Source organism: Ambystoma mexicanum, chromosome 4p (assembly GCF_040938575.1).
Source record: "Ambystoma mexicanum isolate Mex_15411 chromosome 4p, UKY_AmexF1_1, whole genome shotgun sequence".
Classification (NCBI taxonomy): Eukaryota; Metazoa; Chordata; class Amphibia; order Caudata; family Ambystomatidae; genus Ambystoma; species Ambystoma mexicanum.
Genome location: NC_090927.1, coordinates 1,030,332,119 through 1,030,404,207, shown reverse-complemented (window position 1 = coordinate 1,030,404,207; position 72,089 = coordinate 1,030,332,119).

Here is a 72,089-nt window from a genome sequence, read left to right as displayed (position 1 = left end):
CCACATGGAAGACAATCCCATTCCAGGGTCCTCCTGCCCTCTGGCCGATGCCTGCCCCTCTGATGTTGATGGCCCCGAGCCACGATGCCTCCCATGCTGAGCATGCCGCTGCCTCTGACGCAACTGCCAGCACAACGGCATCCCTGCTGATGGAATCCACCAGCGCTGTCGTGCATGTGCCCTGCCGATGATGCCGGCACATCCTCCATCTGCTGGGGTCCAGTTGCTGGGGTGCCCACCACTGCTGGACCTTCGACTCCCGACTGTGGCAGGGATGGGATCTCCACCGAGCTGGCTGCGTTGGTCGGGGCAGGTCCACAGGGGTCCCTGGTGGCATCTGGGCTGGAAGACGGCATGGAGAATGACTGGTGCATAGTCTGCACAGAGGAGGAGAGGGCCGCCAGAGTGCCTGACACATGTAGGAAACCCCCGACCATGGCCCCTCCCAACTGGGCCACGTTGGCACGCAGCTCTTTGTGATGACGTGCGTGGTCCCTCCAGGAAGCACGCAGGTCATCACGAATGTCACGCGTGCGCAACGTAACACCAATCAGGACGGACTCCATACGGTCACGGGTCCCCTCGTCCGCAGGTAGAGGAGTGCCAGATGACGTGGACCTCTACCCTACCTGAGGACGGGCCTGGGATGTGGCATCCCTGCTGGTGCATGGTGGTGCAGTCAAAGTGTCAGGGACAGTGACATGCACAGGCCCCTCCATGGTGACCTGTGCTGCCTCCTGCCCCTGCCCCTGGACTGCACCACTTGCACCAGTGGTACCACCCCCACCAGGCCCCATGTGTGGCTCAGTAGTGGCCTCCTCCTCCTCTGTGCACACCACCAACCTGGATGGCTCCACACCATCTTCCGCCATCGCAAGCCCCTCTGGGGGCTCACCCGCGCCTTCCGTTGTAGCCATAGTGGCAGACGTGGCACCAGTCCCCTCGCTCCCGGATGATGGCAATTCCTGGGAGGGTGACTGGGCCTTGCGTCACTGGCCAGTGGAGGCATCCCCGCCGCTTTGCTCCACAGTGCCGTCTCCGCCCTCTTCTTCACTCGCCGCTGTGTAGAGGGAGACATAGAACACAAGCTTTAGGGTACTGTTCAATAGTCCCCTAGACAGGGCAGGAAGCAATATCACATGAGTGGCACTGTCAAACGTCACTTCCATCATGTCCCTCCACAACACATGGGTCAGTGCAGGCAACACACATGCAGAAACAGGCATGGCGCATATAATGAACATTTGTATCCATGTCCAAGGAACTGTTGAAACATACAATGGTGAGTTGAAACTCACATGCATCATGGGTCATACTGATCACATGCACACACATCACCGTAGTTTCATGCATCTGGCCTCGTACACCCCAGACGCAGTGGATACAAGGATGACTAGGCTGCATCAGTGAATCAACACATCATCACAGGCATGTGTCATGCATTCATGGCATTTACATGTCACACACACTCTACTCAAACACACAGACATGTACACCATACATGTCCATGACAGCAGCACCATCTCTCACAGCCCAACCATGTCCAAGAACAGAGACAGGCATGCATTCATGTGTGCATTCCGCATGCTGCTCCACATGCTGCATTGTAACACATACACCATCCATGTGGTTCACGCAGGACTGGACTCACATGCATCACCATCATGTCCCTGCACACACACATCCATACATGGCCCATGTCACACATACAGGCAAGTAGCTAACTACCAGGACACTGCAACATGCCCTCTTTCACACAGCAATGTATGGCCATTTACGGCTCGACTCCAGACGGGTCTGCATCCTGAGGATCTGGTGGTGAAGCACTGGGCGAATCCACTCCAGGACCCTCATCTGCTGGCTGGTAAACTGGCCTCAGTGCCCGACTGCATCTGCTGCGTCTAAGAGGCTCCGGGCCTTCTTGAGGGTCCTGGACTTGTTGTCCTCCCAGCGCTTCTGGACGTGTTTGATGTTGCGGGTTGCCACCCCCTCCGTGTTGATGGCACCCACTATTTCTGTCCAGATCCCCATCCGTCCTTCCTTGTCGGCACGCAATGGTGTGAAAGGGCATCATAATGCCCCAGGACTTGCTCCACCAGGATGCCAACTTCATTGGAAGTGAAGCTGGCAGCCCTCTGCCTCTCAGCTGGGGGGTTGCCACTGGTCCCAGATGGTGTTGTGTCAGACATGGCGACCCCCGAGGTAGGTGTGAATGGGCAACTGGGTCCTGGGGCTGGGCTGTGGAGCGATGGAATACCAGTCGGGAGTCCTCTGTTCCAGCAGGGGTGGTCACAGCATCTGGACCTCTGGAGATGGCAGATGTGCAGGCACCAAATGGCAGAGCACGGTGGCAGCAGGCAGACAGGCAGCAGCAGATGGCTCATGGGAGGCTACTCAGGGCTCTGTGGGGCAGTAATTTGGCCTTCTGGGCAGGAGCGTGGTCTTCCGTAGGTTGTCGTGTGGCCAGCTTGATACAGAGTGAACAGGCACGTGAAAAACTGCATGTCATCGTGTAATTTGAGGAAAGGCCCTTAGCACGTAAGCGCGTATGTGACGTAACACGCGCGGGCGTTCCCCTCATCACGGGTGCATATTGATTCAGCACGTGAGAAAACAGCACGTCTGCATGTGAATGCGTGTAATCCAAGGAAAGGGCCTAAGCGCGTAAGTGAAGTGATGCGCACGGGCGTTTCCCTCCGCACAGGTTAAAGGTGAGCGGGGCCAGCAGTTCGCTGCATGTGCCTTTCGTGGAGACTGACATGTGTGTTGCTACTTCGTGTTGTTTTGCGTGCCATCAGAACTTCACAGCGGATCAAGGACGTATCTCTTCTTTTGGTGCGGGTATTGGCTTTGCGTGATTTTCATTATCACGCTAGTCTGACGGTGACTCGCGCATGCTATTTTTCCCACTGCGGGTGCCCCTGTGTATCGCATACCCGTTTTCGAGGTCATAGTAGCCTGCATGTCCCACGCGTACATGTTTTTCATGTCCCTGGGTGCCACCGCGTACTGCGGGAGGTTAATTCCACACACGTGGGCTACCAGGGGTTGCATGCATGGTTTTACTGCAGTTTTGGGGTGCCTGAGCATTGTGTGACCCGTCACTTTATCACCGGGGTCACATACAGCCTTGCAGGTGCACGGGTGCTGTTAACATCTTGTATCCCACCCCCTTCACCCCAATTGCCCAGGACAATTGTCGTGTACACCTCCCATTGGCACTACTACATCTGTGCCGGCACTACTACATCTGCGCCATGGCTGGGAGGCCACAAAAGGTCAGGGGCGCCTCAGCTGGGTGTACTCCACATTGCGGGCGTGGTCAGGGATGTGGCCGGGGTGACCAGGGAGTAGGGGGACTCCAGGCTGTCCAGGGTGGCTGCAGAGGCAGAAGAGGCAGGGGTGCGCCACTTCGGCATGATGTTGTGCCACGTGTTGGTGCAGTCATGCCACCACCCCCGTCGGCTCCGGGAGATGCAGTTCTTGCATCTGGTCCTGGCACCCACGTGACCCGGCAGTCTGTTTCATCGACTGCCACGGGCCCAAGGGGAGTGGTAGCTGCAGGTGCAGCTGTGGACACCACCACCCATGATCAGGGACTGCCAGCGCAGGCTGCGTTGGCATCTGAAGAGTCCCTGGAAGATTTACAGGAGGTCAGGAGGCACACCGTAGGTGCACGCAGGGCTGCCCTGACCGAGGGACATGTCCATGGGGCAGTAATGTCATCTGGTACCCCGACCAGCCTTGTGTTGGCAAGTGCATGGGCAGATGCAGCTGACACCATCCCGGTTGTGAGTCTACCATCCAGGACAGTCCTGGTCAATGACCCTGGCACAGCGCATGTTGCTGCGCAGGGTCCATTCCAGGGCACCCAGCAGCCACTGACGCAAGTCAGGGCTTAAACCCTTGTTCCACCTGCTACTCCCTCGGTTCAACCCACCAGCGCCACAGCCCATACTGATCATGGTGGTATTTTCCAGCCAGGGTCAGACCACTGTCCAAGAGGAGGAAGGTTGCACCTGCAGTAGAGGCTGGGACCCCAGACACAGCTCCGGCTCCGGCACGTCGAGGAAGAAGCCTTTCTGTGTGTAGGAACTGGACTTTCTTGTGGACTATGTGCAGGACCACAACCGTGATATGCTAGTGGGCCGAATTGTCAAACTACGGCTGCCCATCGTATGTCCCACTGGAAGCAAGTTGCGGATCGTGTGAGTGCATTCGGCCATGAGGTGCGCACAGCTCAAGAGTGCAAAAAGCATTGGGATGACCTCAAACGCAGTACTAAGGTGAAGCGTGCCTCTAATTACAACATGACTCTGGTGACTGGCAGTGGGCCACCACCTGAGGAGGAAGACCTCACTTTGCACGAGTCAATCGCTGTGGAGTTCATACCAGCAGGAATGGTCGAAGGAGTGGGAGAGATGCTGGACCTTGATGCCCCGTCCAGTGAGTGTTGTTGCGTGTTTGTCGAGGCCATGTGTGGTTTGCTTGTGTGATGTGTCGTGCTTGACTGCCACTACATGTCATGTGTACATGGTTCCCATGTGCAAGTCATGCAATGCTTCACTGATGTGTGTCTGCTGTGCAGGATGCTGGACATGTAGACCAGACGGGGACTGTCCTCATGGCCACACTTGCACCCTACTCACATGCTACTCACCTGGCTGCCCCTCCGGTCAATGTTCCAGCTCACTGGCCCTTCTGCATGTAGCCTGGGGTGTCTTTCCTCTCAACACTGGGACTATGTCATTGCATGACTGCCGTGCATGTGTCTTCTGCCTACATGCGGGTACTCCACGTAGGCATGCTCCCTTGCCCCTTCACCCCCTGCACCACAATTTCACCATGGCACTGGTGTGTATATCATGTTGTTGTACTGCAATGGCCTGTTCAAGGATCCTGTGTACATGTAAACTTCCACCAGCCAACCTGCCAGAGACATGCAGTGGGGTACATCCTCTGTCCTTGATGCAGGGTGTCTCATTTGGACTGTGCAGATGGCAGATACTCAGCAGGGACATGAGTACCCATTTGTGCTCTATGTGCATTCCATGCATGCCCCTATGTGTCATTGACAGGATGATCATTGTAATACGTGTCCAGGATGACTTTCATTTCATGGCATTTGATCATCCATTCCATGCCCACTCTGGGTCAGTCCAGCATACACACAGGTTTAGGGTGTCACAGTTTGTGTGGGGCACAGGCCTCCCCCTGTTTCAGCCCCACTGACTCTGTTCAACTGGTGTAGTGGCTTCTGCACACATGGGTGTACTACTGAGGGTTCATCATGTGTCCTGCTTACTGTCCCATCATCATCTGCTGTGTTGTCAGTTGACTCAGGTGATGCAATTGGCGCTAGTCAACACTGTCTGCCAATACACAGGTCTCTGGTCACCCTTTCGCTGCCATGCAATGCCTCCCTGCATTTTCACTTAGGGAGTTTGGGGGGTTTGCTTGTAGCCATGCAACCCATTGCAAGCACATTGCACGTGATGCCGAACTTGCCCTTGCACTGCCTTCACGTTTATTGATAGACATCATAATGTACTTGTTTATGTAGATAGTGGGTAATGTACACATGTTCTGCACTGCATCAACCCACTTATGAGCCGTGTTACACCCTTCTAGCATGTATGGACAGGTTTTCATCCGTTCTCTGTCATGTATGCAAAGGGCACAGGTGCATCCTGTGACACATGTGCTCAGTATTGGAACTCCCTAGTGGTTGTTTAGATGAGTTGATAGATCAATGTGCGGCCTATACCAACTGGCATAGGGCACTGATTGGATGTAGCCTGCCAATCGGGTTGTAATGACTGTGGAGCATCCTTCACGTATGTATGTGTGCACTTCCACATACATCAAAGCAAGCAGCGTTATAGCTGCTTGCATTGGTGTATTGGATGCTGGTCATGTGGTGCAACATTGCAAGTACTCACTTATGTGTTTGTGAAAGTGTCCATTGACATGTGTCTTCCGCAGCTTTATTGTTGACTGACTAATATGTAGTTGATAGACGTTTATGCTGTTGAGAATTCTGCATTGCGCACGTTATGTGGAACTGGCATGATTCCAAAGGTTCATCGTTGTGCAGTATGTGTATGCCCAGGCCCACTTAGCTACTATGGTGGTTCCTGGCCATGGATATTTCCACAAGTAATGATGTAATCGGGCATATTCGTAGCCCAATGTGCTCAATCAGGCCCTGAGGGGTGTTGTGGAGGCCTCATGTCCTGTAGCTCGGACGGTACTGGGCGTTATGGTCCCTCATGCCTGGTTGCAGGCCCTTGCTTTGCTTGGGACATTCACTATATCTACATGGCCTTTGCCACCCGGTATGGGCCGAGCTGCAGATCGATGTAGCTACATTGATGATGATGCTTTAGTGATGCATGTCTACATGCATGGTACCTGTGTCATTGTGTGTTTGGAATCACTTGCAGCAGTGGTCAATTTGCAGTTCAGAAATGCTTATGGTGTGTTGCATCTATTAGTTGCCATCTGTCTTTTCTGCCTGTGACATGTGCCTGACAGAGGTGGTGTCTGATGGAGTTCATATACTACATTTTGTACTTGTGTAGGCTTTGCTATTTAGACACATCCATTTCTGCTTTTGGGATGTGTTTGCAATCAAGGCCACTGTCTGCTTCATGTGTTGGCTGTCAATGTGATGTCTACGTGTGTGTGTGTTATGTGCTTCTGACATGTGTACTAATGTTTATCTTTTCTCCACTTTTCAGATGATGAGGCAATGGAGCCAGAGGATGGTGTTGTCATGCCAGACACGGTTGCTTTCACACCAGCAACCCAGCACAAGTGGTGGTTATGGGGTGGTAGGCCGAGAGAAGCCACTTGTGTTACAGACCATCTTGTCTAGGGCTGGCAATGAGTCTAGCTCGTATGATCACTCTGACGACAATGTTGAGTTGGATGTGCATCGGGTCCATTCGTCAGGGGTGAGTGATTCTGATATGGACGCTCCTTTGTCTGCAAAACCTGCACTGAGGGGCCAGACGGTGGTGGGACCTCCGTCTGTGGTGGATCGGGGTGCAGCGTGACACTCCACTCCAGTTGCTGATGTGCCTGGGGCATCATGTCAATGGAGGAATGTAGTCCTGCAGCCGCGGGCGGTGCCAACCCAACAAGAATGTCGGCTCCTTGGGCCCCGCAGGTGTCAAGCCCAGAAACGCGGTGGCCGTGCGCCACTTGTGTATACTGAGTGGGAGCAAGCCATGGTTGCCAATTCAGAACACCAGGGGGCAGCAATTGATAACATTGCTGAGAGCATGGAACGTGTGGCCCAATCTGTGCTACCCCCTGCTAGGCAGGTGGAAAAACAGCAGCGGTTGGCATAGTCCACAGCCCGCTCACTCAGGCTGGGCATGGCAACCTCAGACAGGGCATGACAGGCTGAAATGGTGTCTTTGCATCAAGCAATTGCTGCTCACGCAGAGGCACACATGGAGGCCATGAGGGTTGACTATGAATCAAATCTGCTCTGGCTGTGCTCTTGGTGTCCCAGAGGAGGTGGTCAGAGGAGAGGTTGGAGCAGCTAGAGAATACCATCTCGGCTGAGCTACATGCTTGCCGGGAGGTGTACCAGTTGTCCAGCCAGGCCATGCAGGAAGAACTCTGTGTTACACGTGTTACCTTGCAAGAGGAAGCACGCGTATCACGCAAGGTTCTACATGCTGACCTACGTGTCATCGCCGCACAGAACCAGGCTCACCTGTCCCGCAGACTTGCTGCCAATGAGGGGCAAGCTACACCTAGGCGTGGTCAGGGTACTGTGCCAAATCAACCTTTTCAGCCAGAGGGTGATGAGGACGACGAGTTATCTCCCACACAGGTCGGGCTGTGCAGGCGTGGAACCCATGGAGGTTTTCTTTTTTTGTCTCAACATCATTGCATGTGGGTGTTGATGTGCACCCTGTACCTCCCCTCTCCTGGGTGCCTTCCCCCCCCGGGTCGTATGTGGTCATTTTTGATAGTTAGTTTAATTAGTTAATATAGTTTAAAATTGCTTGTCTATTGTGCATTCATGTGACGGTGTGGTGCTTTGTGGATTTTGAAAGCATCCACTGTCTGTTCCAGCTGGGTCCTTCAAGCTTGTCTTGTGTATGTGTTTGCAGATTGGGGTCCTGACTCACATAGGCCACTCCTGCTTCCCTTATCCATGGGCTCGCAAGGATGGTTCAGTGTAACAACCATTTACACAAGGGCTTTGGACCTTCGTCATATCTGTGGCCTTTCTGCTGCTGTACTACTTGGGTTAACACCCTTGGCGGGGATTGAGTGGCTTTTATCGACGACATGTCTGTAATAAATTTGGGTGAGTAGATGATTGATGTGTCCATTAATTGATGTGGATTGTGATGTATGTTATTTTCTTGGCTGTATATGTGCTTGATGCACTTCATTCTGTAGACAGTAGCCTGCACCCTTTGCCTGTCAAAGTCACACTGATGGTCGGAGGAGTACGATGTAGGTCTCTAACATGGTCCAGTGACAACCAGCATGAAGACACACACACAGGGAACTTTTGTCAACAATCTCGATGTCAATATCCCCGCTTCCCTCTTCAACCTCCTCACATGTTGAATCAGAGTCCTCTTCGATAGATCTGAGAGTTCGATGCGCTCTGTAGTCCTTTTCTTTTTTTCTTTGTTGTAGATATCTCCCACGAGAAGAAGCCACAGTGAGAACGATAGGAACGCCCTGACCATGACCCCCTCCCGGGAGAGACCGGAAAGGGGAAAAAAGCCAAGTGAAGGCAAAAACCCCAGGAAATCACTACGGCAGGTGGGAAGCCTGATGGAGGTTGTAGCAGTTGAACTCAACTGAAATCAGCAATACTCAGTAATAGAAAGCGAGGAAAGAATAACAGGAAACAGGAAGTAGGAAATGCAATAACTCCCACAACAAATTAAATGGAAAAATTGCAAGCAAACAAGATGGTTAATAAACCAAAGAATAAGAAGGAAAATAGAGAGAGAAAGGTCCCGAGAATCGGAACCTGAAAGGACGAGGAGGAGTACAGATAGGAAAGCTCAGCGGAGCCAGAATACAGCGTACAGCAAACCGCGGCAGCAAAAGAAAGCACAGCTGACCGGAAGGGTTGCAACGCACACAAGGAAGATAGGGTGTGGCTTAAATAACGCCACGTTGCTTAAACGGAGTAAGAATAGACCGTCAAGTGGACGTGACATGAAAGACGTGACAGGAATTAGGAAGTGCGTAATCGGAATCGGGGCCACAGACGCCAGGTAGGGATGCGTCGCCTGACAACTTTCCAGCATTATTAATATCTTTTATGCCCTTTCTGCAGGAAAATGAGCCTCAAGACTACCTTTACCAGCAGACACCGGGCCAAGTACTACTGAAACCTGGCCACGTTCGGTGGTGCAAATGTGCGCATGTGTGCGCAAGCAGAAGCACAGGGCTTGTGCTCAGACGTCCGACAGAAGCAGACATGTTTCCAGGAGCTCCAAGCAAGGTGAGCAGCACAAGGGGCCACACTGCAGCCAACCTTCTACCAGGCCACTTGCACATGCATGCTAAGTAGCGCCAGTGCTGGGGAGCTTAGCTAGGCATTGTTGTAGAAGCTCACAGTACAGCTAAAATGCGTTGAGGGACAATTGCCAAGTAGCTTTACAAGTTGTCAGGGGCACACGCAGGGGCCGTCGCACATATCCTCCAGTCCCCCCCTACTCCATAGAAGCTGAGTTATTAGTGCAGTAGCGTTCCTAGCCAGAAACTAATACAGCGCACAGGAACACCCAGTGACGCACAGACTTGTGTGCAGTGCATATCATTTGCATGTGCAAATTGCCAGGTGCACTACCTATTGAAATCCACGGCTGCAAGATCATGACTTGTACTGAAGTAGCACCTCGCAATACTCGTCTAGCAGCTCACACAGGGACCATTCTATCATGTGTGATTCTTGATGCATTGGTCTTCCATTTACCGCGCCCCCACATGCGCCTGCCTTACTGCATTGACAGTGTATGAACCATCACGGGGGCAAGCTAACGTATACGTACATAGCAGCAGACAAGAATGTTTGTTTGTGGAGAAGTCACTTACTTTGGGGCATGAATATTGTTGTGTGTGTGTTGTAAACACACATAGATTAGTAACTCACGCTCTCTTTGCAGCATTGAACTGATCCTGTTACCGGACCTGAGAGTGCACAGGCAGGAGGCCAGCACTCACCTAAGAGATAAGTCTCTCTTTGTCTTGCATTTGACTCATTTAGTACAATGGGAATGTAGAACATGGTTTCTCTGATTGAGTATGTGTTATTGTCAATAGTTGTATTTTGAATTTTCCCTACTTTCCCTTGCCAATCCAACTCCCCTCTCCTGCCCCTCTTTCTGGTTATCCTGAATACCAATGCCTGTCCAAACAATGGATCCCTGACCCTCTTTCCCCGCTGGGCTCTCGGAGGCCTGTGTAAGTTTTACCTTGCAGGCGCCCAGACCACAGAGGGGGTGGTTGGTTTGTGCCACTCCTGCGCCTGGAGACCGGAGCTGTGACACTACCCACCAGTTGTTGCATCCTCATTGTATAATGTGTCCTGAAAAAGGTACCCATCCTGTTGAACCATTGTTGAACTGTGCTACCTTGGTAGTTCTATCATTCTGCTTGTACATGTGCCTGGACCTTTTTTTTGCCACTTCACTTCTAGTAATCTACTGAAGACTCTTCCAGGGTTTTTTGGTGCCTAGAGCCTTTTTGCCTGGTTTGGGGGTTTGGCTCCTTGGAGTTCTCTGCGATTTGGTATTTTTACCAGTCAAGGAGGCCTCTGAGGGGGCTGGTCCCTATTTACATGCAAGGTGGAACATGAAGACCAAGGGGTAGGGGGATCCTGTAGCCAGGTAGACTAAAAGGGAGAAGGCTATATATCCCAGACACAGTTGTTCAGAAGGTCATGGTGATGTATAAATGAGGGAGGGCCTTTTGATGTTGGACAGTAAGCCTGGGCTACAGTGTTTGGGCAATCTCTGAAAGTGTCATTGTGGGGTACTATGTACATGATTTGTTCTGCTGGTAAATGGCTGTTCCCGTGTTTTATTTACTATTCAGGTGTCAGGGGATTGTTGTGGTTTGACATGCTGGGGTGTACACATGGGCAATGTTCGCATGTGATGTGTACAGGGCACTGAGGGTCACTTGATTTCACATGCATATATTGAGTGCATGTCCCTACTGACACACAAAGTTACACAATGCTCCACCACACATACAACCACCCTTCCATGCCCACAGGTGCACACAGATTGCCTTCTCGGGCACGCTGTGTCCCTGCAGCGCATGATCAATTGGGGATCATGTACATGCGTCAATAGGTTGTTTATTTTGTTTGTCCTTTTGATGTGATGCTCAAGGTGTATCCCCAACACAATGGCAGCTCACTGTGCTGTGTGCTGAGCTGTGTGTTGCAGGAGACACACACAGCACACGGGTTAGGGAGTAGCCATTTTGCCTTGACCAATGTGCATGTCAACTGGCATTCAGTCTTTTGTTCATGCTAACACTGGTGGAAAGCATTTGTGTATGACTTGGTATGTGTGGGAGGTTGTTGGTCAGTCATTTCATCTGATTCCATTTCAGGCGTCATTGTGTCGGGCCACTTCCCATTTATCACAAGTCACTTCTTATGTAATTGTTTATGTGTTGAGCTTCTGCTGTTGCATGCCATGTAATGGTGTGGCAGACAAGGGTGATGTGGGTTGGGAGGGTTTGGGTGACATACCAGTGATTGTCATGGCCTGTTTTGCAGGGGGTGGTGTGATACACACTTTGCATGTGTTCCTTTTGGTCACACCGGATTGGTTATGTTTAAGTAGCTAGAGATGCACACAATGTAGCACTTCTGTGGCAACATTCTCAGGGTGATAAGGTTGTGACCGTTGACTGTCTCTTTGTCATCATCGATTGTCACTTGGTATGTGCCAGGCCTGTGTGCACTCCGCAGGGGTGGGAGTTCAGGTGAAAAATGTGGCCACAAGCTGAGTCCGGGTTGCCTCTCCACATGCCCTTTCCACTCCCATGGGCAGCGCCTGTGCATGTGGTTGGGGATGTGGGGGAACCATCATGCCCACCGGTACGTCCGCCGTATTGCAACATTGTGCAGGACACATGCTGCCACAATGATCCTGCACACTACTGGGGTGCATATAGTAGCTGACCGCCAGAGCGGACAAGGGAGCGGAAGCGTGACTTGAGCACTCCGAATGTGCGCTCCACTATGGCCCTGGTTGCAATATGGGCAGCGTTGTATCTTACCTGGGGTGGTGTGGTGGGGTTCCGGATTGGCGTCATCATGTGGTTGTTCAGAGGGTAGGCACTGTCCCCTGGGGAGGTGATAATGGTTGTGATTAGTTGGGTTTGTGTTTTTGTCTGTGTGTGACATGCATGCATGTGCACAGGCATTTGTACTCACCTAGGAGCCATGTGTCACCATGATTCCCAGCTTCCAGGGCCCGGCTCAGGGCGATATTCTGTATATGAAATTGTCATGGGTTGAGCCAGGGTAGTTTGCATAGACAGAGGTGATGATTCCCTTTGCATCGCATACAACCTGCACATTGATGGAATGCCAGTGCTTGCGGTTTCGATAGATGTGCTCAGTGGCCCTAGGTGGACGCAGGACCACATGGGTGCAATCTATGGCACCAAGCTCTTTGGGGAAGTGTGCCACCCTGTAGAAGTTCTGGACCACGGCCTGCTTTTCTGCGGGTGTTCTGGGCATGTATATGTGCCTGCGGACTGAGGGGCACGCAGTCATGATTGCCAATAGCTGGTGTAGGCAGCATGACTGCGTGGCCTGTGAGACACCCCCCACTATGGCAGTTGTCCGCTGAAATGACCCAGTGGCCAAAAAATGCAGGACATTGCTCTCCTTCTCCAAGGGGCTCAATGCTTGGGAGCACAGGGTGGGTGATGTAAGGTCATCTTCCCACTCCCTGACCAGGTCTAGGATGATATGAGGTGGAAACCTATACCTGCCATAGACCTGGTCATCAGGCATCCCAAAAAGGCTGGTCCGGGGCAAAAAGATGTGGGGCCTGGCTATTCTCCTCCTCCTGCGGTGTCCCACGATCAGTGCTGCGACAAATGAGCCATTCATCGTAGCTGTATATACGTGTTTGCTGTTGTGCAAACTTTTATGGCACCTTCGTGTGGCAGAGGTGTTGACGCCTGTATGTGTCTTTTAGCGTGCGTGGGTTTCCTATATTCAATTCCATGAATACGTGTTGTTCGCGTGCGTGTGGGAGTTCCGTGTATTTGCCTGCAGTGCTTCCCCAGTTACGCCTTTTTTTTCAAGCGTTGTTCCCCATTCCGCGTGTTACGTCCGTGTCCCGCCCCCTTTTTGGTGTGTGCGCCGACGTTGTGCGCTTTCACTGTGCGCGTCGCACACGGCGTTCGGGATGTTGCTGTGACGTGTGTGCCCGTGCGCGCCATGCTCTGATTTGGCATACATCCCACAGTAAACACGCGCAGGCTCTTCCATGAATCACACGTGTGTGCGTGTGCTTGCTTTTTCACGCTTGCGCCGGCTTGCGGCAAGATTTTCGGCGCACATTTGTTCCATGAATGGGCCCCTTAATGTTTGTGATGGCCAAACTTGTATATATGCTTCATATTTACAAATGCTTCATTGTTAGGGTGACTTTATGTATTTAGTGATACAATCATACAACTCTCACAGACATATGTGACAGATATTAAGCTCTTTGGTCAGTCTTATCTTCCCAAAATGTTCTTTAATATGCAAAACAGCCAAAACCTCATTGGTTCTATTCGTGCCACTTCACATTATTGTTGGAGTTCTTTCTAATCAATACACACATAAACTGTGTTAAGCAATCACTTTTATATTCAAACACAACATGCATTTTTTAAACCGTTGCAAAAATGAGGGTTTTCCCTTCAGAAAGGTAAACGTTAAAAATGATGCATCATTTTACAATATTAAAGGCATGACTATGCTCAAGTCAAGCACAGAGTTCCCGGAGGTGACACTGAAATGATGCTCAGAGGCAAGCACTCATTTCTCTCCACGGCCCCACATTTCAGAAGTCTGTGGCGGCCCGAAAGGTGCACGCATGAAATAGATAGTAAAGAAGTTAAAATGGTGAAGAGTAAATCTGAATGCGCAAGTGCATCAAGAAATCTGTTAAGAGATACCCAACGCAATAGAAGGGTGAGAACACCAACTGTGATCCAAAGGTACACAATGTTACAAAGCTTAAAATGTGTCATGTAAAGATATCCATTCAGTCATCTTTAAAGAAGCTGTTCAGTGCTAAGCAGCAAATGGCATCCCAGCTGGGTTTATCATGTGTCTTTCAAGACATTCGGCTGCACTCTCAATACTACCAGGAGAACCAACTGCAAAGTATGTTACATAATGGATAACTGTGAAGCTTATGAGTAATCTTTACATTATTATACTGTAAATACATGGAAGGACTTTTACTGTGAAACAGTATTTCAAACGACATCAGGACACCTATACATACCCACACATCTGAAAATGTCCCTATGTATTGTACAGTCCAACCGACTCTACAGAGTTAACCAACATATTAAGGGGGTAATTAATCAATTTCAGTGCAGAGGCAGCGTACGTGAGCAGTGCAGAGAGGGAGCGTGCGCCAGCGTGCTCCAGCCGCGTGTGCTAAACAGCTTTCTGGCGCACCGCGTATTCATGGATTTCCCAAGCCATTTTGAGCCCTGGTGCAGCGAACATCCCACAGCGCCAGTTACGCCCCGAAGAACGTCCCATGCACAAGGGAAAGGCATCGAAATCCCCAATATGGCTCAAAGGGCAGAGCTAACCCTGGACCAGCATAAAGGGCCATTACACTGCAATCATGTGAAAATACTACGCGTACTCCACTCACGTCAGCCAAAACGCGTGAAAATGTACTCACGCACCCCTTCGGAATACGGGTACTGCGCTCGTGCAGCGAAATCACATGTAAAACTCCCTGTGCACCCCTCGGAATATGCGTACCCAGCTCGCGCCAGGTAAAGTGCGTGGAAAAAGTCCCCCTGTGGTGTGGGTTGCCTGTGGGGCATGCCCAGGGTGGATGGGCTGCCTGCATGTATTTTGGGGGTGCGCGTGTAGTTTCACACGGGATAGGCCTTGCGCGAGCGGGGTACGTGTATTTCTGGGGTGCGCGTGGAGTTTCACACGCGATAGGCCTGGCGCGAGCGGGCTACATGTATTTCAAGGGTGCGCACTGAGTTTCACACGCGATAGGCCTGGCGCGAGCGGGGTATGTATATTTCAGTGGTGCGTGTGGAGTTTCACACGCGATAGGCCTGGCGCAAGTGTGGTACGTGTATTTCGGAGGTCCGCGTGGAGATTCACACGCGATAGGCCTGGCGCTGCGGGGTACATGTATTTCAGGGGTGTGCATGGAGTTTCACACGCAATAGGCCTGGCACAAGCGGGGTATGTGTATTTCGGGTGTGCGCGTGGAGTTTCACACGCAATAGGCCTGACGCAAGCAGGGTACGTGTATTTTGGGGGTGCGCGTGGAGTTTCACATGCGATTTGGCAGTGTGGGCCCTCCCGGGTGTGCCCTTTCCCCCCTCCCCATGCCCTGCAGGCAGGGTACTACCCTACACCCATGACCATGCCCTGCAGGCAGCCCACATGGCACCATGCACTTGTGAGCCCCAACACATGTCCCCCACCCACCCATGATGGGCACCTGCCAGCAGGCCCTGACTCATGTCCCCCACCCACCCACCCATCATTGACGGGCACATGCCAGCAGGCCCTGACTCATGTCCAACACCCACCCACCCATCATTGACGGGCACATGCCAGCAGGCCCTGACTCATGTCCCCCACCCACCCACCATTGACGGGCACCTGCCAGCAGGTCCCGACTCATGTCCCTCACCCCCCAACCACCCACCCACCGTTGACGGGCACCTGCCAGCAGGCCCTGACACGTGGCCCACCAAACACCATGTCCTAACAAAACAGACCCATGGGCCTAATGCCAACATAACCCCCCCCCTAACCCCCAGTACAAGCACGCAACCATCCACTGCACCCACTCCCAAATTACCCATCCCATGAGAGTCTCAAAAGAACCACCATGGCCATGCATACATTTACAACAGAGCCACACAGTGGCAACACTTGACTGAGGCAATTCTCATAGAGACATGCACAAAACCAATGAGAGTAGACCACACCAATAATGAAGATATATGATATGTATTAAAATACGTAATTAAAAAAAACAAATTGAAAAATCAAACTTGTAAATTAAGAGATAATGAAATCACAAAAAATAAAAATCCAATGTTAAACAAAAATCAGAAGAGGAAAAAAGGGTAGTGGTCCATTGCCAATGTCCAAATAAAGTACATGAAAGAAATCTAAAAAAAAACATTGATCCATGGGATGTTAAAATAACTAAAGTATGTAGAAGTCTGGAACTATATACACTGGAAGTCCGAAGGGTCCATGATGCCCAAACCAAATCAAACCTACCAGAAATCCTATAAAATAACTATGTACATAAAGTGGAGCAAAGTCCATGAACTCCAAAATAAACAAAAAACAAAGGAAACCTAACACTAAAGAACTATGTACAAAGGCGGCGGGCATGTTCTATGGCTCACTCTTTGATGTTCCGGGCCAGGGCATCATCAAACTCCTTTTCAACATCCAGGAGGCAGGCCTCTTCCTTGGCCTCGAGGTCTCGCAGGGATGCAGTCATGGCGGCCTCCAACTCCCTGCAAGTTGCCTCGAGCCATTCAGCCTGCCTCAACGCCCTGCGCATGGAGTTCTCCGCCCTGACCATAGTGAGCAGTGCCTCCTCTGCCCGCCGCCGCTACACATCTTTATGCTGGCCCAAGCCCTGCCACACGGAAGACACTCCCAATCCAGGGTCCTCCTGCCCTCCGGCCGATTCCTGCCTCTGTGATGTTGATGGCCCTGAGCCATCATCGCTCCCACCTAGAGCCTGCATTTGCCGTGCATGTGCCCTGCCTGTCGATGGCTGCACGTCCTTCTCCTACTGGGGTCTAGTTGTTGCGGTGGCCACCACTGTTGCACCTCCGACTCCCGACTGTGGCAGAGATGTGTCCTCCACCAGCCTGACCGCTGGCTCAGGGGCAGATCCACAGGGTGCCCAGGTGATACTTGGGCAGGAAGATGGCACAGAAGACGACTGGTGCATAGGGGGTTCAGTTGAGAAGGGGGTCAGTAGAAGACCTGGCAGATGGAGGAACCCAGCACCGGTAACCCATCCTAGTAGGTCGACGCAGTCAATGAGGTATTCAAAATGACGTGCATTCTCCTCAGGAGAAGTCTGCACGTCATTCCGAATACCACGCTGACGCAACGCCACCCCAGCTAGGACAGGCTCAACCCGGTTACGGATTGCCGCGTCTGCAGGGAGAGGAAGGAAAGTTGTTGTGTGCACAACCCCTCCCTGAGAACTGGTCTGGACGAAGGCATCCCTGCTGGTGCGGGATGATGCAGTCACAGGATCGGGGACAGGATTACACACAGGCATCTCCGTGGTGGCCTGTGCTGCCTCCTGTCCCTGCCCCTGGACTGCACAACTAGCACCAGTGGAATCCCCCCTCCAGGCCCCGTGCATAGGCCTTCCACGGCCTCCTCCTCAACCGAGCCCCCGACCAACCTGGATGACTCCATGCCATCTACCTCCATAGCCCTCTGTGGGGGCTCATCTGCCCCTTCTGCTGCCGAGGAGTCCACCTCTGACCTCCGCCTCTCGGACCTTCCCTCAGCAGCTGCGGCCGCGGACGCGGCACTAGACTCCTCAATCCCCGAAGAGATGACACCCTGGGAGGGGAGCTGGGCCTTCATCTCCGGCTGGCGGTGGGATCCCTGCCGCTGTGCTCCACAGCACCGTCTCCACCCTCTTCATCAGTTGACGCTGCAGACAGGGAGAGACAGAACACAGGCATCAGGGCACTGTACAATGGTCTGATACACACATGACATTTGCAGATGAGTGGCAGTGTCAAACTTCACAGATGGCATCACACTCCCCAACACACATATCATTTGCACCCACACACATGCGCAAATTAACAGGAATGTTGCAGCAGGCAGCAGTATCCATACACATGCAACATCATGAACATCCGAAGGTTAGCCTGACATCACATGCAACAAGGGGAGTGCCAAACACATGCACACACGGCACCAGACATACATGCATCTGTACATCTCCACCACCTGTCACAGTGCAATAATCGGCAACTATGTCACATCTGCCAATCAGCCTCCTAAATGTCGGTGTCACATGCATCCATGGTGTATCACGGTTGCACACATGTCAAATACATACACACGCACATGTACACCGTGCACGTACATGAAGGTGGAACCAGCATCCATGTGTCACACCCCAACCATGCCATAGGATGGAACACAGAAATGCTAACATATCTGCATGCTCACATCCATTTGGCCATCATGCATTTGAACACATACACCATTGATGTGCCTCACACATGACTGGACTCACATGCGGCAGGCTCATGTACCTGCACATACACATCAATACATGGGCCTTTCCAGACATATGTCCAAGCTGCACACTCCTGGCACACCTCTACATGCACTGCATCCAATCAGTACATCTGGACACTTACCGCTAGACAGATAGTTTTTCTACAGGGGTAACCCCCACGTTCTGGTGATATTCCCTCCTACTAAGTGAGATCAAGGGTAGATCCCAAGACGAAATTAATAGGAAACTGATTAATCTGGAACAAAAGCTTATCTTTCTTACCAACAGTCATGTCACAGGATTGAATGAGAACATTGAGTGGCATAACATCAGATAAGCAAGTTACTTGTTTCCTTGAGGGGACTTTGGAGATGCTAGGAGTGTTGCACTATTTGTTGGTACCCATTGAGGGAGAATCTCTATTTCTATGCGAAGAAATGGATAAGTTATGCAATTTGTTGTCATACAGGCCATGAACCTTTTGCCTCTAGGGGTTGTTGCCTCTGTGGTTGTCTCTGTGTGTAGAGAATTTCCACCGTAAGTGAAGCAGGTTTCTTTTCCCGTGTCCCGGGTCAGTTAATGCCCTTTTTAGTACTGGTGGAGAATGCCTACGCCTTCTCCTCACATGTTTTGCACACTTTGCCATTATATTCGGTCTTTTTTGGTTTTTGACAGGGATTTTTGCCCTTTAGCTTGATGCTGTGGGAGTCACACCCCTTTTTTCCATCGGAGGTCTTGTTTAGCAACTCGGGCATGTTTTGCCTGATTCGAATGGGTGTTCCAAAACGCGTGGAGCGGTGCGTGGTGACGTCATTGCGTTACCGCGTTCCGCGGAGCGTGATGATGTCATACTCTGCCTGTTTGCAGGTTATCAGCTGGCATAGATAAGGTAAGAACGGGGGGATGCCTTTTGAAGTAACTTTAATTCTATCACTCTGTAGAAGATGCCCCTACTCTTTGCTATATATTTATGTAGCATTTTTACTCCAGAGCAAGAGGAATTTTAGAAGGAAGAGGCCCTATCTATACAGGCTTTTACTGTAGTGTTTTTCGGAGTATTGAAAACCGCCTAAATAGGTAAGACCCTTTTTGGCCCTTTCTAATTAGAGAAGCAGATGCTTACTTGACATCTGGGGCTAGGCATCTCACCCTTAACTTGTTGTATTTTAGGTACTGATAGTTCGTTTAGGAAATCGGAAAGAAAGGTGATGGATGACAATGCCACGGAGTTGTGACTGTATCCAACTAAAGAACAGCTTTAACACCCGAGGGTGAGCCGGTTTCTGTTGTTGTGCCAGGCTCTAATGTGGTTGGACATTCCCTAAATTCCTGGTGTTCGGGATTAGGAGGTGAATAAAAATACTACCATTGGTAGAATTCCTCTAGGTACTCACTTTCGAATTTCACTTGCTGCTGTAATAGTGAAGAGCTAGTACTGACTTGGCTTATACGGTCGAAGACATATATTTCTTCTGACCGCAGATCCAGTACATGAAGTAGTGTGTACTAGATACCCTATTGGTGATTAGGGTTTGGCTATGGTGGTTGATTACACTGATTATGCCCGTGTTAGTGATACGTGTTTGTCTTTTTATCCTTAGAGATAGCAACCTGGTGTATTTGTAGGAAGAATCGACCTGGAGCTCAGGATTACTTCTGCCCCTGATGAATGTCCGGTTATTTTGAAACACGGAGGACTGAAACTTATATAAGTTGGGCTGGTTCACACAATGGGGAATCAGAAAAATTGAGTTGCCATTGTTGTGTTGTGCTAATGAAATTTTTGGTATTTAATTCTGTACACTGTGAGGTGGCATGATTTTAAGATGTATATGACTATGTTATGTGTATATGTTTTTTTAACAAATGAGTGTATTTCTTGTGCTGAAGAGAGATTAATATATTAAAAAATGATATTTTTTGGTAATACTGCTTTTTGATGATTAATGGGAACACATAATGCAGCCCATATTTGTTTCGTGGTTGCTACAAGAAATTGCTGTCTGAGGATATATACTGTATTGATGTAGTTTGTCATATGTTCCTTCCTTTTGTTTAAATACACTTACCGCTAGACTCCAGACGGGTCTGCCTCTCAAGGACCTGGAGTTGGAGCGCTGGGTGTATACGCTCCAGGACCCTCATCCGGTTTTCGGTAAGGTGGACCCACACCCCTCTGCATGCGCTGCCTCCAAGAGGCGCCGGGCCTTCCTGAGGGTCCTGGACCTGAAGTCCTCCCAGCGCTTCTGGACGTGTGCTATGTCGCAGGCTGCCACCCCCTCCACGTTGATGGCAGCCACGATGTCCTTCCAGATCCTCTTCTGTCCTTCATTGTCAGAGCGTGGTCTTCTGAAGAGGGCATCATAATGCACCAGGACTTGCTCCACCAGGATCCACCAGGATACCTACTTCTGTGGCACTGAAGCTGGTAGCCCTCTACCTCTCTGGCTGGGGGTAGCCAGTGGTCTCTGATGTTCTTTCCCCCGACATGGCAACCCCCGAGGCAGGTGTGGGTGGGCAATTGGGTCCTGGTGCTGGGCTGTGGAGCGATGGAACTTCAGTCGGGAGTCTTCTGTTCCAGCAGGGGTGGTCACATCAACTGGACCCCTGCAGATGGCTGACGTGCAGGCACGAAATAGCAGGGCAACTGGCCAGCAGGCAGGCAGGCCGCTGCAGATTACTGGTGGGAGCCGGGTCAGGGCTCTGGGGGGCAGGAAAATGGCCTTCTGGGCAGGAGCGTGGTCTTCCATGTGTTGTTGCGTGGCCAGCTTGAGACGGAGTGATTTGGCACGTGAAAAAACAGCATGTCAGCGTGTAATTGGAGGAAAGGCCCTTAGCACGTAAGCGCGTCTGTGACGTAACGCGCACGGGCGTTTACATCCACACGGGTGCATAGTGATTCCACACATGCAAAAACTTCATGTCCGGGTGTCACTGTGTGTAATTGGAGGAAAGGCCCTTAGCGCGTAAGCGCGTAAGTGATGTAGCACGTGTGGGCAGGGCTAAAAGGTCCGCGTAGGATGCCTTTTTCTTGTATGTGCTTTTTGTGGAGAGCGAGAGGGTGATTCTTGTACTTCTTGTCGGTTCACACGCGATCACTTCACAACGGTTGCAGTTCATACTCCTTGTTTACTGAAACAGCGTTCAGTTCTTCTTTTGATGGGGGTGTTGCCAACGTGCCCACGTGCATCTTTTTCACGTTCCTTTTCCAGGCAGATAGTGAGTCGCGCACGTATTTTTCAACTGTGGATGCCCCCGTGTGTCGCGTACCCATTCAGAGGTCATTGTATCCTGCGTGTACCATGCGTATGCTTATTTTTGTGTTTCTGGGTGGCACAGTATAATGCGGATCCTTTAGTCCAAGCACGTGGGCTACCAGGGGTCGCATGCACGTTAAATTCTGTTTTCGTGGTGCCTGAGTGTTGCGTGACCCGTCATCTTCCCCCAGGGATCACAGACAGCCTTGCTAGAGCACAGGGGTACGTATTCCATCTAGTACCCTGCCCCCTTCACCCCAATTGCCCAGGACAATTGTTTACTGCACCTCTCATTCCCACAATAACATCAGTGCCATGGTTGGGAGGCGACCAAGTGGTAAGGGAGGCAAAGGTGTCTGACCTCCAAGAGGTGTCCGCGGTAGGGGACATGGCCAGGATGTGCAGGGTGGCCCAAGAGGCCAGTGTGTGAAGGACCAATCAGGGACACCTATGCCTCCCCCCCAAAATGGGTGGGGGAGATGCAGCTGACACCATCCCAGATCAGGCCCTGTTAACCCGGCCCATATTGTTCCCCGAACTGGCGCGGGATGACTCACAGGCCAACTTCTGTGTCACAAAGTCAAAGCCACGTGTGGCGGTGAAAGTTGCTGTCACCAGGTCACGTGGATCTGGGGCAGCAATGTTATCTGCTGCTCCAAATAGCAAGGGTGAGGAGACTGCAGGGTCAGCTGCAGCTCAATCCACCCCAGCTCTGAGTCACCTAGCTGGGACAATGTTGGTCCCAGACCATCACACCAAAGTTGGTCCTGGCAAAAGCACCCAGCAGCCAATGCCTGCAGTGAGATCTTGATCATCATGCCTTTGCCTACTTCCAGTGCCCAGTCCACCTGCGCTTCAGTCCCTACCGACCAGAGCGGTGTAAGCCACTCAGGGTCGCACCACCTCTCAAGAGGAAGAAGCGTGCTCTTATGGAACAGGCTATTACCCCAGACACGGTTCACTCGTCCGCACGTCAAGGAAGCGGAGTTTCAATGATGTGGAACTAGACGCACTTGTGGGCTATGTGTCGCCCATGGCGGCGAAATGCTAGTGACTGCAGGGTGCAAGACTATGACTGCTCAACGTAGGGCCCACTGGCAGTGCATCGTGGACCAGATTAGTTCCCTTGGATTCGTGAGGCGCACAGCTGATGATTGCTCAAAGCGGTGGAATGACCTCAAACGCAGAGAAAAAAACAAGCTGGCTTCCAATCATGCCTCTACTCTGGTGACTGGCAATGGGTCTCCACCTGAGGAGGAAGTACTCACAGAACATGAGTCAATCGCTGGAGGCTTCATCACAGAGGATCAGATCCAAGGCGTGGGAGACCTACGAGAACTTGAGGCAATGTCCGGTGAGTGGCCATGCATGTGTGTGCAAACCATGTGTATGTTGCTTGGGTGATGTGTTCTGATAGAGTGCCAGGTGAGGCTGTGTAGTCATGACTGCGATAGGTCACCCATGTGGTGCCTCCAAACCATCCCCATCCTTGGGTTTGGGTTTCACAGTATCCCTTCTGACTGCACTTTACACTTTGCACCTGATTACTGCACTTGCCCTTCAACTGCCATAATGCCACAACATTGTTGATACTGTTTTCCTGTTCATTCTGCCTGATTAATGGAATCATTTGCATGATAAACACACATTTTTGTGCCGTTCTGCAGAAAAATTCACCATACTTCAAACATAGATTTCACCCCACAATGCCCCACATTTCTTTACTTATTATGGAAATTATTTCATCCATCAGGCTGATTGACTTTTGTGCACCTACACATGCTTTGCACACAATCACTTCGGGGCCCTGTTTGAATGTTCAACATGACAATTGACTTCTGTCATGTCCAAGTGACCAACCATTGATGTATTCATGTGCCTGCCATCACTGTATTAGTAAACACCTCCTTTGTTGCAGCGTGTGACACATGCGTGTTTTGTCACACTCTTTTGCATGTTCTATTTCTTGATGTCCATCTCACATGGATGGGGGACAGTACTCATTTGCTACCATCTGGGTGTCCTTGTCAAATCTGCCATGGCTATGCTACCTGCCATCTGTGTGCTGGCATGTGTCATGTATGTGGATTGTCCATGCCACTCACAGGCTAATGTTTGATGGAGGTGCTATGCAGCATGCAGCACATGTGTTGCTTTTCCATCTTGGACTCCTCAGTGTCTGCTTTTAGGCTCCCCTTCCACTTCATTGCCAGTGCATGCATGCCAGAGTTAGTTTCAGGTGTGACATGTGTCATTTATTTATTCAATGTGTAGATTGTGATGCCTATGTGTGTCACCTATGCTGTTCATGCCTGTCTTCATTATTTTGTTTTATGTTTGTGCAGGTGATGAGGCAGTAGATGCTGTTGAGGAGGAGGAGATGGCGCAGATCCAGGAGTACTTACAGCCCCAACCAGGCACCAGTGTAGGATGTGTGGTGTTGGTGGGTAAAAATCCATTAGTCCTACAGACCATCCTGTCCACGGGTGTCTCTGGGTACACCTCCGAAGACCTCTATGCCTCAGGTGCTGAATCTGACATTGAGACAAATGTCCCATCGCAGGTGAGTGTTTCTGGCAGGGATGCTGTTCTGTCCAACCCACCTGCACTGGGGGTAGACCCCTCTATGGGGCATTCAGTGTTGGAATGTCCGCATTTGGCGGTTACGGATGCAGGGTCACACTCCACTATATTTGCTCCTGTTCCTGGGCCAGCAGATCAAAGGAGGGATGCAGTCCTGCAGCCTCAGGCAGTGCCAGCACAGCAAGCTGCACATCACCTTGCCCCAAACAGGTGTGGTGCCTGCCAACACGGTGGCCGTGCGCCACCAGGCAATACTGTGTGTGAGAACTCCATGTATACTATTGCAGCACAACAGGGGGCATCGTGTGAGATGATGGCTGAGGCCGTGGATAGGGTGGCCACTTCCATTCTCCCCCTGAAAGACAGGTGGAGCTCTAGCAGCAGGCAACAGAGTCCATGTGCCGCACAGGGAGGACATGTTGGCGTCCAACAGGGACCAAAGGGCTGGACTGAAGACTCTGCGCACAGCCATATCTGCAGAGTCACAGGCCCACAGGGGTGCTCTGAGGTTAGAACACAGGTCCCTCAGAGATACACTGGGTGCACTTGAGGTGTCCCAGAGTACAAGGTCAGAACAGCAGCTAGAGCAGCTAACACACACACTCTCAGCTGAGCTCCAGGCAACCCGTGAGGAGATCCGGGCATCACGCGAGGCCTTGCAGGCAGACATTTGTGCTACCTGTGAGGTGCTGCATGGGGAGCTCTGTACCATCATCCTGCAGAACCAAACCTTTCAGACCTGCATGCTTGCTGCCATGGAGGAGCATGCCAGGGCTTTGTGTGGTCTGCCTCCCATACCACGCACACCTTCAAATGTACCACCAGAGGGTGATGACAGCGACGGCAGTTCTCCCACTATAGGGTAGCCGTGCAGGCCATGAGCCCATGGAGGTTTTTTTTTTCTCAACATCTACGCATGTGGGTGTTCGGGGGCACCCTGTACCTCCTCCCTCCTGGGTGCTCCCCGGGTCGACACATGGCCATATTTTTGTTTTTCATTTTTCTTTTTGACAATATTTTTTATTTTTATTTTATTTTTATTTTTGGTTTTTCATATTTGATTCGAATTGAAAATTTAGAATTAGATTTTCATTTTTTGATTTTCTTTTTTCTTCTTATTTTTTAAGTTTATTATTTTCATTTTAATTTCATTTTTCATTTGAGTTTTGAATTTTCTTTTTATTTTTTGTTTTTTATTTTAATTAGGATTTTGATTTATGATTTTTAATTTCATTTATTTTGTTAACTTCTCATTTTATTTTATTTCTTATTTTTCTTTTCATTTTTTTAATTTGCATTTCCTTTTTTGTTAATAACAATTTTCTTTCAGATTGTAAATTCATGTGTTGCTTTGTGTGGCTCCCGTAGGCATCCACTGTGTGTTCCAGCTGGGCACATGCAGGCTTGTCCTGTGTTTGGGTTTGAAACTTGGGTTCCTGACACACATGCCACTCCTGCTTCCCCTTTCCATGGGCTCGCAAGGGTGTGACCAAGTAACAGTAACTTACACAGAGGCAATGGGCTCCCATAAGTTGTGTGGGCAGTCTGTAGTTCCCTAGTGGCGATTGGGGATGTTTTCTCCACTGCATGGTTGATTTGTATATTGTATTCCATGCGGGACATTTTGCATATATGCATGTAGCTTCTTCATGTCTTAACAAGCCGGTCTCCATTGCAGATGCAGTTCATGTTGTATGCAGTACACTGCCACATTTTCCTACCAGCAACTCACTGGAGTTGGAAGGGGTGGATGTGCTGCCTTTGTCAGGTTGTGACACTTGCACTACTTTCATTTTATACTGTCATACGTTCCCACTGTTGGGTCCTGTACTAAAGTTTTGTCTTGCTGGTAAGTATTTGTTCATGTGTGCTGTTTCATTTTCATTAGTGAGAGGAAATTGTCTCTGGTCTGTTTCCATTTGGGACGGTGCACTTTGTGACACTTGTGTCATGTGTTGTGCATTCATTTGGTTGCTTTCACATAGCATGCCATGCCATGGTGTGTTGGGTAGCCGAGATGGGGTTAGGGAGGGGTTGGGTGACATGCCACTATCTGGGTGTATTATTTTGCAAGGGGGTAGTCCTTCATGCTTCATGAATGTGTGCCGTTTACTGACACAGAATTAGGTCTGTTTAAGTAGCTAGGGATGCACATAATGTAGCACTTCCAGGAAAGCAATCTCAGGGTGGTATGGTTATGACAGTTGACTGTCACTTCTGTCATCATTATCATCAATTGTCAGCTGGTATGTGCCAGGCCTGTGTGCACTCCGCAGGGGTGGGATTTTAGGTGAAGAAATTTGCCACAAGCTGGGTAAGGGTTTCCTCACCACGTGCCCTTTCCCCTCCCATGCGCAGCGGCCGTGCATGTGATTGGGGATGTGGGGGCACCACCATGTCCACCAGCACGTCCCGCCGGGTTGCAACGTTGTGCAGGACAGATGCTGCCACTATGATCCTGCACACTACTGGGGGCGCATATAGCAGCTGGCCACCAGAGCGGTCAAGGGAGCGAAAATGTGACTTGAGCACTCTGATTGTGCACTCTCCTATGCCCCGGGTTGCAATATGGGCTGTGTTGTATCTTACCTCGGGTGGTGTGGTGGGGTTCCGTATTGGCATCATCATGTAGGTGCTCAGTAGGCACTGTCCCCTGGGGAGGTGATAATGGTTGTCATTAGTTGGGTTTTCCCATTCATCAGTGTCTGACATGCATGAATGTTCAGAGGCATTTGTATTCACCAATGAGCCATGTGTCGCCATGCCTCCTAGCTTCCAGGTCCCGGTTTAGGGGTGACATTCTGAATATAAATCTATCATGGCTGGACCCCGGATAGTTGGCATATACTGAGGTGATGATTCCCTTGGCATCACATACAACCTGCTCGTTGATGGAATGCTAGTGCTTGTGGTTTCAATAGATGTGCTCAGTGGCCCTGGGAGGGAGTAGAGCTACATGGGTGCAATCAATGGCACCTACCACTTTAGGGAAGTGTGCCACCCCGTAAAAGTCCTGGACCACGGCCTGCCTTTCTGCAGGTGTTCTGGGCATGTATATGTGCCTACAGACTTAGGGGCGTGCAGTCATGATCGCTAACATCTGGTGTAGGCAGCGTGACTGCGTGGCCTGTGAGACATCCCAAACTATGGCACTTGTCCGCTGAAATGACCCAGTAGCCAAGAAATGCAGTACATTGTGCACCTTTTCCAAGGAACTCAGTGCTTGGGAGCACAGGGTGGGTAATGTGAAGTCATCCTCCCACTCAGCAACCAGTTCTAGGATTATTTGTGGTGGAAACCTGTACCTCCCATAGACCTGGTCATCAGGCATCCCAAAAAGGCTGGTCCTGGGTAGAAAAATGCAGGGCCTGGCTATCCTCCTCCTGCGGTGTCCCACAACCACTGCTGTGAGGAACGGTATATTCATTGTAGCGTATGAGCTTGTTTGTTCTTTGCGTGCACTTTTATGCTGCGCGGGGCCGCTTATGGCTGCTTCCTGCTGGTGTACCTGTTTCCGGATTAGCACGTCTTTTGTGGCGTGCGGATTTCCCCTGTTCGATTCCATGAATACGTGTTGTTAGCACGCGTGTGGGCATTGCGTGGATTTAGCTGCGGTACTTCCCCGTAACGCCTACATTTTCACGCGTTGTTCCCCATTCCGCATGTTCCGCCCTGTGTCCCGCCCCCTTTTGTTGTGTGTGCTACACACAGGGGTGGACTGGGAACTAAATGAGGCCCTGGAAATAATGACTGGGGACCAAAAGAGGCCCTGGAAATAATGTCCAAAGTGGCCTCATATGACACAATTTCAGCAAGCCCAATGTGTTTCCTATGAGAACATTTGGAAATACCACACAAAAGAGGCCAGGGTGCAGAGGCCCACCGGGAAATCTCCAGAGTTCCCTATAGGCCAGTCCACCCCTGGCTACACATTGTGCGCTTTCGCTGTTCACCTCGCGCACAGCGTTCAGTGACGTGTGCGCCCGTGTGCGTCACCCGCGGATTTGGTGCGCATCCTGGGAAAAACACACGCAGCGCATTCCATGAATTGACAAACGGATGCGTGTGCGGCATTAGCACGCGTGCCCTGCGATTTTTACGCTTGTGCTCCCCTTTTCAGCGCACATTCATTCCATGAATTACCCTGTAAATTACCTTAAACCTAAGCTGCCAAGACTGATAACCTAAACCACACCCACAAAGGTAATATTGTGCTGGAACAACCGATCCTTTGATCAACTTTACTCTTGGTGTGTTGGTTATTTTGCACAATTGAACAAATACCAATGATGTAAACAGTATGTACCCCTTCCTTTGTTATAAAAGGTGCCTTGATTGTGCAGTTATGAGTAATGCTGTCACCCTGATCCATTACTCCACCGTTAGAATGCACAGCGAACGATTCTAAGAACCTTTTCCAACTATCTTTACTCTAGTGAGGTGTTTATATCAGTCGGAGATTACAAATTACACTTGTGATTTTGCCATATTTTAATGGTGTTCCAGCCCAAGGGATTGGAGGTACATCAGCTGCAGCAGATAACTTCCCTTATTTCCAGTTTGCCCCCTGATAACATCAGAGCTATAACCATGAGAAGAGATTTGAGTTTGTTTTATTTAACATTGTTATAAAATGTGTCTGTACCACTTGCATATATTTCATATGTAAACTTTACCATTTAACAAGACCGAATGTAGACATTTTATTATGTTGCATTCATATTACAGACCAGTCTAGGTGCTCATTGAAACCAAGATTCCTCATTCCAATCCTTGCTCACTTGTGTCCAGTTGGCAGACAACTTAAGTTATTATCACTTCCTCTAAAAGATTGTTTTCGGACTTAACCAAAAGTAGTCAATTAGCCGTAAAAATGACCTGTAGTGTAGAATGTAATGCAAATGTAGAACACAATCCCTTCTTCAAAGCTTGGGCAGCAGCGATCTGAAAACACTCTTTCAACAAATATAACGCAGAAGATGACAGGCCTGGATTAATACAGAGGAAGCAATAACTTTCTAATCCTTGCATCCCTAAAAATGTCCTTATAATATTATGGAGCCAAAATGGGGCATAACATGGGGGTGATGAGGTGCAGTTTGGACAACGCAGACAGAGTTTGTTGAAGAGGTGGAATACGGTGAAGGTGCAGTGTCTGGAAGAGGTGGAGTAAATTTCAGGGGGTTGGGAGGTCATGCACTTATTTGGGCCTAAGGCAGCAGAAAGCCTAAATACACCAGTGGTGGGGTGTATGAGGATTCCAAGTGGTCTGTGCAGTTTAAAGGTGCCTTTTGTTGGGGGAGAGATTGAGGTGAGCAGGTGAATAGCTAGATATGCTTCTGATGGTGGTCAAGCAAGAACATTAGTTGAAAAGCCAGACTGTTAATTGCCTTCTGAAGGTCAGGTAGCATTCCTCTGTAAAGAGGTTTTTAGGTAAGGAATTTCAGAGTTGGTTTGCTAGGAGGGAGATTGTGGAACCACCATGCTATCTTCAGTCAAAGTTTGTTACTGTTATTAGTCTGTTGTTGCTGCAAAGAAGTGTTGTCGGTGGTGTACAGTGTGAACATTTCCTTCTGATAGAATTCAGTCCATTTTAATATTGGGAATGATGAGGTTTGCAGAGTGTTTTGAACTGCATACTCCTCTTGATTGGGAGAAATTTGAATAGGCAGAGTACTGGTGTGAATTATTTGCATCTTTTCACTCTAAGGAAAATTCTGGCAGCTGCATTTTGAACTTTTAGTAGGACTGTTGAGTAAATATTCGGGAAGTCCGAGGAAATGGCTGTTGACACAGTTATGTTTTGCTACTACCAGTGGGATAACTGCCATGGTCCTGTGTGTGAAGGTCAGGTAAGGCATGATGCATCTCATAATATAGAGTTGGAAGAAACAGACCCTTATGATGGCTTTTGCCTGTGGTACTACTATGAGGTTGCTGTCCATTATGATTTCTAGGTTGCTCACCATAGATGAATCTAGTAGTTGAGGTTCCATTACTTATAGCTTGGGGATTGCTGATGAATTCGTAATGCACAACTGATCAGTAGCTCTGTTTCGGTGAGTTGAGCTTAATTCTGTTATCACTCATCCAGGAAGCCACATATGTAAGGCAGTTGCTGAGGTAATTTGCTTTAATTGTTAGGTCAATGGTGACTTTGTAGAGAAGGTAAATGTATTCTGCATAGTAGATGCATGTGAGGGGCATGTTGCTGATGAGATGCGAGGGGGAACAATGTATAGGTTGTAGGTGTTACGCTCACCTGGTTCCCACGGGGGCGTCTACCGGAACTGGGCCGCTGTTGTTTCCACCAGCGTGACTTGTAGCGCCGAGATGACTGACTGGACTGGCCCACTCTGCCTAGTTTGTCTGGCTCGCAGGAATATTCTTCTGCAAAGGAGAAGGGGAATTAACGGTGTCCAGTCATAATTTCGAAAACATAATTTCGAAAGTAAAAAAAGTCGAATCAAAAATGTCGAAAAAAAAATGTCGAATTGTTTTTTTTTCCGATATTTTTTTTTTGGCTCTAGTTTCTGTGAAAAAAATAGGTAAAAATAAAAAAAAGGGGGGTCGGGGGGGGAACCCCCCCCATTTCGAAAAAAAAACGTCATTAAAAAAAAATTCGACATTTTTTTTTTCGACATTTTTTTTTCGACTTTTTGACTTTCGAATATTTTGTATTCGAAATTATGTCTATGAACCGGAATTAACCACCCATGGAATTGAGTGTCAACCCACCTTCCCCACTCCCGTTGTCTGCCCACAGATCACTCTTGATGTCCCCTCCTTAAGCTCACCTGAGGGTTTGGAAGGATGAGCTCTCCATCCTGCGTCGACCGCAGGGGCGCGTTGATGACCAGTTACTTCACTGGCGTAGAGGAATTGGTGAGTTCCAGTATTGACTCTAAAGTCCAATTGTTCATAACAGTTCAAATGTCTGATCTTCACTCTGTCCGATTCCTTGCAGGTTGCCGATTAATCCACTCGAAGATTTCCAAATGGCAATTGGTAAGATTCAGGTAAGTCTATTGTGGTTTTCCGCTTAGGGGCCGGGGTACGGCGATGAAGTAGAGTTGACTGCGCCGACCCGAGATGAGGTGAGTACCCCCCGTGGTAAATCAGGTAAGTCCTTGGGGGTAGCTTGTATAGCCTTAGAGAGTCCCCTTGCTCACCTTGCTGTCTTTGTCTCCTTAGGTGTCGGAGGGCGGCCGCGAGATGGAGAGAGCGTGATGGAATGCTGAAGTACCGCCAAGCAGGTGAGTTCAGCGCGGCGCCGTAGGAATGCGAAGCGATGCTTCAAAGACTTCTGTCTTTCAGCTCCGTGGCAAAATGGATCAGGATTCAGGTAAGGATTAAAGTTAAAACTCCTGTTCTAACCTTTATCCTTCTTTTCTTCTTGTTTCAGGAGTCCCAGGACTGAAGCGGGCGTGGCTGAAGACTGGAGCTGCTGAAAACACGGTGAGCGTTACGCTGCAGCAAGCAGAATAATGCGAAGCACGAGTGGCTGTCCGGGCGTGGTTTAAATAGCCTTGGAAGAAGTTCCAGGTAAGTATTCTTCCACAGCCCCACCCAAGTAACAAAATAGTCCCTTCATTAAAATAGTCCCTCCTAAGCCTCATTTGGCTTGAGTCTTCATGCAGCATGGTCTGCCTCAGGTGAGTATGCAGCATGGTCTGCTTCAGGTAAGTTATCAATAATGAGCCTGGCGCTCATGGCGCCAGGACTGACTTTATCTTTATGAGCCTGGCGCCATAGGCGCCAGGACTGCACCCAAACAGCCCCTAACTGGGGCTTTTGGGCATGCTCCAAGTGGCATGATGCCTGCTTCCGGTGCTGCTGGGCCTGGTCTGGTCTTCCGGGGGCAGGCATCATGACAGTAGGAAAGAGTCCTTTGGGTACTGCAAATGTTAGTTTGTGAGAAGGTGATCTGAAAGTGCCCATCCGTATTGTTTTTGTTCTCTCAGTCAGGAAAGATTTGATCTATTGTAGGGTGATTCTCTTTACCCTGATGTCATGTAGTCTTTTTGGAAGGCCTCATGACTGATGATGTAAAATGCAACTAATATGTCCATCAGGATGAGTGCACTAGTTGTGTTGTTGTCTTTGTTATTTTTCGCATGTCTGAAATTGAGCAACATGTGAATTGTGTTCATCACATTGACCTGGATTCATGTTGAGATTCATTAAGATGGATTTTGATCTGGACATGTTCCTGGAGCTACTCATATGTGAAGTTTTTAGACTTTGATCAAAATAATCTGTTGTAGATTGCTTGGTAGTTGGCATGGTCACTTGGGTCTGCAATGGGTTTCTTACAGAGAGGTAAAACGAAGACAGCTTTGAAGGTGAGCAGGATGGTCCCCTTTTCCATGAAAATGTTGAGAAGGGACAGGAAAGCACGCACTAATCCTCTGTGTCTGGTTATCATTCTGTACAAAAAGGATGTGCATACACAGTTCTCTGTGAACCTGTCGGGGTGCTGGAGTTAATTATTGAAAGCAATTCATTAGTTTGAAAAGGTGAAAACCGTTTAATGATGGTGTGGAAACATCTGTTGGTGTCTTTTCCGAAGATGGGTGGGGCACTGAGGGTCCTGGTGGTCTTGGATTGCTTGACCTTTTAGCTAAATTGTCTCACAATGGAATCACAAAGTTCTTGTGTGTGTATAGGAGTTTTGTTTCAAGCTGAAGAGTTCTTAAAATCATTGAATATTTTAAAGACAGACTTCCGTCCATCCATCTCACAGAGTTGATACAATTGTGAACAATTCTGGAGTCCTGCTACACCAGAATGAACATGGTCATATAACCTCTTCTATGGAACTATTGCAGAGGGTCTGCAACCATGTTTTTTTTCACTGTACCTTTCAGAAGAGAAGTATCAATTTGTTAATCGCTCTGGTTCCACCCAGCTGGGCTATTCATCATCAAAATGCTAGGCAATTCTGCTCTCATCAACAGTACCAACACAAACCTGTTGGTACTCTTTTTCAGAGGAGAATTGTCTAGCATGTCAGTGCTGGACTGCCCTTGTGGGTGTGACTAGACTGACATGAAATTGGTTATTTCTCCTCCATGGATACTGCAGCGAGCCAAAATGTGGCTGTTGACCCTCCTGAGTGAAGACTTTCAGTAGAACAGGTATTTGAATCATGTCCATTCTCAGTAGAGGGTCTACCACACTTGTTCATTTTGTAAAATATGGGGTTTCCCCCTAAGCCACGCATGATAATCCAGATATGGACCCTTTGTTCACTGTGCCTTAGAGAGGTTCAGCTTTACCTTACTGAGGGGGCCCAAGAAGGCTGCAACATGTGTCTGGGGTTGCTGATAGTACTCTTGTTCAGAGGAGAATTGACTAGCATTTCAGTGCTGGCCTGCTCTTTTGGGTGGGACCAGACTGATATGCAAATGGATATTTCTCCTCTGTGAAGGGTGCTGAAACGTGATTGTAGACCCTCCTGTGTGTAATACATTCCATAGAATAGGTTATTTGAACCATGTTCAATCTCAGTAGAGGGCTTCCCAGACTCTTGCTAATAGAGTTGATACAATGTGAGTAGTCTGTGGGCTTTTTTCGCTTTATCGCTTTCATAATTTCTGTTCTCTAGTACCGCAATTGCTGATGATAGGTCAGTTTCTCTGCTGGTAGGATTGTTCTTTTCAAAATTGTATCGAGAATCCAGTGTTATTTATTGATACAATTCATCTTGGGGGTAAACCATATGGATGCTTGTTTCTGTTTGGAAGATGTAATGGCTTTTTTGGTGCTGTAATAGTGTGGTGTAAATCCAGCTGTGAATATCATTGAATAGGTCATCTAAGGTTCTGTTCTGAGTTTTAGTTTTGATATGTGGTTTAGCGATTCAGATGTTTACAGTAGGAAGCCCATTTAGATTGTTTACATGTGGGTGGTGATGTTAGTTGTTCATCTGAGGGTTTCACATGTGCTTTAATTAAATTGATGAATGGAATAGAGAGGTGCCCCCACCTCCACCCCAGGGTGTAGGGTCTAGGTCAGAGATGGAAGTGATGTTATCATTGCCGAAAAATGTTCAAGCTTTCTCTGGCCTCATTGGTTGGCCACTGAACACATGTATTTAAGCAAATTGTGCCAAGGTTTACAAAGAGAGAATGTGTAAACATGCTGTCTTCCTTTCAAGACAGAGGATGAAGTCTTCTGGTATGGTGAAAGTGTTGGCAGTCTATCGACAGGTTAGTGACCATGTCTATTATGTTCTTGTTGTTTTTCAAGTTCCAGGCATGAGTCATTCTTGTTGTGTGAGGGCGCTGGCTGGTAGGAGGGTTTTTCAGGGAAGGTTTTATGAGGTTCCTGGGCCCTTTAGTTTGACATTATTGTTGTAGCTCGGCGGCATTATTTGCTTGTGCCTCTCTGGGAAAGTACTGTGATTATTGGCCTCCACAGCACCCGTACATATTTGTGGATATTGATTTGAATCACATCTAGAAAACACCACAGTAAGAACAGTACTCAGATTACTAGCCTGTGCCTCTCAAGGATAGCATGGTTATTATCACCCTGTCCCACACTGGGATAGTACTGTGACTATTAGCCTGTACCACACTGAGATAGCTCTGTAAATATTGGCTTACATCACACCATTAGAGAGTTGTTAAGAGGGCCTTTAAACCACATTTAGAAAGTGCCACATTGGGATAGCACTGTAAGTATTGGCCCTGCCGCACCGAGAGGGTGCTGTGATTGTTGGCCCTGGCATTCTAAGATGGCGCTGTGAACAATACCCTGCGTCGCACCCCAGAGATTTGTTTGTTGCTGTAAGTCACACCGGTGGAAAGCCACATTAGGGACAGCCACTGAAATATCCTAGCAATATAAACCTAGTAGACCTCCCCGAAAGGACAGCCCCAAACTTGAGACAATGACTAAATTACCCGAGCGATTTAACCCAACTAGACCACCCCTAAAAGACAGAACCCAAGCTTGTATCAGACAATCCCCCAAACCCAGTCCAACACCACAAGACAACTGGATCAAAAGCAAAAAGACTGACTCTGCAACAACAAACCAAACAAAACCAACCAGAAAAACGCTTGCAACCGTACAATTATAAAAAACAAGCCAGCCAATAAAGCACTGCACGAGGCCAACCGCAACCTCAACCCCAAAGAAATCCAAAGGAAACACAAAACCAAACACATTACCAAGAACTCAAATGCCAAATAACTCATAATGCCACAAAAACTAATTGGACCAAAGGAAAGACAAAGAGCAGAAAGAACAAACCCAACTGAACACCACTGAAGTCGCACAACTGCAGAATACACTCCCACTGAAAAGAACGATAACAGAACCAGCGCAGAGAGAAAAGAAAAATCCCTATACCTAACACCATACCTCGCAAATAACCATTCACTGGAACAAACTGACTCAACGTACAAATCAAGAACGACCAACAACCAAACACAACCACGCAGAAGAAGAACGGACAACGCTAGAAGTAACAAGAACATAATCAATGCCCTAACACCTTACATCACCAAAACAAGAGAACACTCCCTTCAACAGCCACAAAATTTAGAAGAGGAACCTAATGAAAACAAATACCCAAGACTGAACCTAGAAGAGCTTTTCGACAACACAGACACAACTGTACCAACACCTCAAATAGAGATTGACTTGGAAGGAAACCTAAACACCAGTCAGAAGACAACGCCGACAATAGAGCACAAAACAAACTATAACTTAAAAATCCACTGCAACCTAATAAACACAAGATCCATGTCAAAACACTCAACAGAGATCTTCGACCTTCTCTGCGACAATGATATCAACATCCTATTCATCACAGAAACATGGCTGGATGACAACTACAAAATCATACACTAAAGCTGCCTCCCCACCAACTTCAAATGCCTTCAGTTAAACAAAACAATAAGAAAGGAGGAGGCCTCGCAATAGCATTCAAAGGTCACCTAAAAGTTAAAACAGACAAACCTCTAAACATCATGAATTGTGAATCGATTGTCATACACCTATCAGCGACTCCAAAAACAAACACTAAATTCATACTGGTTTACAGACCACCGACATACAATGCAACCTTCGTCGACAACTTCATAGAAGCCATCAGCAACATAGCCATCCAACACAAGCATCTGATAATCCTGGGGGACTTGAACTGTTGGTTCGAAGAGAAACACGCCAACTCTCAAAACTCACTAATCGGACAGCTAACGACCATGAAACTACAACAGCTTGTCAAGGGGGCAACACACTTGGCAGGACACACCCTTGACACAATCTTCACAAAAACAAAACTTATCACCACTTCAACACTGATACAAATACTTTGGAGCGACCAGTTAATCATTCCATTTGTGATCACACTACCAACCATAGTCACCATCCAGCCCCTCAAGATCCCAACCACCACAAAAAGAAACTGGAAAACTGTCAAAGCAAGCAACCTAATAGAACATCTGGAGATGACCAAACCCTCAACAGAACTGGAGAAGGCTGACCTAGATGGGAAAATGGAGCTACTCCACAAATGGATTGCCGATACAATCAAAAACATCTCCCCAGAAAAACCATTTACCCCCTAAAGAAAAAGAGCAACAGCAAAATGGTTCGCCCCACTACTTAGCGCCATGAGAAAGAACAAGAAGAAGCTGGAATTAGAATGAAGGAAAGAATACGACCAAGATAAGTACACTCAGTTCCAGAGACAAATCCGATCATATAAGAAGGAAATTCAAAAGGCAAAGAAAAGGCATTATGATGACACAATCATTAATGCCACCAACACACAAAAAGAAATGTTCAACATCATAAACGAAATTAGAAACCCACCAGGTTGCGACAACACTCCAGTACCCCCACATAAACTATGCAACAACTTTTCAGACCACTTCAAAAACATAATCAACAACATCCGACAAATCATACAAAACAGACCAACCAACCCTAACACTCAACCAACCGGACCTTACGAGGAGCCACAACACAAACTCCAAAACTTCCCAGAAATATCAGTAGAAACATTCGTCAAGCTGGTAAAACTCAGCAAGAAAGCAGGATCACCCATGGATCCCTGCCCCCCTGACATCTATAAATCAATCCTCGCACATGGAACGCCATCAGAATATTACAGAAATCTCTTGAATCTGTCACTCACAACAGGGACTGTACCACGATCCTTCAAAACAGCATATATTAAACCACTTCTAAAAAACACAAATGGCGACATGGAAAACCTCTCCAAATACAGACGATTTCAAACATTCCCTATCCGGCAAATCTTCTAGAAACATTCGTATACAAACTAATCCAAGAACATGTAGAAAACACCAGTTGCTGGACCAAGCACAAGTCGGCTCCAGACCCACAAGAAGAACAGAATTGGCACTACTATCCATCCGGGATGACCTAAAAACAAACGCAGACTCCAATACAACCTCAACTCTGATTCTGCCCGACCATTCGGCAGCTTTGCGACACAGTAAGCCATGACACCCTAATCAAATGTTTAGAAAATATAGGTATAACAGGCATGGCACTACTCTGGATTAAATCATTCCCAGCAGACAGAACAGAAACAGTATGGATAAAACCCTTAAAATCTACTTCACAAGTTAACGACTGTGGAGTACCACAAGGATCCTCACTATCACCACTATACTTCAACATCTACCAAACTCCGTTAATGAGAATTTTCAAAAAATACAACATCACATGCTACAACTACGCAGAAGACACTCAAATCATCAACAGAATCAAAGATGCACAAGGAGATCACTCAACCCTAGTGGAATATGTCAAAGAAATCTATGACTGGATGAAAGCCAACAACTTAAAAATCAACCCAGGAAAGACAGAAATCATGATTATATCCAAAAACTAAGACAACAACCCCTACATTCCCTGGCCGACGGAACTGGGAACCGCGCATACACCATCTAAGGTAGTAAAAAACCTGGGCGCCCTAATGGACAACGCTCTAACCTTAGAACCACAAGTAAACACATTAATTAAGACATGCATCTTCCTCCTTCACTCAACAAGAAGAATCCTATCTTTCTTCTCCTTCACCCACAAAACACTGACAATTGTAGCCCTCATCATGTCAAGAATCGACTACGCAAACAATCTCTACCTCGGGATGCCGGAACACCTCCTGAGGAAATTAAAACGCATCCAAAATGCAGCAGCTAGACTACTCCTCAAACTATCCAGAAGAGAACACTTCACTCCAATGCTAAAAATACTATATTGGCTCCCAATCAAACATTGTATCATGTTCAAAACAACACACAGGGCAATCAGCGGACAGGGAGCAGAATTCCTTCAAAAGAAAATAACAATCTACAAGCCAACGAGACTCCTCAGATCAAGCAATGAAATCCGCCTGGAAACAAAACCATACACACGGAAAAAACTTGGGGGCTCTTCTTTCTCTCACCTAGCCGCAAAAACCTGGAACAACCTCCCGAAAGAAATAAGAAACACCAAAGATCACCTAAAATTTATAAAACTTCTAAAAACCTGGCTCTTCAACACTTTGGAATCAAATTGAAACAACTAAAACAATCAATCAGGAAACACAAAGAACAGACTGACAGAATAGATAATGGCACAGACAACAGCTAGGACCGACTAAGGGAAACTCCTACAAGAACAAGCGAGACGATGCTAGGTGGAACAGAACGCAAGCGACAACCTCATGAGTACAGAACAATAGCAAATATGCCTAACACTATCAACAACCTTACCCACTCAGAAAGGGCATAGGGTACGGGCGTAGTTCGTAAGTAAATCGATTTGAAAGGACTAGGTTGCAGCAAAAATAAACCAGGAAAAAAGAGGTATCCAAATACTAATACAAGGATGGAAACACAAAGAGTAGCTGATTTAGCATAATGACAGAGATATGAGACAGCATTATCCTTGTGAAACCTAATCACCAAAAGGAAACAACCTCCTCTAAATCACAAAGGAGACACAATAGGAGTGTGTATTTCTCCTAACAACAATGCTAATAACCAACCACCAAAAAACTACTAAAAACCTCATCACTCCTCACACACCTCTCACATTCTAACCGAACCTCTTAAAACCGCAGTAACCCACACGCACTTCACAACACTGCAACAACAAACACACCACACAGACCCCCACACAACAGCAAACAACAGACTCATAACGTAAAGGGGCCCTTTGTCTGTCTAAATACTTCTCGGGCCAAGACTGTGAGAAGGCTTGTCTATGCGGCAACACTTGCTATAAAACACATTAATATAGCTCAGCAGCAGATAGGGTAATCTAGACAACAAGTTAATTTAAGTAGCTTGCAACTAGATCGGACTATGCAGCAAGTTGATTTAAAACACAGAGGCACATTTATATTTTATATTCAAATGAGTATTTCCAAATGCTCAACATGAAACTGTGCAGTGTTACTATTACACATATGAAAGTTAATACAAGAAAGTGAATTAAGAGACTGATATTATACTGACCATGATCTAGGAGCAGCAGTTCATTAGAACATGTTTAATTTATTTTCCTTAATGTGAAGAAGACCCCTGCTTGGCTCTTGGAGTGGACGGCTGTCTGGCCATGGGTGGTTGACACTACCCACCACATGATGCTGAGCCCAATGGTGGTCCGGGAGGGGCCCCTGGTCCTTCCCCCATGACCTCACAATCTAGCACATGCTTGTCACATGAGAATGGAACATGCCCCATTCTCAGCTTAGGTAGCATATTCAAATTACTTCCAATACCCCGTTGTTCCTACTAGTCTAAGAACCATCTGATATAAGGGTTATGCATTCCCCCGTCTTCTGCAAGGGGTCTTTTCTTGGCAGTTTTAAACATCAGTTAGCTAAGATCGGCCCTGTGAAGAAGCAGCATTTGTTAAGCATTGCCCATAAGCATAACTATGTTCAAGGAATGTCAAGATTGAGGAAACTTGCAACCCTCTCCAGATATAGCAATTCAAACTGACACACAGTGTGCAGTGGTAAAGTTACACCAAGAAGCTGCCGTACAGCAAAGTTACATTCACAGATGAGATGCCGAAACCAACCATGGAGCTCTATTGTAAAAACCCCACTGGGGACACACAGAGTGGAGTCGCCAGAAGGTGGTCAGTCTTGATAGAGTCTTGGGTCACCTCTCGCAGAAGAAAGAGCAGGGCAACAGGATCAGCGGAAACACCACTGACAAGCACAGCTTAACCAATCTTTAACAAGGCCCAATAAAAACCATCACTTGAGGGTCATTACATGTGGATGGTCTCAAAAACTTGAGCCAGCCCACTTCATGAACCCTGAGTGCTGAGATCGTGGTGTGGGTGTTTTGAGGTTTAACATTATCTTTGGAGGGTCATGGTGTGGGAAAGTGAAACAGACTGCACTGGGGCAATGGGAAGTGGGGTGGCAGAGATTTTCAGAAAGAGTCAGAGAAGGAAGGAGGTAAAGTGTATTCAGCAGGTGGTTGGAGGAAGCATTAGGAAGAACAAAGTGAAGATTATTCAGGTGATGATTGGAGGAGACATCAGGGAGAGGGAGGTGGAGAGTATTAAAGAGGTGATGGGAGGAGAGGTTAGGAGGAAGGTGGTATAGAATAATAAGGTGGTGGTTTGAGAAAACATCAGGAGAAATAGGGGGAAGAATATTACGGATGTGGTTGGAAGAGACATCAGGAGGAGGGGTTTGCAGGAGACAACATGAGAAAAAAGGTGAATAAAATTGAGAAATATGTGGAAAGGAGGTCATGGATAAGGTTTAAGAATAGTCTGGTTGATAGAAGGAGGAGGAGAAAAGGAGGAAGAGCAAAGAGGTGGTTGTAGGTGTGTAGGAGAATAAGAGTGACTGCTGAGAGGAGAGAACATGAAGAACAAGAAATATCCCCATGGTTACAAGGCCAGTGTGGCGCATTAATGAGGTAGACAAGGATAGTGTGTTTGGGATTACAGTCAGACAACCAAGTCATGGAGGTAAAGGAAACACCCAGACTAAGCTTGTGAGAAGCTCTACCAGACAGCCTCTCGTTTTAAACACCTTTACAGTACAATTAACCAGCCCTGACTTCTAACACTAACAAGGGCTAATATGCAAGTGTAGTTGGGGTCCCAAGACCCATATGAGAGGACTCCCAGGATTTGAGGAACAAAAGCAGAGGGCCTGTATTTGCAGAAAGAATCACATGACTGTGAATTACTGAGAAGTCACAATATATGCTGGGCGAAAAGGCACCCGAAATGGAAGACCATGAAAAATCAGAGTGTTGATAACTCCAAAGACTTTGTTGTTTAGACCATAGGGCAGAGAAAGTCCATTGTAGATTTATAATTTGCTGTAATTGGTTCAACCTGGATTGGGCAAAGCAATGCAGGATTTGTATTAACTAAAAGAATCAATATATTTTGGAATTGTATCTATGAGTCAAATAGGTTAAGAACAGTGATTGGTTGAATCCCAGTGCATTATCATGAAGGAAATCTTTGAGGACTCAAACAATCTATGTTGCTCAGTACATACCCACTAAACCATGCATAATCATTATTGTGCACATGCCATTTGAATAATTGAAAAGATGAGTCATTTGTTTATTGAAAATGTAAGAAAAATCTGAGCAGCATTCTGTTACATGACAATTAATATTACATTTCTGTAAGTTTCAAACCGGTGTGCCTCAGGTATCCTTTATTTTATGTATTTATTTATGTTGACACTAACCCGGAGGCATCTGGGTGTTTGTACTTAAGTACATGGTTACACTAGGTGCTTATGTAGAAAGGTTACACACAGGAGTTACCATGGTTGCAAGGTGCAAGTGCTTAAAGGTCAAGTAATTGAAGTACGAAGAATAGGGAGAGGTAATGAATAACTGTGACCCAGTCAGAGGGTGGGATTTAGGAGTGCTGTCTGACACATTCATAATTTGGAGTGAATGAAAAAGCCGGATGCTATCAATAGAGATCAGGGGAGGAATGCGAGCCTCTAGTCAACATCTGTCTTTTGAAGTGGGTGGACAATAAACATGCCATCTTGAGGAGGAGGTGCAAGAGGTGTTGGGAATCCCTGTGAGGAGCTTGCAGTTGATGCACACATTCCTAATTTTCCAGGCAGGAAGCAGCAAAGATTCCATCAGACAGGTGACACGATAGTCACTTTCTGTCTTTTGAAGTGAGTGGATGAGACATGCACCATTAAGTTACACCTGTGAGGAATGAGAGGAACTGGGGGTTCCTGGGGCAGCTTGTGGGGGATACACTGCAGGGAGGGTACATCAATGGTTTAGGGAGGTGGAGGGTGACCCAGCAGTCAGTGTCCATCTCTTGATGTGAATGAACAAGACTCATGCCTTTGGGTGACACATGGGAAGACGAGCAGCAACATGCAAGAATACCTGAGGGCAGCTTTGGTGAGTGTTACGCTCACCTGATTTTGCTCGCAGGGAGAATCAGATTCAGGGAGGCAGCAGTTGAAATGAGACATGTGTCATAATTATATCTGGGAGGAGGAAAAGGAAGAGCCTGTAATCCCAGAGGACAGCCTGTTCAAGAGGCATATAGCCCTGATTTTGAGGGAGGTGGAAGCACAGATTCAGGGAGGGAGGTGACACACCAGTCAGTGTCCATTCCTGAAGCAAGTGGACAATACATGTGCCATTGGATGACACATGGGAGGAGGATCAGAAGGTGCCAGGATTCCATGAGAGCAGCTTGTGGGAAAGGCATGCTGAACCGATTTTTCAGGGAGTAGATGCAGAGATGTTGGGAGATGACAAAATACACACATTTTGACATCTTTGGAACAACATGCAAGCTCCCAAATGAGGCAGAGAATGACGTGACACTTGTCCGGCATCTGCACTTGCTGTGTGAACTGTGGAGGCCAGAAATGCAATCGTCAGTTGAGAATATCATCCAACTCACGTTCCATATCCCCTGTCACATGTTACACTGTAGTGCCTGAGCCAGTACAAGAAAATGTACAGGTATTGGACCACGAAAATGAACATCCACTGAGACAGAGAAGGTTGCACATTTAGTTCCCTCCATTATGTCAGAGAAAGAAGTGTGCAGATCATATCCACTGACAATCAGGGCACATTAACAGATGGAGCAAATGGCAAACCCGAGTTTTCTCCACCGCCTCCGTCCACTGGGTCAGACTGTAATGATGCTGAGATGGATAATGATCAAGACAAAGATGATTTTCCATCACAGTCCAGATTTGATCAGACATTGATGTCGGAAATCAGAAAAACTGATGATGACAGCAAAGATGCAGAGGCTGCAGAATATTTAAAATTGTGCCCCACCTGTACACAGTCTAATTGATAAGAATTCCTGCAGCTGTAGATCAAAAAGTACATCAAATTTTTAAGGGGCATCCAGAAAATGAACAGCACCCCCGCCACCATCACACCCCCTAGAACTCACCTGGTTTGCTATCCCCCTCCATACATCAAACATGTGGCTGTTCATCGCAGAGAATAAACAGCAAACAAACCTGCACACTGTCCCAGAAATGGTGTACTGAGGGAAGGGAGGGACCAACTTGGGTGCCTAATTTCTTTGGTACTTCATAGAAAAGCTCCACACACAAACATCAGACTAAATCAAAATACCAGAGGTGCTTCAGACCATACACTGTCAGACAATCAGAAAATGCGTGTCCACTGCTTTGTCCTTCAATTCATGGTCACACATTTTAGCAGCTATTGTGAACCTGTGAAAGAAATTGTCACTTTGGCTCACAAGATCAGCTACCATTTAAGCCAGGTGGACCTTGGTATAAATGCACTGCCCCTTCTGCAAGTGTGGCACAACTTTTAACTAAAGAATCCAGATATGCCTACGAATGCCTGTTGGAACTCTACTTTGAAAATGCTATGTAGGTTGTGTGAGCAGTGCAACACCATCACAGATTAGTGTACCCGTAAAGAATAATTCTAGGTGGGGCAATTTTAACATCATGTCAGTCGCAGCTGCTGTCTAATGTCTATTTGATGCTGTAACCTTTCGATGAGGCCACCAAGCCTTTTGTGTCATAATTTATTTATAACACGCCTAATACCGTACCTGAGTTCGGTTTCTAAGCGCGGATCTGGGATTTGAACCGCTGTTGCTCTCGTAGTCTTGCTTCAAAGATCAGCATGTTGCCCATGTTGCCCCTGTGCTATCCTCTGTTCACATAATACATCCCTGAGTGGGATTCTCCCACTGGTTTACTTGCTTGAGCTCAACCTGACCAACATCTCGGACATCCATATCATGGTCGATAAAGTGGATGTGACACAGCTTCTGAGGGACCTGCTTTCCACCTTTTGCGTTGATCCTCAGAAGCTGGATTAATAGGTAAAGTTAAGTAGCTGCTGTCTCAGGGAGAAAGGCTCATTGCAAGAATAACAAAGAAAATAAACTGTGCAAATATGCAAGAATGCAAACATAAAAGCAGCAGGAAAGATACCAATCAGCCCACAATGCGCTTAATTCACAGGACGTGTCAAGTTTACAGAGGACCGAGGCATCAACAGGCAGACAATCAAAACACATGTTGAAAGCGTTGTAAGCAGTTTGGCTGCAATCCATGGGGATGCACAATTCTTGGACACCCATCAAAGTGTTTTAGCATCTTCAATACAGATGGGTAATCAGGAGTAGACAGCCGGCCATCAAGCAAACAGCAATTGACACATATCTGTTGCCCACTTCATCCATGGGAAGTGATGGTGATTCATTACTGTTTGGAAACAGCAAGCTGCCTGTCTGGATAGCACTGTAACAGGCGGGTAGTCCTACCCTGTAGAGTTTAAATATTTGCAAAATAATGTTCATGCAAGCATTGTTTGAACCCTTGTGCATACACATCTAGATGGGACATTTAGCATTTAATCCCTCTGGCTGGCTGTTTGTGAAAAACACATAGATATTCAAATTGTAGATATTCAGCTTTTTATTATTTAGCTGAAACGCTGAATGTGTGACTTTTTTATAGAGATAATCAATGCAATACAAAGTTGTGCAGTGAAACATCAATATGTTCATTTCAGAGCATAATAAATGCACTTTAACCTACGAAAACCAAGTGGTAAGGTGATCAGAGCATCATGAGAACAAATTAAATGGACACACATACGAACAGAACGCTCATGAGGTAATCAGAATGTTATGGGAACACATTAAATGAACACAGAGTAGTCACTGATTTATTGAATTGGAGACTTGGATTAAGGGTCTCCTAAGCCTGGCTAGAATATGACCTTGTGTTTGGCCAGACCAACAATTTGTTCCCATAACATTCTGATTACCTCATGAGCGTTCTGTTCGCATGTGTGTCCATTTAATTTGTTCTCATGATGCTCTGATCACCTTACCACTTGGTTTTCATAGGTTAAAATGCATTTATTATGCCCTGAATTGCATTGAGTATCTCTATAAAAATAAGTCACACATTCAGCGTTTCAGCTAAATAATAAAAAGCTGAATATCTACAATTTGAATATCTATGTGTTTTTCACAAACAGCCAGCCAGAGGGATTAAATGCTAAATGTCCCATCTAGATGTGTTTGCACACGGGTTCAAACAATGCTTGCATGAAAATGATTTTGCAAATATTGAAACTCTATAGGGTAGGACTACCCCCCTGTTATCATAGCCCTTTCAGTCCTCCCCAATCCTGGGCAGCCCCTCTTTGTCCACAGCCTGTCTGGATAGCAGCACTTGTGTGAGTGGTTGTTGAATTACTATGTAACCCCCACAAGTGTGAAGTGCAAATGAGTTTTTAGTGTGGCTAGTGTTATTGTCCCTAACCGCAGGAGAAGCCTTGCACTGCTGCATGGCGACCAATTGACATTGATGAAAATTAACAAGCATTTCTATGTGAAGACTGTAAAATAACATTTAACTATAGCCAAAACAATGTCTTGGATGATGATGACAATGATTTGTTACCCTGTACATGTCAGACACTGAAAGGTGGAGAAGGGTTGTTTGTTGGTGAGCATGGCTCAGAAACAGATAGCTATAGTTCTTGTGACTGTGGCAGAGAGGCGCTAAACCAGTTGCTGTCTTACACACACGGTTGTATTAACTATGGTGAAAGTAATGTGTACGAATCCTGATTACACACGTCAATAATGTTTACGTTCTTCCACAGGGCGCACCAACCACTTAAAGATCCTAGCTTTTTATCACAGATGACAATCTCCTTTTAAGGCACTGCGGCTATCCACATGGCAGAGGCACTGCTAAAGGTTCTCATTCCCGCCCATAGGGCAAAGGCACCCCTTGGGGTTCTTAGTTTTTTCACAGGGCATAGCCACCCACTAAGGTTCTCAGTTATTTTCACAGATGCAGCCAGCCTTAAGGTTGTCAGTTATTTTTTCAGAGGGCATAGACAACCACAACAGGTCTCAGGTTTCTTCACAGGGCATAGATACTCCCAAAGGTTATTGGACACCTTCACAAGTCACAGCCACACCTTAAATGTCTCAGTTGTTTTCAGAGACTGCAACTACATCTGAAGGCTCTCAGGCTCTCACACAGGGTGCAGCCACCCCATAAGCCTCTCAGATTGTTTCACAGGCCACAGCCATCCTCTAAGGTTCCTTGCCTCTTTCAAAGGGCACAGCCACCTTTTAAGGTGCTTAGATTTCTCAAAGTGTGTAGTCACCAACTAAGGTATGCAGGCCCTTTCACAGGTCTCAATAGCCCTTTAACGTTTACACAGCCACCCACTATGGTCTGTGGGTTCTTTCACAGAGCTCAGCCATCCACTAAAGTTCTCATCAAGCTTACCCACAAAGCATTTCATAAGGTTCTCCCACCCTCCCATTGAGTGCTGCCACAATCTCAGGTATTGGAGTACCTGCACGTGGGGTCAGTCGTTTCCCATGATTGTCTCAAACCTTCCCACCTGCAGATGTCCGTCCGTACAGGAAGAAAGGGAGGTGGAACTGCATATGCCATCTCTGGTTGCCATTTCTCAGAACCTTTCTCTTCTCCACCACTGGAGGAGGTAGTGGTAGATGCATGGTTGTCCGCCTCAGAAGACATGTGCGCCTCATGCACTCTTCTGTGCCACTAGCTCACTTGGTTACTCATTGCTATCATGCCTATGGTGTATCCACCCTTTTACCATACCCTTCTGCCCCCAATTGACCCACTTCCAACCACATCCCACCGTTTAAAAGACTGCTTGCTGCAGGTACCACCACCCCCACCTGTGGTGATAGCTATGCCAATAGTTAAGATTAATTCTAAACTTTCAAACCATCGCCTCTTGTTTCATCACCTATGGCATAGCTATCACCTCTTCGGTTTCTCGGACATGCTGACATGTTCAATGGATTACTTTTAGCACTCTTTGCAAACAGAGAGGGTGAGCTTCTGGATATGCAAATTCACATTTTCTGTGAACCTGGGACAGAACATACAGTCATGGCTACATTCCCTTTTTGTTTGTTCTGATATAGTGGTGATAAATTGCACTTGCGCATTGGCGGCGTTGCATTGGGTGTGGTAACCTGTTGCAGCTCAAATGTTTACTTAGTCACCCCGAGTGGGAATGGTTTGCCCAGATGGGTTACTGAACCTGCTGGGCTTAGCGACCCAGGCTATACCTTACAGATGATGCCCAATGAGGTTGTAACATGTCTGAGGTTGCATATGGTCTTGTGCAGATGCAATATGAATAGGCTGTTGGGGCTGGACTGCCCTTTTTGTGGTGGGACCAAGCATGATTTGCACATGATCATTTTCCTTTCTGTAATGGCGGGGAAGGCTGAAGAACGACAGTCTGGAGTGTTGCCATGGTCAGTGTCAGAGGTTAATATTAATTCTAAACGTTCCAGCTATCTCTTCTTTTGTTTTGGAAAGCGTGTCTCTGAAGACTGCTCTGTCAGACCACATAACGTGCGAGAGTACTGGGCAATTAATCCTGGTGGATTGGCACATTTGGACTGACATTTACACTATCATACCGGTGCAAAAATGGCACTGAATTCAGTGACCAGTGGAAAAGCAGCATATGCATGTCAGATGAATGCAAGAACCAAATTGTAGTCTTTTGGTGTAATTGTTTATTTGTACAGCACTTATACTCAAGTGAAGTGCTTTAAAGCGCTTCATGTTGGGAGGGGGGCAAGGTAATACAGTACTCATTCAGTACAGTAGTCCTTCTTAGGCCTTGAAGTTTCCAAATGATCGAACAAAAAAACAGCGTACTAGCCTGACAGCATTTCTCCAAGTGCAAGGGCATGAACTGCCTGAAGTGTTTCAAGCGCAACCAAGCTAGGTATGGGAGACAAAGCGGGGCACAGGACAAATGGCCTAGTACATTCAGGTCATGAAAGTGTATGGATGGAAGTGCGAGGGGAGGGGGGACAAGTGCTCCCAGTCCAGCAGGGCCCTTAGTTAAGTGCAGAGAGGTTACCCCTCTCAAGGTACGTATGCTGAAGTGCGGTAGTGCTGAACATAGTGTAGAGGCCCAGAGGCAGTGCAAAGACTTGCGAGGGAGCCTGGGACAGGTGAGGCTCTGGATGTAACCAGGGGACCACTCACCAAAAGCTGAGCAGAGTTAGGGAAGAGAAGGAGGACGGAGACAGTAGAGAAAAGAAAGGATAATAGCAGGGTAGAGGGAGAGAGAAAGGGGAAGAGAAGAGGAAGGTCTTGAGGAGTTTCCGGAACTTAAGGAGCTCCAGCACAAGATGGAAAGAGGCAGGGAGGCTGTTCCAAAGGGAGGTACCTGCAGGGGATAAAGATCTACCCCCAAATCTCTGTTTTGGAAAAACGGCTCACACACAAAGAGTTGGAGGAGGACGAGTGGAGGGCTCTAGTAGGAGAGTATTTAGGAATAGAGCATTGTAGATAATGCGTGCCCTGCCCCCGAAATCCTTGTGGACTATGCAGAGGGTGTTGAACTTGATCCTTGCAGCCACAGGGAGCCAGTGGAGGTTGAAAATATAACTGCCCATACATGATGCAAAATTGCCCTTCATCTGTACAATGTATATGATGGGTCAGATGAGACTAGTAGATCTATCCTCTGCCCTTTCTTCTTAAATACCCCAACACCCATATTCCACCTCTCCCTCGCATACACATTTCATGTTTTTCCTTCTTTAACAAACATTTAGCACTGCATTGTGAGTGCATTAATGCTTTTTCCCAGAGCATATATCCAAGTAACTTGCAGTTGAGAATAAAAACAGATTGTGTATATCATTCGTGTTAAAACACACAGGATTGGTTTCCGGAAATTTAAAGTTCTATGCATACCAAGGTGTGTATTCAGGCTTCCTGTGAATGTTGGAGCATATCTCTAAGCTCTATTAAGCACTAAAGGTAGAATAACTGCTCACTGTGTGGTAGGTCACAATAACCTTCAGCCATTCAATCATCTATTTATGTTGGACTGTACATTGCCAATTGTCCGAGGCAGCAGGCGTCTAACAGCACCCATTCTCGGGATGAATATGAGTTTTGGTAAAGCCATTTATACTTCTTTTACGAAACTCAGCTTTTGAACTTGCTTCCTTGATGGGTTTTACAGGCATGGTGACATAATTAGCTGAAAGTGTTTCCCAGCGAGTGAGGCATTCAACTTTTACTGGCTTTATGATCAGGAAAAATGATTGCACTTAACTACACCTTCAAACTCAGCTGAAAGCAAAGGAAATGCAAATGAAACAAAATAATTCTGCGCCAGTTCCTTTGCAAATTCGGTCAATTGCCTTCTAATTTTTGGTGCATCTTTATTAGATGTGTGAGGTTGTTTTGTTTATGTCTGTGAAATTGTCCACGTAACGTTATCCTTCATTTTGTATCGTTTTGCTTAGCTTTGTTTTTTTACAAAATGTAATGTAAAATTAAGTGAGGAGAGATTCTACAAAAGTTCTATATTGTCAGCTTGTGCGATGCACTTGTTCAATTTGTCTCCATTTTGTGATTGGAAGACACAGGGCTGCTGGAAATCTGCTGACACTTTGTGGGATGGAAGCTTCTATACCCATTAAGGTTTGTTTTTTAAAGTGAACGCTGCAGCCGAGGATCAGTGGATAGTTCCTAAGTAAGTGTTGCATGGCCCTGTTTGATAATGTCCCATGGGGGCGAGGCAGCTGCAGCTGAGGATGCATTGATGTAATATTGAGTGGAGGTATTGTGCATTTGTTACGCTAGTGAGGACTTAAAAACCTTACCTCTGCCATTTACATAACCTTGAGGCACTGATGACCATCTAGGGTAATCACTGATCTGTTGGACTGTGTGTAAGAACGCAATGGTATAGGTCTGTGGAATAGGTGAGGGGATGGTCCTGCTGGCTAGGGGTTGATATTTATAGTGTCTTCTATTTGGGATTGTTGGAGGGATATTCATGATTCCTTTTCATTGCTGAATGGCAGGGTGGCCAGGTTACTGTAGATGCTACCCATCTCCATCCTCTTAGATCCCTGGACGGGGGTGATTGTAGCCCTTCTCATCGCTTGAGGTTTGAGGTGATATAGGGGGATATGTGTGGTTCCTTGGTGTTCAAATATCAGCTGTATACCTCCTCACCTTTCCAACAGGCAATATCAGTTGTAAGGCAGATGAAGTTACCCAATGCATCTACTGTAAAAGGTTGTATACACATATCACTGAGATTGCCATCAACTAACTTAATGATCAAGGATTGATGTTGATATGTGAATGCACACATGAGCTGCCAGGTACCCAGATTTTTCTGTTAGCCAGATGTCAGAATGGAATTACTTTAAGGGGTAATTCATATTTTAATAGGTGGTGTTTCTAGAATGCCACCTAATTAAATTAAGTCAGATAGACTGGTGAAGACAGGTGTGCTGATGGACATTTTTCCTGTTTTTTCTTCATCAATGTTCATCTTCATTTTGAGGATGGGAATAGAATCTATATCATAGTGGTTGATCTCATTAGTCTGCAATGGTGATACATACACAAGGGTGCATTAATGATCCTTTTGTGCATTGCAAGGAACTGGGGTGAGAAGGTGAGCCTCAGGATGACCAGTTTTTCATTGTCTGTGATTAACCCTCATAAACATCTTTATCTCCTGCATTGAAGGCAAGTGCCTGGACTTCCCTTCTGTACAGAGAAAAAGTTAGAAATACTTTTCGGGAGTGTTTTGTAATTTTATTTCTTAGATGGAGGTAAGAAAGTGTTGCTAAAATAGGATGCATTAGATCTCATAATATGCCAATATTTACTGCATATGATATGGATATGTAATAAGGCATGCAATAATTCTTTTTGGATCATAATCTGGTGAGTGATAAAAACGGGAATTTGTTCAGATTACCTGATTTCTGTATTGTTTCATCCAAACACACAATGAGGCCTTTGTGTCTTGTGTATGTGGTGATAAAAAGCCAATGTGAGGCAGTAGAATATGCATATCTGAAATGTGTGGTACCATCACCTCAACCACATTCAATAAACAATAAATAAACGGGGAAACTCTGAGAACAATCTAAACATATTTAATGTGGCTCCGGGATCTTTTTGTTTTTTTTTGATGTTTTTCAAAAACGTAACTATATTTTTGCTGTCATTTGACAAGTCAATGGGAATCTTAGGGATTTTGAAAACGTTTGGCAAAGAATACAAATTCAAAAGAAATCTAAAACATTGTTTAAAAAAAGTTACAAAAACACTAACTATTCTACACGTTTTCAACGTCTGTCCATCATGCACGAACTGCACAATTAACACGTTTTTATTTGTGTTGTTCTCTAATGAGCTAATGACTTTTGAAAACTGTGGGACTGTGTCAGGGACATCATCACATGCCAAATGTGCTCCAATATTGACGCTTCAAGGACGTAACAGTGTTTGGGGGAATTCTTCAGCCTACATGTTTTATACATTGTACAAATTCGAAATGACATTTTGTGATAAAACCCTATCTTTGGAAATGCCTGAACCCAGAATAGCACAAATACTTTATAAAAACTGATCGAGACAGAGCCTATACATGTTGCATTGTGAATATAACCGATGACTCTACATCATGATATATGAAGGCATACTAAAGTGCTTACAAATATGTTGTGGGAGGGCGTGGCCTGGCGCTAAAGAAGATGGCCGCCTGAAACGCACATTCCGCCTACACATTTTTATTTATATTACTGTTATGCCTCAAACTGCCTTTGGAAGTCTTTCTGCTGTTCTTGAGGCATCAAATGGTGCCCTTATTTATTCCTGTTCACCAAGTTTGTGTGCTCGCCAAGGCTCTCTGTTCTGGTGCGGCTGCTGCATCCGACTGAGACCAAGCTTGCTGAGGAGAAACAAGGCTGGTTTCCATTTTCACAAAATGGATGCGCCCATGTGCTTGCTTTTGCGAATTTTGAGCTTGAATAGCTCAAAATTTTACATAGGAAGTTTTAAAAAAGAGAATGCTAGTATTTTTCTTTTTATGTTGCCTATCTATTTTTTAAATAAAATGTTTTACTAGACCATGCCTTTAAATCCTAATAAAAACTTCTTAAACAAAAATATATATATTGTGGCGTGGCACTCAGGAGAGAGGCAGACCACAATCATTGGTTTTCTTCATGCCTTGGCATGCACTGCCACAGGTCATCACTTCCCATATCATGACTATTTTCAATCATGGCATCTGTTTCCATTACTTTGTTCTTATTGTTTATATCATAGAAGAAAATGTGAGGTTTGATGAAACTACGCAAGAGCTCATACTTTCATTACTGTCCCTGCTAGAAATGAGACACAATGCTGCCACAAGTAAATTAATAGCTTCTAGTTTTGCTTCAGAGAGGATTATCATAAAGTTTACAATCCAAAGCTATTTAAGACAGGCTTGTAGGTTCGAATGGGCTGGCATTCAGGGTAAATTTTATTGGATACCAATTTTAGGCATGGAAACCTTGATAAATAGCTAATCCATGATGGAGGATTGATGTTTGAAGGGAGGTCCCCTCTACAGGGTCAATCTATTGATCACACTTCATAGTAATATATCTTAGTAATAGACAGCTTTTTACAGATAATTTGACTTACAAATGAGATAAACCTAGAGTGGGCTATTTGATTCATGAATATGGTATTAAGAGTAATTCTGACGTACTCCTGACTTACTATGAGTAAATTAAGAATAGTAAACGTACAAAGAAATGGGCAGATCTGTCCCCAGAAACAAGGAATTTGTGGCCAAATCAACTAAGATAGAACCCCTAAAGCACCCATAAAATTGTTGGCAAAATCGGGGCTTATTTAAGGGGGCCTGAAGAAAAACGAACAGCAGATTGAACAAAATTAATAGTAGCTTACTCAAAAAATCAGCTCAGACCTTAAGACTGGATAACAAGAGGACAACCAATGGTATCAAAAGTCTCTCTGTGGACTAGCGCTGGAACAAATTATATTACGAATAACAATAGAGTAGCAGGGCCAATACAGGAGTTGTCTATCGGGGTGCCTACTAACCTAGTGGCTGAGGCATCAGCACCTTATGGCTAAGCTAATTCAAGAGTGCAAACCTCCTAGATGGATAGAAAAGACAATCTCGTTTGCACATTTAAGGGGGGCTTTCACAGTAATAAGAACACCTATAGGTGCATCCTGAAAAATGTCTACATGGATAATTAGGGGTTTGGGGAATCACTAACAAGTCACTACCACTTGTAAGAAAATTATCAGATTATATGAATTGCAGAGTTTGCAGTGCAAGAGTTTTCCTCGCCAACCCCCAGATATGTGTTCTTGCTGGAGCAAAAGAAATATCATGGCTAAGGCAGGGGTAGACTTGTATTTGGATAAACCTGTCCATTTTTACCACCTGCAAGTCAACTGGTATACCCCTGAAAAGACACGCTCAAATATGGCATCAGGCCCAGTATTTACATCAAACATCATTGGAGGCAGTTCTGATAAATACCATTGTTTATATTCCATCAAAAGGAGCCCAGGAGAAGGTATGGGGTGAATGCATTACAGAGCCCCTGTACAGGACAAGCATGAGCCGCCTGTGGCACTATTTTAAAATTCCTCTCATGGAATTGTGTTAGTTTGAGAAAAAGACCAGAGGATCATGACTTTGTTAATTTTATTATTCAGCATGATATTGTTATGTTTCAGGAGACCTGTGAAGCTACAGAATATCAATTGTTTAATTCCAATGTATTTGTTGCTCAAACAATAACAAAAAAGGGGGGTAGAAATAGTGCCAACCTAGCAACATGTGTACAGCAAAATATAGAGTGTAAAGTAGAGCACACTCCAATTTCTACCCCAACATTGCTATCAGTAACTCCAGAGAAAGGGGACTTTTCACGAGTAATTCATTTTCATAATTCTCATCGCAGCCCAGTTTTGGGCGATCTCTTGATTGGTCTCATAAATGCCTTGAGATCTAGTAAATACATACAACCTGACACTGATACATGGGTGGGTGTTATTTAAGCAATATGACCAGAGCAGCGGGGGCATAACTGACTCAGGTAATGCCCCAGGGTCCATAGTTACAGGCCCCGAGCGAAGCGAGGGCCTTACCGAAGGCCCCGGGGCATTACCTGAGTCGGTAATGCCCCCACCGCAAGGGTCATATTGCGATTAGTACCCCGGTCCGCATTATGTGCGTGACCGGGGCACTAAAAGCTTTTTTTTTGTCCCAAAACACTGCAGCGTTTCAGGAGAACAAAAAAGGATGAGAAAGAAAATGGCCGCTGCCATGGAAATGGAAAACGGAGTCCGTTTTCCCCTTCCATGTCGGCCATCAGGAGCGGACGCGCTGGGAACACAAGTGCTCCCAGCGCATCCGCTCCTGAAAAAGGATAAAAAAGAAGGTAAGTGGGGTTGGCAGGGCGGGAGTGGGATGGGGGAAGAAAAAAAAAAAAAACGTACCTGCGTCCCCGGAGAGGGACGAGGGAAGCCTCCAGCCGTGTGCAGGTGCGGAGCGGGGATGGCCCGGCTCCGAGTTTCCACACAGCTGGAGGCTTCCCTCGTCCCCCGCCGGGGACGCAGGAACAAGAAGGTAAGTTGGGAGGGCGGGTGGGAGGGAGGGACGGGAATACATTTTTTTTTAAAAAATACTTACCCGAGTCCCTGGCGGGGGGCGAAGGCAGCCTCTCAGCCGCTCAGCCGGAGAGCGGGGATGGCCCTGCTTCGAACCTCCTCATTGGCTGAGGGGCTGCCACACCCCCCGCCGGAAACAAAGTCTGTGGAATCCCGACGGAGGGATTCCCAGCCTGGTAACGGCTTGGCGAGGGCCAATCAGAATGGCTCTTTCATTCTAATTGCGCCCTTTCCGGGTACTAATGCAGCATAAAACTTGTTTAATGTAATGGCAGATGAATAAACAGGAAACACATGCCTGTGTGTAGCATACAGCATTACATGCCTTGTATGTGTCATGTTCCACTCATCCTGATTGACTGCAGCAGTGGGTGGAACATAGAGCATGGAGCATAGAACATGGAACATTGCAAGAAAGATGCAGGGGTAGAATGTTTAACCATCAATTACCGTTTGTGCTGCTCAGTGAGCCGCTGGGCTTTACATTGAGCTTAATAAATCTCATCAATAAATATTTGCAGTGTCCGGATATTCTTCAACATGGCATTCCATTTCCAGTTATAATAGATGAGAATTCGGACTATGAAGGCTGAACCTTCTGTTCTAGTTTGGGAGAATTATGCATGCAGTCAGTAAATGAACGATTCCCACTTTTTGCAATATGAGGTTAAAGTCAACTATAGACTATTTTGTGGTAGAAGTAGGAAGGTGGCCTCAGATTAAAGACTTTGAAATTAAATCTCGAGTAGAGCGTGTTCATGACCCAATCGATGACATTCAACTAGCAAGCAAACCACCAAAATGTTTAAGTGAAGAACTGTGAGGCAAAATACCTTGGAGTCATCTTTCTCTTTCTCTCCTCACACTCTCTTTCTATCCTCACATCTCAGACATCGCAAAGAGGTCCCACTACCAGCTCTGTGACCTCAAAGGTATTCTTCCCTTTCTCACCTTCCCCTAGACGCGCACTGTCTCCAGAGTTCTGTTTCTCTCTAGGCAAGACTACAGCAACAGTCTGTTTCTCAATCTATCTTCTGCTACTTTCCGCCCTCTGCAACTAATCCAGAACAGGACTTCAAGATTTATCCGTGGCCTCAAGCCCAGGGACCATATCTCTCTAGTTCTGAAATCTCTCCACTGGCTCCCAGTGGCTGCAAAGGTCAACTTCAAGACCCTCTGCATCATCCACAAGGATCAGGGCCTGCACTACATCCAACTCTCTCTTCCAAAATACCTTCCTTCTCGATCCCGTCACTCAGATACCTCCAACTGTCTGAGGGTCAGACACTTTTCCAGACAGAGAGTAGGAGTTAGATCTCTCTCATCTGCAGGTGCCTCCCTCTGAAATGGCCTCCCTGCCCCTCTCAGACTTGTGCCAGAACACCTGGAGGTCCGGAAGCAGCTCAAAACTTTCCTCTTCTCCTCTGCTTTCTCTCCCTCTCTCCCCTGCTGATCTACCTGACCTACCTGTCTGTCACACCAACTGATTACTTGGCTAGCCTCAGAGTCTCACTGGGTACCAGGCTCTCCCTTGATTGGTCACCCCTGCACTGCCTCTGGGCCTTCCACGCACTTAGGGGCTGTAACTCTAACCGCTACAGTCCCTTGCCTCCATTGCACTTACCCAGATCCCACTGCCCTTTGCTGCACTTACTAAGAGCATTGCTGCTCTGCCGTCCCCCTCCCTCTTCCTGGCACTCCCCCCGCCTTGCACTTCTCGTTCTCGCACTTGCATGATCTGAATGACACAAGGACTAGTAAGATTGTTTGTCTTGTTCTCCCTCTGTATTCCCTTCCTTGTCTTGTCGCGCCTAGAAACACTTGTGCATATGTGCATTATAAAAGACTTATCATATCATATCATATGCATAGGACATTTTGTGGGGAACCCCCGAATATAGGTGAGGTGAAGACTTCAAGGCAGGCACCCTATGCGATCGCTTTTGACACAGTAGACATTATTTTGGAAATTACAAAATTGAAGGGATCCAGGGCTCTGGGCCCGGACAGCCTGCCTAACCTTGTCCTAAATAAAGATCCTGAGACGTGGGGCCAGATATTATTAATATTGTACAGCAAGATCTGAAGTGGAGGGCAACTGCCCTCTAGTTGGAAAAAGGCTATCGTAATACCTATTTATAAAAAAGCTAGGAGAAGTAAGTCTTCCAACTTCAGCCCCCTTTCCTTGCTCGATTCTATGGTCAAACTATTTGGTCTCCTTAATTGTGGACAAGGTTAGAGCTTGGGTGAAGGGCATGGGCAACTGGGACCTTTCCAGATAGGATTTAGGTCTGGTTCCAGCTCAGCCCACAGTCACTTGCTCTGTTTTTTTATACATGGATATTATTGGGGTTTCAAGTTTAAACATCATCAACATTTCCCCCAATGCCCATCCACCCCGCCCATCCCCTCACTCCCAACCAGAAGAGTATTCTTTCCATTTCATCCTAGGATTGTGTTTCAGGATCCGAATATGCCCAAGATTCTTTTTTTGTGTGGGCAACTTTGTACCATATAGTCAGTTTTTAAGTACAAAAGTACTGATCCCCATTCTTTCTGAAAACTTTCATGGTTACCCTGAATCTTGTATGTGATCCATTCCATGGTAACGAATGCCCACACCTTCTGCAGCCAGTCATAGATTGATGGTGAGGATCGTTGCTTCCATTTCTGCGCTATCGCTAGCCAAGCTGCAATCAGTGGACTGATGAAGCTCTGCTTGTGCGATTTCGGAATATCCCTCGACCTCGGATGCCACATTCCACAGAGCCAAACCTTTTCTCTCACCTGGCCGATGTCTTAAAACATCCCTTGCATCTGACCTTTCACCTCATCCCAGAACCCTTAAATTCCTGGGCATTCCCAGCATACATGCTTCCAGCTTCCCACCTGGGTGCAGCCTCTCCAGCATAGCTTTAACATTTGAGGGTACATTGCGTTTAGCCTCTCCGGGGTGTAGAGCCATTGGACTAGAATTTGTATCCACATTTTTCTCATCTGAATTGCCCGTGTCAACTTTGGGATGGTCTTCCAAATATATACCCATTGAACCCTGGGTATTGTTTCCCTTAGTGTAGTTTCACACTTCTTCATATAGCTCCAATGGACATCCTCCTTTTGTGTGTTTATAAATGTATATAATGCTGAGATAAATTTCTTCGAGCCAGTGTGGGTCATTATATAGGATTCGAAGGGGGTAAATTCTCTAGTCGCTGCATGCCTAATGAGCGGGGTCGATAACCACTTCTGAAGTTGTCGTATTTATATCTATCTTTATTAGTCAAGATTAGTAGCGACGTACAGTCGTCAAACAAAGTAATGTTCTGCTCATGATACATATCCCCTATTTTTGTGCATCCAGCTATCTCCCATTTTCTGTATGCCTCCTTCTCTGTCCCCGGCAGAAAGTCTGGATTTCCAAACATTCATCTAAAGAGGCCGGTTATTCCATTAGGATACCTCTCTTCATTGTCTCGTCCCAAAGGTCTGGAGCCACTCTCATCACTGCTGTGATCCATTCTTTTAGTGCCCATAGCTGTGCCGCTTCATAATATTTGTAAAAGTTCAGGAGCTGTCAGCACTGTTCTTGCCACTCGAGGGGGTCTTTTTTTCCAGATGTATGCCATACTTGTTTTGGTCAGGGCTTTAAAAAAGGGGTTGGGGATCTTAATCGGTAATGCCTGAAAAAAGTACCGTAATTTGGGAAGGGTGTTCATTTTTATCGAGGTCATTCGACCCCAACACGAGATCATCAGGGGGTTGCATCTTTCTAGATCTCGGTTTATTCTTTCCATTAACTGTGGAAAGTTTTCCCCATATATCTGTTACACTCATGCCGTAAGGGTTATTCCCAAATATGTAATCCCCTTACTATGATTAGTAATCCCAAATTCTGTCTGTTAATTTTAGACCCAATATTGCTCCAAATGTTTCCAGTTCCTGCATCATCACGGGGAGAGACCGTATAGGGTCTGACATTGCCATTAGCATATTGTCCTCATACGCCACTACTTTATGGGACCTCCCGGGCCATTTATATCTCTTTCAGGGCATCTGCGTCCCAAATTCTAATTAGTAGGGACTCTAGGTAGATCACGTAAAGGAACAGGGACAGGGGGCATCCCTGTTTTGTTCCGCGGCTTACCATCACTCTGTCTGTGACTTCACCATTTATGGCTATTCGGATACCGGGGGTATTATAATTTGCTTGGACCATTTTGACATACTGTTCCCCAACCCCCATATGTTTTAGAATGCGAAACAGGAGTGACCATTCTCCCCGGTCAAATGCCTTTTCTGCGTCTAGTGTTAGCAATATAGCCAGGGTCTGGATAATCCCTATATTCTCTACCAGGTCTATTATTCGTCTTGTATTATCATGCGTCTGTCTTTCAGGAATAAAGCCTGATTGATCCTTGCCTAAGTTAATAAGTGCAATCTGGCGATATGATCCCAGTTGAATCAGATCCTTTCTCGGTTTGTGGAAGACTAATACCTTGGCCTCATTCATTGACAGTGTGATATTTCCCACATCTTTGAATGAGTTGAAGAGCCTAGTTAAGATTGCGGTCAGACTATCTATGTATTTCCGGTAAAATATTGCGGTGAATCCATCTGGGCCCGGTGCTTTGTTTAGGGGTAGCTCTAAGATAGCTTTCTTTACCTCCTCTGATTTTATTTCTTTGTCTAGGAACTGGCTGTCGGTTTCTGCTATTCGTGGGGTGTCTATTATGTTCGGATATGATTCTGGTTCCTGCCCAGAGGGATTGTCTGTTGTGTAAAGGGTCTGATAGAATTTTTTAAAGATCTCCCGGATATCTTTCTTTCAAGTCTGTACCAACCCCATTTTATTTTGGACTTATTTAATCATTTGAGTGTGTTGTTTGGGTCTCAGTTGTCTTTCTAAATATTTATCAGCCTTGTTAACCTTTGTGTAGTACCAGTGTTTAAGGTATAAGAGATTCTTCTCTGCCTGTTTCATTCAGACTACTTCCAATTGACCCTGCACATGTTTCAATGCCTTCTTCAGCTTATTAGTGGGGTTTCCTATTATTTCTGCCTGTATGTCATATAGTTTCCCCTCAAGTTCCCATACCCACTGATACCTCTGCTTATCTCTGGACGCTTTAAGGACTATCAGCTGTCCCCTCATGACCACCTTAAAGGCTTCTGTGGGAGTCTCCCCGGACTCTTACCTGTTAGGGAGAGTTCCACCAAGAGGAGGGCATGATCTGATATCGAAATGGGACCCTGTTTTATCCCTTGAATGTTTTCCATTAGCCCCACGGACACCCAGAAATTGTCTATCCCCGTTTTGTCAGCCTATTCTTTCCTGCCAAACGCAACATAGTGACAGGGTTTCCATCTTTTGGTGGAAGTTCCTTTTACAGTGCCCCCTGACCCTGTGTCCCTTTGTCACTCCATTTGTCACTCCTATCTATGTTGGGTTGCCAGGCTAAGTTAAGATCCCTTCCCAGAGCCACCTCACCATTTTTAAATTCTTCCAGTTTTTCAAAGGTTATCCCTCATAAATCCATCCTTTCCTATATTCAGGTGTATATTGATGCAAGTGTTATTGGATAATCCTCAAGAGTCACATTTGCAAACATATATCACCCGGTTTTATCTTCTAGAGTGTCATATACCTGGATCTTCAGGTTTTTGTGGAATGCCAAGAGCACTGCTTTTTTCTCTTTCGTGTTGGATTTTAGTATGTAATGGTACCCGGTGAGGTGGATTTTCCCCTTATCTTTAACCTTGACATGTGTCTCTTGTAGCATTAAAATGTCAAATCTCCCCCGTGGAGGAGATTTTCCATGTTCTTTCTTTTTCCGGGGTGCTTAGACCCCTTACAGTAAATGTAAGAATTCTTCACCCACACATCTCTGACTGTTCCATGGACCTTCTTGCACCTTATCCTGAATTGGCTCCCCTCCTTCCCTTCCGGCACCCCTCTCCCCCATTACCTACTCTTACAACCCCAACTTATTGACTACTCTCAAATCCCAAAACTGCCCTAAGGAGGGTGCAGTGACCTAAGGTTGCTCGGCGAATTGCCCGTCGCTCCTGACCCTCGGTTTACACAGAGAAAACTGTGTGGGCTTCCTAAACCCCACATAAGCCACAAGTGGCTGGCCCGTGACCCGATGTTGGTCCCCTCCTGGGCTGCAACTGCTTATTGGCTCATTGGATGATGTTACCTTAATCCCCCTAGGGGATTATATGCTGTTTTTGTCCCCGTTGGGTTTCTTATTCTGTTGGAGTCGGCTCTCCTACCAGGGCTTCTGCCGTTCTCATGGTGAATCGTTTTCTATTCCCAAGGTCTCCTTCAGGGTCCTTAACCACTTGTTTGTTTCTCCACATCCCTTTCTTCTTCTCACAAATTGAGAATGTTCAGCCCTTGGTCACAGGTAGTCCCGCTGTGTTGTTTACCCTCCCAGCCACATAAAAGTCCAAACGGGAAGGTCCATTTATATCTGATTTGTTTTGCGACCAAGGTCGATTGAGCTAAGTCATGGTACGACTGTGTTTCCACCCTGTTCATTCTGATTTGACCCATTGACCTTGCTTTGCATAGAATGTGTTCCTTCTGGGGGTATGAGGATATAGTGACCAGGACATCAAGGGGATGTGCGCCTGGTTCTCCACTTCTCCGAGGGACCACTTGGTGGATTGTTAAGGATTTCAAAGGCACAGTACACTCCAGACCAGGACTCTTGCTACTGGCCGGGGATGCAGCTCACAATCAAAATACTTTTATTTTATTTATTATGAATTCAATTTGATAAGGCACCCAACCCATCTCACATCCATCTTTACAAACACCCCGGGTCACAATGGATCATGAACCAGGCTGGTGTGTAATAATACAATATGTGTTTATTTAAAAATGTACCCCCTTCTGGGGGTATGAGGATAGAGCGACCAGGACATCAAGGGGATGTGCGCCTGGTTCTCCACTTCTCCGAGGGACCACTTGGTGGATTGTTAAGGATTTCAAAGGCACAGTACACTCTAGACCAGGACTCTTGCTACTGGCCGGGGATGCAGCTCACAATCAAAATACTTTTATTTTATTTATTATGAATTCAATTTGATAAGGCACCCAACCCATCTCACATCCATCTTTACAAACACCCCGGGTCACAATGGATCATGAACCAGGCTGGTGTGTAATAATACAATATGTGTTTATTTAAACATTTCAATGACAATTACACAAATTTAAGATAGGGCAGCAATCACCAGTGTGGTGATAATTACACTGTAAAATAATAGAACACACTTAGTTTGACCTTTTAAAATCAGATATATAATGCACAAGTGAATAGAGGCAAGATTATTTTTGGGAGGTGTTTTCTGATAACACCACAGTTAGTATTTCCCCCTTCAACGCTCTCTCAAACCCCTGTTAACCGAATTGTGGGTAGAAATGGGGAGCAAGGAGTCAGTGATACTAGGCAACAAACAGAATGCAAATCTGAACTTCCCCCTTTGAATGGGAGGCAAAGTTGGATTGAAAACCTTTGAAAACTGAGCAAAATAGCACTCGGAATTGCTAAATATTTATTTTACATGTGTGGTTGAATGAATGAGGTAGAAATGAGTATAGCAGTATCAAAGAAGTAAAAACACTAGCATCTACAAGGCAATATACTAACAACGGGCATACAGTTCAGAAAATTGACTTTGGAAGGAAAAACAGTGCAGCCAAATCACACGTGGAGAAATTGCATTTGCTTATTTTCACTGATATAAATGATGAAACAGCTTGAAAAATGGGTGAAACAGACAAAATCGTAATGTGGTTTTGATGTTAAGGGACAAATGCACATCACAGGTATAATATGAAACTGAAAGGGTAACTCTGAAGAGATGACAGGATGAGATTCTTAACGGGAAAGGAAACTCAGTTAAAAAAATGAAAGCAGTTGCACAGGGAAAATCAGTTTGGAAAGGAAATGACAAGTTTTACTGAGACTAGATTTCAGTGGCTAGAAAAGAGGAACACCGCCCGTGGAAAGGGTTAAGCAGCAGTTTCAACCTCCTCATGCCGTGTGCCTCTTTATGTGGGAATTAATTGATTTATTCAAAATAGTACTAATTACTTCCACAAGGACTGAAATGAGTTGGAATGAATGGCACTTGGAGATAACTACAGATTTTTCCTAAAAACAATGTACACAGAGGATTCTGACAGTGTTAAGGATTTTTACTAGGGCAGTTATAGTATCTCTATGGGATTGGATCTAATACAAGGTAACACAGCAAGAGATGCAGTTTTGGTTTCTGGGGAAGGGAACTACAACAAGCACTTGAATGGGTTAGCTTGGACAACAGACCGGGTTTCTGGGCAGAGAGGCACGGTCTGGTAACTGCACACTGCGGCGGGCTCACCTGGAAGGAGATGACCGGGCCTAGTCTGGTCACTGGACAGTGAGGTGGATCAGCTTGGCAAGCAGGTAATGGGGCAAAAGCCGGTCTGGTCACACAATACTTCCAAAATGGCACCACTGCTTTTCCCCCTTTTTCCCTGAATTATTGGGATTTTTATGGGGATTTTCTAGATCAGTGGTTCGGCCTGAATAGGGTCAGCTGTGCTCTGGCCTGGCAGTGGAATCTGGAATCTTGCAGGGTGAATCTGCAATGTCTTGACCTCTGGGTGTGCAGGGGCTGGAAAAGTCAGAAGAGAGTCTAGAGCTCCCCATGCCTCCCCTTTATATAAGGAGCATGATATCAGAGGATTTTACTTTGGGGGTGACTCAAGCTAAATACACCTCTCAACATCGGATAGGTCAGCCTATGTATGTCGCCTCCTCCCTGGAAGCAGATTGGACTGAAGGAGGTGACTCAGTTTTATGGTGGATGTTTTTACAATGTGCTTTGTTCTACCAAAGTTACTTTTGCCAAAATCAGTTAATGGAACAAAACACTTATATTCATGAATGTCATCATCAGGAAACTTATATGGGCAAACTACACATCTTACAAAACATATGCTGATCCAAATCCGTAGACAGTACAATGCTGTTTAGTCATCCTGGTAATCTTTTGCCATTTCCATGGAAAATAGTTCACCTAAAATTCTACAATTTTATATATGTATACATTTTATCACTGGTCATGTTCTCATTCATTTTCAAAGTTGTACCATGTATGTTTTCAACAGAATTCACATTTTCCTGGGGTTTGCATCTCCAACATGCTAGAAAACCCTCCAACGTCTTATTTTAATGGCATGACATTTAAATGGTCATAACTTCACATTAATATGTCTTTTGGGTACTGAAATAAATGGCATGAACTGAATGGTCTCTGAAATCAAATGGGCTGGCTTTGTGTTCCAAATATGGGCATTATTTTCCAGGCCACTGCCAAATGTCAGGCTCTGGTCAGTTTAGCCCAGTGTTGTCAAGGATTCACCTTTGAGGCCTTTCAGCATGAGTTGAGGGGAGGTGTCACCAGGAATTCACACCTATTTGTCCCGGCAGTCCATTGTCTCATGTTGGAGCAGTGCCACTTCATCTGACAAGGGTGTGAGATGCTTCCCCATGGCCCATTCATAATTTCAAGGGGGCTGGTCCACTTGGGGAAAGATTATCCTGTTCCCAGGAAAGGCAGGGCCCTTTGAACCTATGGCTTGTCAAACATGTTCTGCTGAGTTCACAGTCATTTTATTTATTTATTTATTTTTCTTTCCCTTAAGCAAAAAGCAAGTCTTTTAGAAATAAATAGCAAGCCCCCATCACATTTCTATACAAGCACAGGGCTTTAGTTTAACATTTCACTTTTTAAAAGGCATTTTCTTGTATGTCAAAAACACCCTTTTACACGTGAGTTAATTCTTTTGGGATGTCACCTTTACAAATGCGGTTTTCTCTCGCATATAGATTCTGAACATTATTTTAGCCGAGTCAATTTCTACTATAGAGGAATCTGTCCAAGGCAAGGGTCCATTGAAACTGACATAAGTAAAGAGAGAGAGGGCTTCTTATGAAGGGTTTCTCTGGGTTATTTTGTTGCAAAAAGTAAAGTGTTTTCTGTAAGGGCTGGAGTTAAGTTTTCTTCTTTTTCACAGATTTTGCCTGACACAACATGCCATTCAGTGAGGAATGCCCCCATTTGCTGGTGTACACCCTGAATATGGGTCTACATCAATGTGTCTTACTGGAATCAAACTGGGTAATGTTGAAAAGATGAAAAGAGCTTCCGTTCCCAGTCATTTTAAATCCAGACATTTCCTTTTTCAGTGAGAAGTTTTGAGCTGGCAGCATAGCACCGCTGCCTTTGAATTATTTTCTTTGGTGCACATGAGGAAAACACTGGCAACCATTCTCGGGGTGTTCCAGGTTCCATCTCGTCCCATATATTGCTTGGTAAAAACAGCACAGCCATTATTTTGGTGACTGCAAAACGAAGTTTTGATGCAAGGCAATTGTGCTCAACAGAGCCAGCACAGCCATTCTTCTGGTAACTGCTGAAAATGCAGTTTGGTGATGTAGGGGAGTTCTGCTGGGCTGATAAATTTAACCCACAGGATTCTGTCTATCTGGATTTCTTCCTCCTCGCTACTTTACAAAATATCTTTAAAGACTTGCTGCCATTTCCACCATATTCTTAATCCTTATGTTAGACCTGCTGGATCGGTTTTCCAAATCCTCGCACTAACGTTCTAAGTTGTGCGTGGGGCATACCAGATGTTCTTGTGTCTCGCCATTTTGCTGCGCTTCTTACTCGACATTTTGAACAACTCTCTCCAGTGTATCCATTCTTTCTTCAAGTTTAACAACGTCAATTCTTAGTTCTTGTACTGCTTGCTTCATTTAATCTTTTATTGATTCAAATTGGTAGTGAACAGAGGTCATACATTTCTCTTGGAGTTCCTTGAACTATGTTTGCATGTCCTCTTTTGTGGCCTCCATTGATTGGGTAGAGCTTGGTTCCGGGTTCAAAGGTGTTTCTCCCGGTCCCTTCCCTTTGTTGTTGGTGGATATGTCACTGCTCCACAGTTGGATCAGGTTGGAATGTTGTTTGGCTACTGGATTCTGCTACATGGCCTGTACCCCCTTTCCTCTTGATTTGGACCTGTATGCTGTCATGTGGCCGTCTCTTCAACCAACTGTAGGCTGGCTAATTCTTCTTCTCTTGCTGCTTTCCTGTAGTTGACCACCTTTTTCTACTTTTGCCGGGTATGAGCATGTGGTTGTTGCATTTCTTTCTCAAGCTCCCTCTTCTAACTTTCTGATCGTGTTTGCCTGGCACTCAGGGAGTCTGATCCCTCTTGTGGTGTTACGTTAGACCTGAATGGCTGGTCTGTGACCCGAGGTACCCTACTTGTGTAGTTTGTGGCTCTGAGAGGAAGTTATCTTGCCTTTTGGTTCTATGGGGGGGTGCCAGTTGGGTCTTTTGTTCGTTCTGCCCGGTGGGTTGGGGTCTCACTCTTGTCACTCTTTCTGGAGATCTGCCTGTCCCGTCCTGGCTGATTAGGTTTGATTGCTGGATATTTCCTGTCTTCTTACTGCGCTACTGGTGCCTGGGGGTCCTCATGTGGCTAATGTAGCAGGGGTGTCTCCGGTTTATCCCTCCTTTTATCCTATTTTTTTATTGGGCCCATCAGAATGGAGTTTCTTTGATGTGAGCTCCCCATTGGTTTTGCGCATGGGGTCAGGACATGGACCCCTTCTTGTTGTCCTGTCTATGCCCAGGTTTCTCCTGGCACTATTGCTTTGTGTAAGTGCTATCTGCACTGATGTTACGGCCTTAGGGGCCCTGTCTGGAGAGTGCTTCTGGTATCTTGTCCTCCAGTGCGTGGGGAGATGTTCAGATCCCAGATCCTTATGGTAAATGTATGTGTTGTCCCTTCCCTCATGAGTTCCTTGGTGGGAGAGGGTGCCTAAAGTTCTTGCTGTGGGTGTTCCAGTGTTTCTTTGTTTCCCTTCTCTATCTGCCTTACCGGGCCCCCCCGCTTTGTCTCCTTAATGGAGCTGCAGTATCTTTCTGTCTGCTGTTCACTGCGTATTAGCTTAAATAGAGCAGTGACCCCCCACGTTGTGTCCTTATTGTGCCTCCAGATGTTCCGGGAGTGTAGCGTTGTATGTTTCTTTAGTGGCATGCTTGCACGGCCATAGAGGCCCGGGTTACACTGAGCTTCGGAGGGCTTGCCCCGAAGTGATTGGGGAGGAGACTGAGCCTCCGAGTCTTGCACCTGCAGTATATAGTCGCTACCCTTTTCTTCTTAGTGCGTGAATATCTTACTATCTCGCCCTTCCTTGCTCAGTCCACCGATGCCCTGATGGATGCTTCTCCCTCTGCGTTCTTGGAGGGCGCTGCCATTGCTTTCTCTTAGTGGTCTGTGGCGCTGTGTGTTGGGTCCCTCCTCTTCATGCCGCGGCGTTGTATCCTTCGTGTCGCAGTTGTACTAAGATGTTTCTTTTTTGTCATTCCAGGTCGCCATGACCAGTCCCTTGCGCTAAATTATACCGTCTGTCCGATCTTCATATTGGGGATGGCGGTTGTTCCACCAGCTGTTCCTGGCATCATTAATGCTGGGGCTTGGCTCCGTTACTATGCGTATGCCCTTCTCCCACTTGTGTTACTCGGTCGGGTGCTTTTCCCTGCAGTGCTCGATTCAAGATATCTTCTCCCGATCCGAGGCGTCACGATTGCTACGGCTGCCGTACCCCTCTCTAGTTGTTTCCCAGCCGGGGCCCGTACTTGGTTTCCTGGCTCCAATGTCTTTATTGTGGTGCTTTATCATTGTGGCCTGGAGGGAGAGACACTTAGACATGTCTGCTTCCAAAGGCCTCTAGCAAAACAGAAAGGTGATGGCTGGAAGGTTTTGAATTAATCATAACCACGGGCAAAGGCTGCCATCTTGGAATCAGTCTCTTGCTTCTTAACACCATCTTGCTTCTATTGCAAGAGTATCTCAGAACTACGGACTGACTAACTATGACCATTTCTTGGCCCACTACCCTTTTTATTCTTCAGCTTCACCCCTTATATGTCTGTCAGTATTGTTAGTGGTTTATCTTTGTGTTATATGTGTGCCCTGATGCCTGTGGGCTGCAGCACATTATAAGCACAACTCATAGCATAACATGCTACAAAAAGCACGCAAAGCTGGTTCGGCACCCGTCCATCTACTTTTTGTTGACTCTAAGTTGACTTTTGATTTGGTTTCTTGTGAGAGAATGTGGGCGAAATTGCCTGCTTGGAACTTACCAGAGGGCCTACTGCATTTCCTTTGCGACTTTCACACTGAAACATCTTTAGAGGTAAGCTTGGAGAGCATGGACGCATGAACCAGGGATATACCAAGAATTAAAGGCCTTAAACAATGTTGTGTGCTCGCGCCAATGCTCTGCAATCTTTAAATGGCTGACCAACCAGAGCACCTTAGGAGATCAAAAGGTGTTTTTTCTAAGATTGGGAAGTACCACATATGCGGACAACATGGTGCTTTTAGACAAGACATTTTTTGGCTTGAATCGTTCAGCATGGGCACTTCATGATTTCTTCCACAATAACTTAGTTAAAACTAGGTATATGTGTGTAGGTGGAGGCAAGGTTTGTAGGAAGAGTTGCTATATTAACGGGACACCTATCGAACGAGTAACCGAATATAAATATCTTGGAATGACCATAGGCAAAGACCTGAAATATGGCACTATGAAATAGAATAAAATAACTAGTGCATAAACAAGTTCTAACCTTCAACAGCTGGTTATAGTTTAAGGGGGCTCCTCACAGTTTATCCACAATGTACAGTGCCAGCTGCGGCATATGGTTTGGAGGCTCTATGCCACTCACACATGGGCTGGCTTAGTAAACTCGAAGGAGGTATATGGAGACGGATCTTGGGGCTCCCTAATTGTGTGCCCATCGAGGCTATTCACCTGGAAACGGTCATTACATTTCTCATAGGTTTGGTACTCATAAAAAGCGGGACCCTATATATAAAGGCTCACACTGATCCCCTCTGTCCCATGATGATGTGCATGGGAGAGTTGCTAAACAGCAAGGATACTGGTGCCTTTAAAACATATGCCCAACAGGTTGAAAACCTGTTTGCAAGGTTTGAATGGGCCACTGATTGAGAGAAGGATACATATATGATATGATACGATATTTATTACGTGCCTGTACACAAGTGTTAGGTTGATTAAGGAATTCACAAACACGGCCAAGGCATGGAATTGGGTGTTAAACCATGCAAACATGGCTACATTGAAAACCTATAGGGAATATGCCTTATTACAAAACCACCTATTTGATACCGCGAAAGTATTTGGTTAAGTGTCCTTCTTTGGTTAAGTGTCCTTCTCCCACGTTGAGGAGATTTCTATTATTACTCCGATTGAATCAGTTACCTTTTATGGCGACATTGGGATCAGATGGGCATACCAAACAACGATAGGGGTTGCAGGACCTGCAATAAGAAGCAGATACCAGAGTCCGCACTACATGTTCTTACATATGGCATAAGTCTGGGTGACCTGTATATTATGTATTTTCTTATTTTTAAATTGAATCAAATCTGCCTTTTTAATTGTAATTTTAGTGATGTATTGGAAATAATATTAGAAATAATACAGTGTTTGTGGGATGCACGTTTTAATTGTATTTCGTGTTTAGTCTTAATATCAATTGCTGTATAAATATGAAAAGGTTTTTAAACTAAATCAGAAATAATAATACAAGCAATTTAGTGCAAATTCATAAAAAGTAAGGCAAATACAAAATGCATAGATGATGCATTTCTATTTCAATTACTTAAAAAAATGCACAGATCACCTTGTTCACAAAGATGGCTTACGCATTTCCAAGGAGCTGTGCTACAGTGAAATAATGCGCTGGTCAGCCATTTTGCTTGCACTGGAGTCCTGTAGCTTGTATGGCAACCCTGGAGCCCATAGATCTCTTACTCTGATGGGTTTATTTCAAGGTCCACAGTGCCAATAACACTGCCAATCCAAGCTGACTAAGTGGCATACCTTTAGGGAATGTCAGACTCTACATTATGAATGCTTGACATGTGACTGACTCTCCCTCAGATCTATTGGTCTTTCTGAGGCATTAACCTGCACCCATAAACTCTCCCTATTATAAGAATAAATAACCATATAGTACACATGGGAACAAGTTGGCAGGTTGAAATTTCATACACCCCTGATACATGACTGATATGCTCTGGACTCCTCGCCAGCACTAGTCCATGTCTAAAATGAATTTCCTATATTGTATTATTATAACATTTAATAATAGACAAGAATATATTGACCTCTGAGACTGCTGGTCTGACATATAATCTTACAATCCCCCACTTCAAAGTGTGTCAAACTTTAACTCATTTAAATACATTTAGAAAGATACAAAGTTGAGATCTCCTTACCTTGGTTGAAACCTGGGACCTGTACATTACAGACAGATTTCTGTAGTAGGTGTATTACTCTTAATGCAGGGTTCTTTGCTTTCCAACCCGGGTTGAATTTCCTCTTGATAATAACCCCACTGAGCCGAGTCCTAACATCCCCCTAACCTTTCTTTCCCTTTCGGAAAGCCTTTTTTGTTCTTTTGTGTGTTTGTTTTGCATACATCAGTCTGAACCTGCCTACATTTTTCCTGAACTTCCTGGAAGATATATGCCACTTATATGTGATCCAGGCTGAAAGAAACATCTGTGGGAACCTTTGAATGTTCCCAAATCTCGTTAGGCAATTTGCAAGACGCCACAGATCACGTTTGAGAACATTGTCCAGGCTTAGGTTTTACTGAGTTTAGAACCTGTAATAAATCAGCCGGAAGTGCTTCAGAAAACACAAAATGGATACATATAGAGTGGAACAATCCAGTTTCTCTGTACAAGTCATCCTCAAATTATTGAGTCTTTGTTGTCAAATAGGGCAGATTTTTTTTAATGTTTCTACTCCTCATCATTTCAGCCCCATAGTTGGGAATGGGTTAGGAATGGGCGGTGTTGAATACAGCATTAGGTGAATGTGATGTAACATACTCGAGCATCTGTTTTCCTGCAATATTTCCATATGACGTCATGTGGTGTCAGCAGGTGGGCATTGGGACTAAGAGTTTGTGGAATGGTCGAGGTGAAGACACACCCTTAAAACGCCTTCCATTCCTCTTATTTTTTAAGACTTCTCTGGCTCAGCTAATTGCATTACGTGAATATGCCCAATATTATGTTCAAGTCAACTCTGAATCTCTTCATTTTATGAATAAAAACACCCTGGCACAGATTACAACTTTCAAAAATAGTTTTAAGGTAAAGAGGAACCATTCGCTTTTCATCCTTCCACATGTCACATTGCATGCACATGCTGCCAAGATAGCTAAGCGAGCTGGGCACTAGCTGCTGTCATCTGCAGGTTCGAATCCCAGCAAGACCACCTCAGCCTTTCATCCTTTTGTGGTTGATTAATGAATACCAACTTCGATTGGATAATATTGCATGCAAATATGTTCTCTGTAAACTGCTTTGGCAAACGCACTATATGATTAACACACCATCATGGCACCTCTCACTGCTTCAATAAGTTTTGAGTTCCACTCTAACAGCATTCTTGCACAGATATGCTGTCATTCCTTAAGTAGTTAGCAAAGCACATGTTTCTACTACCCCTGATTCAGAATTGCACCGAGATT